Source organism: Pyxicephalus adspersus, chromosome 1, assembly GCF_032062135.1.
Source record: "Pyxicephalus adspersus chromosome 1, UCB_Pads_2.0, whole genome shotgun sequence".
NCBI lineage: Eukaryota > Metazoa > Chordata > Amphibia > Anura > Pyxicephalidae > Pyxicephalus > Pyxicephalus adspersus.
Genome location: NC_092858.1, coordinates 56,788,974 through 56,861,062, shown reverse-complemented (window position 1 = coordinate 56,861,062; position 72,089 = coordinate 56,788,974).

Genomic DNA, 72,089 nt, shown 5'->3' with positions numbered 1-72,089 from the left:
AATATAGTTTTGACAATCAGAAACCACAGCAAATTTTTCTAAATCAGTTTTTCGTTTTCAGATTTTCAGATCTGTTTTCAGTTTTTCCCTAACAGAGTAATGAGTACTAATATAGTTAACATCGTACGTGCATGTATTTTGTACTAAAACGTAAGCACCATTGAAGTGAATGTTAATACATCTTCAGTGTGAAGTAAAATAAGGCACACTGTGGTATAGATCTTCTGAACAGTGTCAGTCTGGTACCATTGTTTCTTCAGAAATGCTTAGAGTATGATTTTCTTGTGTACTCTTTGTCTGGATTGTCGCGGTACAGCATCCAGCAGTAGTCAGCCATCATACTTTCATTCCAGAAACCCTGGTAGCGGTGCTCCATTAACTGAATGTCCTGATTAAAACTTTTTCCTTGTTCGTCACTCACCATACCAAAATTTTCTGGGAAGAATTCTTGATGTGAGAAATGTATTTTTAATTTTATGGGACAACCCAGTTTCTGGTATGAATCAAGCAGATTCTGAACTCCTTCCTTGTATGCAGGAGACTTATGGTTGCCCAGGAAATTTTCACACAGCCACTTGAATGCATCCCAAGCTTGTAGCCCAGCTGCTGAGAGAGATTGTTTGAAATCAGACTTGATCTGTGGCCCTAAAAATATCTCTTCCTTCATTATTGCCGTGCTTTTGTTTGGAAACTTCTCAACAAGGTACTGAAAAACCCATGGGGTTTGATTTACCCATGGCCTTTACAAGGTACTTCATCAAGCCTAACTTGATATGGAGAGGTGGCAGAAATATTTTATGAGGATCAACCAGAGGCAGAAACTTGACACTGCTTGTTCCGGGCTTTTAAGTATCTCTTGGTAGCCAATCACGCTTGACATATTGGTCTCCTGTAGATCGGCTGTCCCACAGGCATAGGAACTTTGTGAATCCTCTATACATTCCCATCAGCAAGCCAATGACCTTTAGATCCCTTACAGATGTTTCACTGGTGTGTTTTATACTGGATTGCTTCAAGAAGTAACTTCATGTTGTCATAGGACTCCTTTAGGTTAACAGAATGGGCAATCCGTAAACTTGGTTTGGAATTACCATTATGCATAAATTACATTATCAAGCTTCTTTTAGAGGAATCAATGAAGATATGCCATTCAGATGGAACATGCTCTTGTGACAAACTGCTAAAGAGTGCATTTATATCATGACAGTAGCACAGTGAGCCATCACTAGTGAAGAACGTTGTCAAGTTATGATTTAGTTTTCTGTAGTGAGTTACAGTTACACTCTTTGCAACTAAGTGCTTCTGTTTAACTCTTGAAGCAAGAAGTTCTGCTTTGTCTTTGGAGAGATTTAGATCCTGAACGAGATCATTCAGCTCTGCTTGTGTAAAGGTCTCTGGTTCTGAATCTTCATCGGCCAAGTAGTCAGGATCAGATAATTCGGGTTGTAACTGACTGCAACTCCAGAGCATTCCTCATCACCTTCTACAGAAGCAAGTCCATCATGTGGCGCTACCGGAACTGGCAATGAATCATTATAGGGAACAGGCCTAAATGCAGAATCGAGGCTGGGATATACAATTTTGTGCTTAGTTTTACCTGAGAATCCACTTTTGTTGACGTGGCAAAAATAGCAGTCGATTAGATGGTCTCGCGGTTCTCTCCACACCATCATGATTGCAAATGGCATTGCTGCTTTACGCCGATTTAGCCAGTCAAGCAGTCCGTTGGAACAACTGGTGCAGATGACATGTGGCCCAGATTTATCCTGGTCACCAAGTGGACAGCCGAAAAATAATTTGTATATCTTTTAAAGTTCTGTGGTAATTTGGCGATGTTGTGCTTTCGTCGTGAATGAACCACACACGTAACAGAAACTGTCTGGATCATTAAGGCAAATTCTAGGCATGATGACAAATGAAATCAATCACAGTTAGCATGGTCTCTAATCTTAAAAAAGAAAATTGTCATTAAATGTTGTAATATGTATGTAATTTAACAAATTTTACACAAAATATAATTAGCTGCATCACAAAAACTAGACGTGCTAGAGAAAAACTAAACACAGATTTATATCTGATGAAAATGACATGTTGACCTGTGTAGTTATTTGTTAGTTGTGAATTAAAATACCTGCAGAATAGTATAGTATATATAAAAAATGTAGGTATCTGAATAAATAAGGTAATAAATCTTTGTTTGATATTTTCCAATAAAAAATTAACTAGTTTTAGATCATCTGATTTGCTTTACAACTAAAAACCCACTTCTACAATTTATTCTTTAAAAGCAGGAAATGGTTAATGCATTTCTTATACAGCTAATAAAAAATACAGCTACACGCTTGGCTGTGTTGTATACTATCTGAATGCCTGCCAAACGATTAAATAAAAGGGTTTACAATCTTGAATAATGTATATGTTTCATTCCATACAATCCTGTAACAGCAAAAACTATATTTGCTAAATTTAATCTCATAGCTTTTTTTAGTTTTCCGAAATGAAAGTTGATTAAAAGCTATGAATGATTGATCGTCAGCGTAACTGCTGGCACAGTCTCATTTCCACCTAGCTCAAATTGGATTACATTAGGTTACTACTGGGACAGGAAGCCTTCACAGTCATGCTAATTTCTTGGGCTGTAAATCTGAGCCTTTACTTTGTATAGCAAAGAACTGCAAATGTCAAGGTCAGGTCTAACTCTACCTACTATAAATTCCTCTATTATTAATACCTAGTTTGACTTCCTTTCCAGCCCCTTGCAACATTGATTTCCAACTCCTTCATAATAATTACAGGCTCTGATTAGGTCTTTTCATACACTTACAAATAGTACGTCATTGTAGAGAACTGTTTTTTTTTTGCTTTTAGGTAGGTATGTAGAAATTACATTTTGGTTATACCCAGGTTTTTAAGTTTTTGAATAGAGAGTTTAAGCTTTGTTGTTCTTTGAAAAACTTTCAATCTAAAAAAAAGTTTTATATTTACATTTTATATACAAATGAGTAAAACTGATGCCCAAGCTGAAATGTATGTGGTCCAAATTTATATGCTTATTGTACATACCAATGAACCAGAAAGATAGGCTGGAGAAATACATATTTCATTGACTCTTGTAATGGTGAATAATGCAGTGAAAATTTGCTCCGTTACCCACCTTTCCAGTGCCATGTTTGTAAATAAATGCATTTCATTTTGATTTATTTCCATTGTTATTACTTAATTTTGGTAATACAGTATGTTAAGAAACAGTGGATATTATTGTACCAGAGTTGTCTCGCAGAGTGAAGGACACGGTATTGTATGTTTGATCAATATTCATTCATATGATAGCTACATCTGTCCATTCACTGGGCCTATTATAAATGCTCAATCTACTGTATGTGTCTTATCTATCAGACGTGCATATGTTTTAAGCGTATCTCAAGGTTCCATACAAGAGCACCACATCTACCGTATTTGTCAAGAGCTTCTTTATGCCTGGCACCAAAAGAGTGCATTCAAGTGAACCTTACCTTGTTACTATGCATTAATGGTTCTATCAACTCCTGGTCTTCTCCTCCAGGTCCAGAAACTGCCTTACATAACTCTTACATTTATGCATTAGGTTACTTTTTGATTGCATAGGATTGTACGCCGAGGGACTGTCAATGTAGAAAAAAACTGTTGTCGGGTAAAGTCAGAAATTTTATAGCAATGGAGACATTCAAAGTTTACTATAAATACATACCCTCAAAAGGATTTCATATTAGGTTTCAATGAATGTACTGCTATTCAAAACTCACCTTAGACTGTGTTCTTGATATATGGCTATGATAGGGATGTTAGATTGTGACCCATCTGTCAGACAGTTCGGAAAGATTCACACCTGCAGTAAGGTTGTGGTACAGATACCACTTTCTCATGTCAGAAACTGCTGTCTCTTGAGAGATGCTACATGATAGCGTCTACCTAAGGCAGCCCCATAGGTAATGATTTGGGGCAGTGAGAATCAGCACTGCCGTGAAAGTGTTCAAGCAGCTAGGAGCCGCACAGGATCACATGATTTAGAGGCAGATGTGAACCTGCCTTTAGTGACATGACTGTGGACCTTGTAAAGTGCTGAGTAAAATATCAGTGCTATATAAAATACAGCAAAAAAACAGTAAAATAATAGGGATGAGCGAACGAATTGGGCCGTTTTCGCTTACCAAACATGTAGGCGAGGATGGCATTTGTAAATTCGGCCGGTGAGACAGAATTTTTGGGACCTGCGAGACTAATCAGGGGAGCAGAGCTGTCAGCTCTAAAGATGTTTGCTGTTGCAGCCCTTTACTAGTTGTATGTGTTCTTGGATAGAGTTTATCTATCCAAGAACACAGGAGTCCTGTGTTCCTGGATAGAGAAACTCTATCCAGAATCACATACTACAGGGCAACAGCAATCAGGGGAGAAGAGCTGACAGCTTGCCCTCACTGATCGCTCACTGACAGAATTCCAACGGCTCCATTTATAAATGCAGCTGCAGTAATCCTGAGTATAGTGATTTCCTGGATTTCTGATGACTTCGCCGAAATTTTGCAGACCATCGGAACTTTGTGGAAATTTTCACGAGAATGCCAGAGGCATTCTCACTCAACCCTAAAAAGTAACACAAGTTCACCTTAAAGCAGAACTAAACTGAAAAATAAAAAAATCACACTTACCTTTAATTCCGCAGATCCCACAATCGCACTGGACCTTTCCTCAATCCAGTCCAGCGCTATCCTGGAATTCTTCTTCATCACTCTTTTATGTAACGTAAAAAAATAGTTTAGGTCGGCTTTAATAACATTTACTTTGCAAATGACAAATAAACTTTTACTTTGCTAGATGAACATCTTCTACTCATTACGTAAATTACTCCAAATGTTCATACTTCCCTTCGCTTCGCTTTATTCTGCCTCAAGTGCAAACAAGCAACACTTCTTATATTCAGAAAAACATGCACAAAACTGACAAGAATAAACAGAAAGATAACTATTTAGGCTTATATTTGCCAGTTTACTCAAAACCGTGCAAAGGATGATAATAACATATAGTTAAGTGCAATAGCCCATGGCAAACAATAAAATCAAATGCAGGCTCAAAACTCTCTACAGGCAACAATTGAATTTTGATTAAGAAATGTATATTTGCCATGTTAGCCTGGTAAAATATTATTTTAGAAATGTGAAATGAAAGTACAGAGAAGAATAGAAGTTGTAGAATGTTGGCAGGTAATGCGCATTAGAAATGTCATAAATCTTATCAAGTGAATATGGCAGCAAATATTCTGCCAAAGTACTGGTCATAAAAATGCCCAAGGTATGATTTGTACCATACCAGACCACAGCTGTGGGGTCAGTAGTTCTGTGCAAAACCTAGATAGTCAAAATGATTGGAAAATGGTTATTTGAGGTAAAAAAAATTAGGAGAAAATAATAAAGTGTTTTAGTGTGTAATCATGTATCATAGGTTAGCAAAATTCTCCCCACCATCCGACCTGAATGAAAGCATTTGTGTGCTTCAACCCAAAATGCTGTGACAACAAGCAAAAGTACTTTTTCACATCTCCTCTGCAACCTGATCCTCTCCACTCGGAAGTGTCAATCAATACAAATGACTGTTTACCATACAGGATATCTGCTACTTGTTAAGTAACATTTAGGAACAATACCCATCACCCAAAAGTCTTACCTTAAAACCATGTTGTTTTCACTCACATATTTAGAAATTTGATAAATAATAGTAAAATATGTTCTTCATATTCAAATAATATATATCAACCTATGTATGGCCAGCTTAAATAGCATTTTCTTTTTTATCTGAATGTGAATTTATTGTTAGAAAAGGACAAACATCTCTATATCTATAAAAATCATGAAGCAAAATTCAAGGGTTTGCACATACTAAATAGCAGAGTCTGTATAGTGCTCGTCTATCATTTAAATTATAGTAAGAGATGAGACTTTTTATCATATTAGATAAAAGGTCAGTCTTCTTATAATGGGCCTACTTTCACTTCTATAATTGGCCCCTTTCGTTTTGAAGTACAGTTCTTTTAAATTGTAATGTACATAGCCTGTCATGTAAAACTGAGCAGGTTTTTAATATAAAGTACAGTAAAATATGACAGTCAATCAGATTTCTCCTTTTCCCTCCTTTCAGTTAGTTGCCAAACCAGACGATGCCAATTGCATATGATGGAGGAAGGCAATGTGAGAGTGAGTAGTTTTTGGTAGAGTTTCCATTCATAATACAAAAAATGGGGGGGGGGGGCAAATACCATAAAAACAGCAGATCTTGATTTGCTGAAACCACTATATATGGCACCATTAATTTTTCCAGGGTCAAGTCACTACAGTGTAATTTACATGGGTGATGAGACCAATAATGCTTCTAAAACACATTGTTCATTATTTCTGAGGTGTTTTTGAGGAACAGAAGAAAGCCAAGGTAAAAACATTGCTATCATGCTCCCCCAACTTTCACCAAATACCAAAGAAGAGTTGACAGTCTACTTCCATAGGCAAACCATAATTGTAGGCATTTGGCAAGCTTTTCAAGTTGTACCACATGCTGCCCGCAAGATAAAAGTTTCAAGAAGTGGCATAAAGGAAGGGAAGATGTTGTTTCTACTATAGTAGACTATTTATTTAAATAATAGTCACTTGATTTGCAAAGCCTCTGTCAAGCTTTATCAACACAAAACAAATGCTTACACTCAGATATACAAGGCCTAAAACCATACATATTCCCATTTTAATTTTGGTAAATCAAAAACTGAACCACGGCTAAATCTGTATGATATATGTATTGAATACAGACCAACATGTTGCTGTGTTGGTGTTTGCATTAATGAGCAGGTATACAGAATAAAATGGCCATTGAGTATATACTGCAGCATACTGTTTATGCTGTGGGTGTTGCTTTACTAAATATAATTGTCAGTTTGTAAATATATGATCATTTTAGGAACAAAGTAGATGCTGCTACCATCTGCTTCAATTGTATTGTTTTCATTCACTTTTTATGTGTGGTGTACAAACTACTTTCTGCACATACATACACATACATTTATGGGGCTACAGCTGTTGCTGAACTACTACTCACAAGATGCCATACCAGCTGGAACAACATCCCGAGAGCTGTCATTTGAACAACTCATTACCCAACGCTGGCTTTTATTATGGTGATACTTGCATAATATCACCTCAGACACGCTCATTCCACTCAAACATTATTTACCAAATCAACACTTGAAAATGCAGAATTTAGACTGTGAAAACATTTCACTGCGTGCGTCTTCCCAAGCTGTGAATGACAAATACTAATAATGCTGGCAAACGTTCTGAATGATGTTTATCGTGTTTTGCTAACACATTTGTGAAGTCCCTGTCCCCAGCAATGTCTGAATTTTGATAGCATCTCCCGCCTCGTACTCCCTGGAAAATTCTACAGCTCAGTGGCTTGGCTTAAATGCAGTTGGAAATGCCCTATAATGGCTCTTTGTTGATTTTCGCCTGTGCTACAGCCTAGTGTTGCTGTGAAGCACACTGCCATTGAATTTGTTCACTCAGGCAGAACACTTAACAGGAAGGAAGGAAACAGCCATTCTTTCTGATTCCATTGTCTGACCACCAGGCTTAAGTAATCAAACAGCTCTGTGGACTGAACTGTGGTGCTTGTACTCCGGTCTGTTATGGTGGGCGTGGAATGGGGAGGGAATCTGGCTCCTCATGGCTTTTGTTATTGATATACCACAGGATAAATCTATTCACGGCTCAGAGCCTCAGGTAGCAACATGCTGGCACTTTTCATTCCTGAATTCATTCCTGAGATGAAAAGTGGAAGAACCACTTTGCTATGCAGTGTTCAGCAGAATGCAGTCAGGTGATTGACTCTGGAAGCATTGTTAAAAGGGGAAACAAAAAACAACTCTGGTCTATTGTATTTCTACTAAATGCACAGTCTTAGCTGAAAGCTTCACTTTCATTTTAGGCTATAAAACATGTTTGTAGTCCTAGAAAGTACAAAGGAGAGAAGATTTGCAGTATACGTGTTGTTGTGGAGAATGGCAACAGCAGAGCTGTAAGCAAGAAATGGATTTCACTTAAGAGAACTCTAAGTGCTACTTCTCTCAATGTCTGAAGCAATATGCACATGTTTTATACAGCACGAGTGGCCATTGTTCCCTTTTATTACAGAAATCAAAACAATTAAATATCAATTTCAAGAAGGCTGTAAACTCCAACTTTTCTGACATTTAAATAGCCGTACATGTCATGGAACGGGAGATAACCATAATCGGTTGCAGATATCCTATATGTGGGAGAGATTTTTGAAAAGAAAAGGAAAAAATGAACCAGATATTGTAAAAGGTGCAGGAGGATATTATCTACTGGAGAATACTTTCCTAGGTTTCTTAGGGGAATAAAAAATTCTTCCCTATAAACACCCCTTGAATGAATACCAAAATATAAATTATATACCTGTTGCAAAAACAAAAACAGTATTTACCTGGTCCAATACCTACAAATGGTGATAATCTCAGAATATTTAGCATTAACATTTTGGGAATACCTGCAACAGTATAGTAAGGTAGTGGCTTGAGTGTAGTTTAATACTCTGGCCTAGAGCAGATTTATCTCTTAAAATCAATTATCAGGCAATCATCAGGCAGCATCAGTAAATATTCAATGATATTTACTTTCTATTCTTGTAACTGAAGAAGTGGTTTTGACTTATTTTTAAAGTGGTTTTAGGAGTTAAGCTGCGTACACACGGCAAATTTTTCTCGCCCGATAATCGGTATCGGCCAATTATCGGGCGAAAATCTGCCGTATGTACAGTCTTTTCTCGTTGGAAAGGATCGTGAAAGATCCTTTCCAACGAGAAAAATTGCAGGTGTGTACGCAGCTTAAAACTCATCCTTGACTATTATGTGCCCTATGCAATTAGGGTTATTTACTAGATGAATTTGTTCTTAGGGGCAGATTTACTATGGCATGTCACATTACCTTGTATTATCATCAGAAAAAAAGCAGGCATAGTCTTACAAACACTAGGCCTGTAGTTATTTGTATTTTTTCTGCATTCAAATTAATTTAGTTGTGTGACCATCATGTCCCAAGCAAATTAAATTAAACCTGACCTGGCCGGGTCTAAAAGTGCCTGAGGTAACAAAAGAACTAAACTGCAGGCACCACAGGGTGCTTAAAAGTACATGTTAGATTTTAAATCAATCCCTGTGTCCCTATGGAGTTCCTTGGATCTTAGACCCAGGCCATACACAAGACCCATCTTTACAAGTGAAGATTAAACCTTTCATTTCACAAAGCCCCATCTCCTGTCATTCATCTGTCAAATGTGTCTCTACGGCTTCCTAAATCTAGAATTTGACATTTCAAATGAGGGCGACATGGTTCAGCACACAAGGGGGATGGCTCATTCTTAACTTGGAGTGAACCTATGTACAGCCTAAGACTGGATTACAAAGGGCTCCAAAGGAGAGGAGATATATTTAACGACCAATGGCTTATTATTATTATTATTCTTATTAAACAGGATTTATATATTATGCAGCGCTGTACAATAAATAGGGATTGCAAATGACAGACTAATACAGACAGTGATACAGGAGGAGAGGACCCTACCTCGAATGGAGATGGGCATTTGCAGTATAATTTCAGGTGTTCCCATCCAGTGTTTGATACACTTTTAAAATGTTTCTTCTGTTACTTGTATTCTGCATTTGACCTCTCTCTGAGGTGCTTCAAGCTGCTTTTGCATTACCAATTACTTGTATATAATATATACAGATTCTAATGCTAACAAATGCTCAAATGTCAGTGTTCAAAAGCCCTAACATAGATACTTGCAAGTCCCACTAAGTTTAGAACATCAGCACTGTGGCTGCTCAGCTCAACCAGATCACTGTAAATAAAGACATGACACAATGGGCCTGATTTATTAAAGCTCTTCAAGGCTCCAGAAGATACACTTTCATAAGTAAAGCTGGGTGATCTGGAAAACCTGGAATGGATTTCTTCAAGGTATTTTTTTATTTGCTAGCAAATGTTTTGAATCCTGCACCAGATCCATTCTAGATGTGCTGGATCACCCAGCTTCACTGATGTGTATCCTCTCAAGCCTTGGAGAGCTTTAATAAATCAGTTAAATTATAAGGAATACAAAAATCACAGTCACTATCCTATTTAAAACTCAAAAAGTGGGTGGTACACATTTGGTACTCTAGTGCTGTCCTAAAAATGGAAAAAGCTTCCTGTTTTCTTGATGTCTTCATAAAAATGTATATCAGTGAGCAATTAAACTTGAGATTATTATAATAATAATAATAATAATAAACATTATTTATATTGCACAGCACAGTACATTTAATAGGTGTTGTGACAGATAAAGACAGTGACACAAGAGGAGGATGTAATTTCCTCCCCAAAAATTGATTTGTTTACATACAGTCCTGTCTAGTCCTATCTAGCAACGTTTCCATGCCAGTAGTGACTATCTTTGTTTGTATTTTACCATTTTTTCAGTCAAATAAATTAGGAAACCAGACCCCCCTACCTGTAAAACTTCCTAATCCTATGGACCCATTTAGTTACAGAAGAAAACTACTATACTATTATACCACTCTACCACTATTATTTTCTGTTATGTGTGTTCTTCAGGTTTCCCCTGACATTGCTCAGTATTCTGCCACATATAGGATATGAATTGCATTCAACATTGCTAAACTTGGTGTGAACATCTAACTTCAAAAAACTGTGATCACAAAAGAGTTAAACTATCATTTAGTTAAAAGAGATAATTTGTAAGACAACATTGCAGAAGTGTAACAACTAAAGTATGTGTATACCCATTTAAACTATTATTATTATCATTATTAATATTAATATTAATAATAAACTGCCAATATGTTTCCAGTCACAGAGGTTGTGAAGAATTACACTAAGGTTATATTTATAAAACAGGAAATCTGACATTCCCTCAGCAATTCCCTGGTGGGAATCAATTTCTGCCAAGACATGGACCTGGAAGATTCCCACGAGGGAATGCACCTGCTGTCTGATTCTTAAAGTACAAATTCCCCACCTCCTAAAGGGGTGCATCAACATTCTTAAATGAACATTCAATTAGAACTTTATTCAGTTGAAGCTGACAATACCCCTAAATGAGTAAGGTTTTGCTAACAGGTAGGTAGAACAAAAAAATATGGAGCTTATTACCTGCTTTTCCCTTGCTTTTAAAAATTAACAGCAGATCATGGTATTTTTTGCTGTCTCTTTACTTGCAGTCCCAAAGATCCAACAGAATGTGGAAAATGGAAGAGAATGCCTCTGTTCAATCCTTGTACCTAAACAAGTGTCCCCATCAGAAGATGCTCCGTAATTCCAATGTTCTGCGAACAGCTCAAAAATGTTGGATTTCGCCTAACTTTTTGATTTTGTGACAATGATCACCAAAGTACAAGTAGAGGGATAAATATCCCCAAAGGGGATATAGATTGCAATAAATACGGGATAGACGGTCTAACCCTTCATTCTCTATCCACAACTAAATGAAAGAAAAACTTTTGCCTGGGGATACACTTTAATTCCAGGTCAATTATTATCTGTACTTTATAAGTACAGTTATCCTTTAATTACACTGGCAGTCTCCAATGACACTATCACAGAGTCACACAACTTACAGAACTAGAACTTTGTCTGAGTCTACCATTTAGAAAAACATTTGGGGTCTACTTGAAAAATAGAAACTGTTGAGGCAGTGACTTCTTTGTTAGAATTATATAACACAGTGTGTAAAGTACAAGGGGTCACAATGTATAATGTACAACATAACATAGGCAACGCAACTGTGTAATGTACAATATAGCTTATGCAGTTGCAGTAGTATGTAATATACAACAATGTTTAGAGAGCGTAAGGGTCAGGAGTACATGTAATGTACAACATAGCATATAATGTGCGAGGGTTGGAAAAATGTAATTAATGTACAATACAGCATATGGACTACAGCAGTCACAAGCATGGAATGTACAACATAATGAACAGAGTGGAACAGTGGTTAACAATATAACCTATACAGTGCAGTGGACAGAGTGCACAAAAACAGGAAAAGTTCAGGAGTCAGTACTGGTGCAGCAAGGGTGTGCAAGGAAAGGAAAATGCACTAAAATTGCACTTTTTGGGAACCATTCATAATAAATTTTTATCTTTATGCACATTTTAAAAAAACAACTTGACTGTGGCATGTAAGAGCCTTTTTTACTTAATCTTCAGCTGAAATTTTCTAAATTCTGCACATCATTCTTTGTATATATGGTCCACGGACTCAATTCTCGTAAACGGAAATCCCAAAAACAAACTGACAGGCAGGGCATGGCCTTTTATTGAAAAGGGGATTTTTGCTATATTTGAATACACACAAATGTAATAAACTATATTTCAAGCTGTTGTTGCTAATAGTCACACAATGTCACAGATATGCATATTATTTACTACCCAGATAAATGCTTAGCGTGGTGCTGCATTTCATAATATATAGTATGTTACAACATTGTTTGTAAATAACTTGCAAACTATTTTGCAATTAAACATTAAATATTGCTATGAGGACAAAAGGGTGCTTACCGTTCTCTATACAGCAATATTAAAAAAAAAAAAAAAAATTACTTATTCTAGAAGATGAAAGTTCATTTTGCTGTATGTGGGTATAGATTATTACAGCACATATAGGGACATGGTTAATGAATTACAATCTGTGAAGTGCCCTCCTATTAATAATCCGTTAAGATCTAAAGGATAAGATGATAGAGATCTAAGAGAGCAAGGTGTAGGAAATAGGATAAGTCAGACCCTGAAAATCAGTGCTTTGTTTAATCCCTTTTTCATCTTCTTGTCCCAGAATGACCAGGTGGCAGATTACAGAGACAAGGATCAGTTAGCTCCTTACTTTACCTTCTTTTTTTTCTTTTTTAAATATCTATTTGTTCTCAGTCTGGGTACAAAAGATTAATCAAAATTTTATAACATCCATTTCAAAACGATGTCCATACTTTTTAGCGTATGAGTGTGGAAACACTTGACATTTGAGCACTAGTAATAATTGTGCTTGGTATTGGCTGCAAATATATCAATGCTTATAATGTGTTTAGTAAAGCAGTCAAAAGTATGATCTGAATGTGTAAATCAAAAAATTTTTGTGAATTATTACATCTAACAATATCTCTGATTGTGAAGGTAGTTTGAAAAATAAGCAAATCATGTTTTTTCCTGAATCAAGCAATTCAAATCTACTTACTGTATGTTGAGCTGTTTTAAGTGCTGGTGCCAGTCTGTTCATGCTAGGTTTCTCTGAAGCCACATGTATTTGTGCCTGGTTTTATCTTAAGGCTCTTTGTAGCTATGCCCCTGTCCCACATAAAGAAAACCTAAGCTCTGACGGATGGACCCCCCAAAAAATAGTTGCCAGTATTGTCTGTAGTCTCCTTTTCCTTGATATCATTGTCTGAATTTCTTTGTGGTGGCAGCAATCTTGGTGTAGAAATAGGACTTTTCTTCATATCAAAGCTCCCACTATGACTGGTGATCCAATGAGTTGAATGATCAAGAAGCATCAGAAGAAGGTTCACATCCATAGATTCACAAATTGAACGAAGTAGAAGCAGCCAGATACATGTATGCAAGTTTTTACCCAAGACTTACCAAAATTTGCAGTTTTTTAAATTGAATTTTAAATCAACTTTTACTAATAACTTTTAATAAATCCAACTGAACGTTAACAGTAAACATACAATAAATCTGTGGTTAAAACATTTATAAATAGACCCTTCCACTACAGATATACAAGTAAGCAACAAACTTTTTAACATATAGCAGTATTTTTAGACTGGCGGTAGCTGAATCATGTTAACACCAACATATTTGTTTTTACATGGAATTGCTCAAGTTTGCTACCATGATATAATCATGCTGTACATTACATTCCTGTTGCATAAAATGCTATTTCATTTTTGGTACATAATTGAACTGTAAGCCTACCATTGTCTGTGTTATGTCTTGCAGCCTTATATAAAGTGTTGGATTACTATTAATAAACAGAAATCTACCTTATTAATCTAAGATGTATCTTAATATTAAAAAATGATGTATATTTTTTCTTTTTGTATCTAGCACTTGAAAAAACAAAGTAGTGTAATAAACTCCTAATAAAATCTAATATTAAGGTCCACTTTTTAAAAACTAAAATATTTTAAATGTTTAATTGCAGTGTTTTTCCTTTCCATAAAGTCCCCATGACGGGGAATACTATTGAGTTAGTGGAGTCTGCAGGGGCTGCCGACATCACATCCAAGTTCACACTCCGAAACAGTTTTAGGGCCTGTTGATTTCTCCAAAAGGGAGGCTTTTACTGGTAAATAACATGGCTAAAATACTTTATTGAACATAAAATTGTCAAAATGAATGATCAGCTGACATTGTCTAGATTCCCACTCTGCCAAGTCTTCCCACCACACCAGAATGCCTCTACAGGGGCAAGGCCTACACTATCATTCACTAACTTTTTTATTAACATTAGTCAATATATTAATGTTGGATGTCTGGTGGTTGGTGTTGGTTGTTGGTTGGTTGGTTGTTTCCCCTGCAATGAGATGGAGGTCAGCAATAGGAACCAGTGAGAGCTGCAGGGGTATTGAGGAGATCAACAGACCCACAAGTGTCTTTCCCCCATGGGCCTTTGGAGCACAAAAACATAAGAAGAAAAACTGGTGATCTGTGCTGATTCAAAAAAAAAAGCCATAACAAGAATACTAAAAAAGTAAAGTACTTGGTTACAAAGAATTTGGGTAGCTTTTACCTAAATGTGGAAGAATTATTTAACATAATGTTGGGCCTCAGGCAGATCTTTGACTAGGAAACAATATTCAAAATTGTATTGTATAATAATGTATTATTTTGGATTTCAGTCTCCTTACCTGCACCCATTTATTTTGTGCACCTAAGCTGTTCCTGCCTTACTTGAGATCTTAGATTTAATTTGATTTACACAATAATATGCATCTATGTGTCAGCATGTATTCCCTGCCCTCTACTCTATGAGAAACAGGAATATGAATGCATATTTCCAACATTATTAAGCATTCCTAATTAAGGATTACATTTTACCAGAGGGCCATGAATGTTTTTAAAGCGTATAGGAGCTAAGGATTTACCCATCTTTATGCTAAGGTGTGTAAGCTACTAGCAACAGGGAGTAATATACTTATGTTGTTATGCTACATAAGAGCTGTCAAAATTTGGCATCATTTGAACATTTAGGAATTCTAAAACTTTAAAAATGTTTCAAAGAGCAGCAAAAACCATTGATGGTGTAACGCCTGGTGGTTGCTTGCTCATTCATATATTTATGTTTTTGTTTATTAAAATAGATACTTGTAACATAAAACTGGCACATACAAATTACAAGACAAATGAAAATGAAACATTGTCTATATAAAATGCAGATCATATTTATAACTTACATAATGAGATAAGAAGCATTTGTATTCCAAGGTCAAAGTCAACGGACTTGAACAGTGGCAGTTTAATTACCGGGACTGTTTCCTTCTTTTGAATTTACTGAATACTATAATATTATTTATTTCCCCTGCTTTTAAACCCTGACATGAAATAGATACTCTGCCGTAATTGATACAAAGTATTTAAAGGTTAAATTACACCCCTCCGCATTGGAACATAAAAATGATTACAGAATTCCAACCTAAAGGTCATTGCCTTTTCAGTAATTGTACAGTAATTACTACGATGAGTGGCGGTGTCATCACTTTGGAATTCAACCGCTTAGAAACTTTGACCCCTTATATGCTGATATACCATCACAAAATACTATACCTAAGTGTGCTCCGCGGAAGTTTTCATGGGTTAAGTATTCTATGTAATGGATAAGAATGAAATATCCTTCTGCTGTGAACTTCCTTTACGCTGCACTAATTATGTATTTTGATCCTTAATGGAAAATCTAAATACATTTTTTAAAAAAAAGTATCACTCAAAGCTTGTATCAAAAATAATAACCAAATCAAATGTGGGGCACCAAGCTTGTACCTGTATACCATTCATTCAAAGAATAATATAATATCAAGTCAAAAGTTCTTACAGAAAACTGGAACCACTCTCATTAATGCTATAATTATATCATTTTACAATAATTAATTATTACAGTCACAGACAGTTCATTTGCTGATGTCCAATGTTCACTATTAGCAGTCAGTAATTGTTCTCTGAATGTTTTCAAAATGATTAAACTCCTCTACAGACACAGGTAATCAAAAGTTAAAAAGGGACAAGTTGAACATTTGATACTAACCAAACGTTAGAGTTAGGGAGTAAATGTCGAAGTCTCAGGACAGAATAATAAGGGCTAGCTCCCTGATTTAATTTAATGTAGCATATTACATGTGAACTAAAGAGTCTAAGTACTTTACACTGTTGTTAAAATGTAACAGTGTGTTTATTTATGTGTGTTTATATTTTGTTTGTAATGCAAGCTTTTTTGTATCTGTACAAATGTGTACAAAACCACACTCTGTTCAAAATGGGGGAAAAATAAATGCTATTATTCATTGTAAGCTGACCATTTTTTAACAATGTTGCAAGTTTTTTTCTACATGTGTTTATTTAAATTGTGCCCAGTCAATCAGATGCCCAATATTTTATGTCTGAACTGCCAGCTACTTGGCCACATAATCATTTAGTTAGCACACAAATAGAAGATTGGCCACATGTTTCTGTTTCCTGCCCAGACACTTAGTGACAGATGATGACTGATAATGACATGGAGCAGAACAGAGATGCCCTTACTTTTGCTTGCAAGTGTGGCTAACTATAAGTAGCAGATAGTTTGTAATCTATGTAATCAAGGATAATTTCTCTTTTTTCCCTTGCTGGTTCTTTCTGAGAAGTATGTTTTCTGTGCATTTATAAAGTATTTCCATGAAATGTTTTTTTTTGCCCTACAGCCTATATCTTGGTTGTTAATAAATTACAAGACTTTTCTGCACTTGACAATGTTTGGCAAAAACATGATAATTCACAAAAACACCTTTGAGCCTATTCTTGCCCAACAGCTTTCAGATAATGTAGTGTTATTTTTTCTCTTTCAGGAGGGTGCAATGCCTTTAGAAATAAAATCTACAAAGTAAACTTTTTTCAGTCCATTATCAGCAGTTATTATAGTATAAATATTCCTTTTTAAAAGCATAATTCCAGAAAAATGAAAAAGAATACCCTTGTAGTAGGGATACCCCCACACTGCAAAGCTTAAATGTTTGTTTAGGTCAAGGGAATAAAAATAACTATTACTTACCTCATCCCTCACTTACGCTGGCTTCTCCACTCACATGGCCTGTCCTGTGCTTTCAGGCCTGACATACAATCCTACATTGTACGGACCCTAATGACCTACCTACAGGAGAGGGGACCAAGGGGGGACCAAAGGATGGGTTTATGGGTTTTTAATTTCCTAGAGTTAAACTTCAAATGTGTTTTGTTAAATTGGTTTATGTAGCATGTTTTATGACTGTACAAATTATGTTTTTACAGTTTTTATCAGTGCATGCAATATATTTTTAATATAAAATTTTTGTATATATAATTGCTGTATGTTTGATATACACAGTTTGTATTCTTCACTTTGCACTGTGATGGTGCTTTAGAAAAGAATAATACAAAAATATGAATATGTAATTATGATTCATAAAAAAGGATTATTTCTGCACTTGTTGAAATGTATGTCCTTTATGGTTTGTGTGGCCTACAGATTGGTTGCTGCAAACGATTAAATAAATTCTAATTCCCAACATGGTAACATACAAAAAAGCATGTTATCTGATAGAAACAGCTAAATTAAACATTGAATAAATTGTCTAAATCACCCTTAGGTGTAAAAAAGGGCAGAATAGGTCATGGCTTAGTGAAAACTAACACTGAATGACATAAATAATGTGTAGAGGTTTAAACGAGACTAATGATAAACAATATAAACAGAGCTGAAGGCTATAGCCAGAGTTACATTAAAAAGACTTACTAAGAATGGCGATGATTCTGTAATCCAAAAGGGTTAAAGAAAATCATGAGAAAGACACCAGCATGCACAATGAAAGCTTTAGGCCTCTTTCAGGTTTGCAATAAACTACAGCAGTTTACTGCAGTGAGCTGCAACTGATTACTGTTGCTTTGCACTTGTTGGTGGAGATCAAGAGAGGCCCAACATTGTGGTTGACTCTAATTTAACTCAATTTGGATATATAAAGGTTCACCCAGGAACAGCTAACCACACAGTTTCATACTCCATGGGCTGATTTTTTAAGCTCTCAAAGGCTGGAAAAGATAAACTTTCATCCGTGAAGCTGGGTAATTCAGCAAACCTGGAATGGATTTCCTTTCTGTTTGTTAACAAATGTTTTCAAACCTAAACCAGATCAATTCCAGCTTTGCTGTATTACCCAACTTCACTGAGAAAGTGTATCCTCTCCAGCCTTGGAGAGCTTTAATAAATCAGGCCCCATGAGCCATGATGCATATGAGGAGTAGGCAAACTGCACAAACAATGTAAGCACAGGGATCTATCTAAAACAATGGGCAGGCAGGTACCTAAACACATATTCTATAGCGTGGCTTTAATATAATACATTGTGACTCATGATATAACCATCCAGTTTGACTGTGAGCTAAGATGGAAAAAGTACAAAGAAGACTTGGAGGATGGAAAGAGCCATTTTGGAGCCTTTATAGAATCTTTTAAAATAATATGGAACTTTTGTAAGATGCCATACAACCCTAAAAGAATGCTATTTATATGTTATATATATGTTATCAATTCCTCAAGCTGTTCATCAAGTAATTTTAAAGTCTGTCGTTACTACCACACAGAATGTGAATAGCAATCTGTAAAATTTTGGGTACAATATTAAAAAACACATGCAAAATATCTACATAATGTATTTATTCCACACCTATTACTAGGTGAACAGATTCTACTTAATCTGGTTTTTACATATCATCACACTCCGTAGAAGGACGCTATTTTCAGTTTATCTATCTGGAAGTCGTGGCCTCCTACTGAATGTGAATCTGTGAAAATGTTCTTTAATGTTCTTTATATTAAGATCCTTAATATATTATGCACCGCGGCGGGCTTTTAGTCACCTTTTACCTCACAGCGCCCTACACAGGTGCTCTGAAGAGGAATGAGAAGTATCACATACATCATTCAGGGTGTCTTCTGGCTCACTGAACTGCAAAGAATGACTAGAGATAAAGAGAAGCAGAGTTTGTGCTGTCAAGCTGTTATAGATGAAACCAAGCACACTTTATGATTGAGTGGCCAACAATCTAATTTATATAGTATTGAATTAAAAGGTTTGTTCTACTGCAGGCTGTTTTTTTTTAAACTTATTTTACTAATAAACAATTTTAAATTTATTGTTATTTTGGTGCAAAGGAATGATTAGTATTAATCACACATATATGCATATTGGTATCCATCATTTGGCAAGCACATGTAAAGCAAAATTCCTGCCGCTATATATACAGAACCATAAATACATTTAGGGTTTTTTTCACTGTTTTAATCATGTTTGGCAAGTCCTACAACTGCTTTATAATAAGAAAAATGGCACTACTGTTAACTCTGAAGGCTTATATTGACCCCAGGCAAAACCGTGTCCCTCTTGACATCACACTTGACGCTTGTCAAAGTTTTTCCTCTGCTCTGTGACAGGATCTCATTGTCATACAGGTGGAAGGGAAGGCTTTCCTGCAACTCTAGGAGTTGGTCATTAAGAGGACCATTTTAAATGCAAAGCAGATTATGCTGCTTATACACACCAAGACACTACAGTAATTACTCCACACTGCATTTGCATTTCAGATTGTATCTTTAAGATGCAGTATGTAGTGTAGAAGAATGTGTCGGGACACAAAAGTTGGAGTGATTATTCTTTCTGCACTTTTTGTCCCTATTTATTCAAATAAAAAGACTGTGCTTAATAATTCTGCCAGAATGTATTTGTTTAAAAAAATGACATGGCTTCTGGTAGACTATACTGCTTTATAAATGAAAGCTTTCTGATTGGCAGAAGAATGCTCAATGGATGGGACATGGGGACAAGTTATGGGATGTTTGAACACAAAATCTGAAAAAAGAAGTGGGAATATGTGACTTTTCAGTGGGAGAAGAACAGAAACTCCTGTTCTTCAGTACCCCTGTAAGTTTTCAGAGGAGTTGTAGGTCTTCACTGTTTAGCACCATTGGTACCACAGGTATGCACTAGACCAAACATGTCAAATTAGTAAAGAACAGTGTCTGCTGAGTGCTACACCCATGTATTTCTAGAAAAAAGATCACCGATTTAGAGTAAAAATACAAAATTTTCTTTGTCAGTATTTAAGAGAGTCTTCAGCTGGAATTAAAGAGTAGGTTGGGGCTTACTTCCAAATTTCAAACTGACTCTTCAAAAAAGTGTCATCCCTGCACAGTGTACTCTTAGGATCTGAGATGAACCTAGCTTGTGTGGCCGTAGAACTAGCAGTAACCTTTTACAAGCCATGTTCTCTCACACATTAGGCCTATGCCTGCAAAACACTCAAACTTCATTATATCAATCTGAGCCTTCATAATAAACATGCATGCCTAAGCAATACATGTGTCCATGCAAGGCTGACCTCTTTGACCACACAACGGAACCTCATATGACATCTTCATATGACATTATACCAAGTTCTTTTTGCTCTCGGGTGGGCTTACAAACACTGACAAGACACTCACAGTCAGTGTCTCTATGAAGGAACACTAGCATTATGACTGCCATGGAGTTCATCCATAATGCCTAGATCCCAATTTAACTTCAATTCCCAAAGTATCCACACTATTGTCTAGTAACCACTAAATAGAAACATATCACAATTAAAACAGCCTTACCCACTTAAAGTTAACAACTTTTTAACAAACAAAAAGATATCAACCTAAAATAAAGGGTAACTCTTTACAACTCCTAAACCTCCTTTATATACATTATAAATATATTTTATTGCTAATGCCTTTGATCAACTTGGTGATTAAAAAAAAGGATAACTGCCGAAAGCACTAGAATGGCTAATAGTGTAGAAAAGGGTGGGGACTTCCATTGATGGGATAACATATCGGTTTTGAGATTGCTTTAGAATTTATTACAACTTTACCATATGTTATAATATCAGTGCCAACTCACTAGCAGAAAAGGAATGCAGTTTCTATGTAAGATAAAATATTCTATCTTTGATGTTCCCAATTATGTAAGCAGAGTTTTTGCCCTGAAAACCCCCAATTCTTCTGTTTCCTGATAATATCATATTGTTATTATTTTTATAACTTTTAAACCAGCCTTTGGTAAATCTTTTTTAAAAGTGCATATACTGCAAAAATGCAATGGTTACTGTATGTCTTGCATATCTTTATCTAAAATGAATAGCCCTGAAAAAAAGTTATTTCTTACTGTGGCATTTATTTTCTACTTGTAAAATAACTTGTAACCTAAAATTGAATTTTCTGGGACACATTTCCTGCATTAGAAAAGAAGAAATGTAGAATGTCTGTTTTTCCTTAAAAATGGCACAGAAGTTATTAAGGGGAACTCTAAATGGAAGACACAATCTATAAATAAATATCTGAATGATGTTACTCATACGTGAAAATTACAAATAGAAATGTTTCCTTAGGTTGACACACACAGACCATTCACTTACAGAGTTCTGAGCAATCACCACAGAGTAACTACTAATTACAGATTGACCCAAGTACTAAAAGCTCAGCTACTGTAACTGTGGTTTTTTTCCTTCCTGTTTCCATTTCTAAAAGTTCTTTACTATGGTTTTCTAAAATGTTTTCAGCAATAGCAATCATAAATTAATGTTTCAAAATTATTCTTCTAAAGAAAATTACTACAATTAAAATAATCAAAAATGAGTATGTAATAAGGATGGTTATGAAAGAAAATCATTTTAAAAAGTATGATACTAAAAAAGTTTTGCCATCCTGTAATAATATTCAGTGATATTTTTATTACTAATTACTTATACAAGGTTTAATGTTAAAGTGGCCTTGTCACTAGCTCCACCAAGTAAAACTGGAAGCAACCTGCAAAAGAACAGAAACACACTGTTATTTTGCCCAATCTTTGCTCTTCTTTTTTCTCTGTTAAACTCTATGGTTCTTCCCTCTATCCCCAATGTTACTACTATATATGATTGGAGGAACCATAGCTCCCAACCGGGGATATGATATCCAACTCTTGAAAGTGTCAGATAGCAGGGGCACCTGGCTGAGTGGAACATGAAGAGTTAACATCCCATTGCATAGTAAGCGTTTAGATTGTAAGCTCTTCTGGGCAGTGTCCTCTCCTCCTGTGTCACTGTCTGTATCTGTTTGTCATTTGCAACCCCTACTTAATGTACAGCACTGCGTAATATGTTGGGGCTATATAAATAATGTTTATTAATAAAAATATTTTTTGCAGACTGCTTCCAAGTTTTTATATTTTTTCTCGGAATTAGCTACAGCTAAGACAGCCCATAAAGTAATAGATTTTTAAAACAATAATGTAGAGCTATACATGTGCAGAGCTAACTTATGTGTACTTATTATATGATAACATAGCAGAAAAATATTTTAATTACCATAATATTTAAAAAATTATTGCAATTTGTAACATTAAAAACATCTCAAATTTTAATACATCCCCAAATGATATATTTATTTTAAGTAATAAAGAGCTACAATATCAATAAAGCAAAATAACTCAATCGGCAGTAGTTGTTATGCGGGATGTGTTGGATCATCATTCATAAAACATATTTTCAGCAAATATTTTACATAATTATTGCTTCAGTGAAAGACAAACTTCTATCATCCTGCTCAGTAATATTATGCAAGTGAGTTATATGCCAGGTGTATCTTAATATTAGGCCAGCTGGTCTTCCAGATGGAAGGAAGTATATGGAGTTATTTATTAAACAGTCTAAAACCTGTTATTAGGTACATGATTGAAGACAGTAGGCATATTGCCTTGCTTTTAAATTGTTCTGAGTAAATTTTAATCAGATCATATACAGAGGAGCAGACAAGGGCAAAGAAAATCACAGTTCATATCCCTATCATCAATCAGACTGCAGAAAAATAGAATGTGGGGTGTTTCTAAAGATTACTGAAATGCTGTCTAAATATATATACTCTTTGTTCTGGATTTGCATTTCTCCTAAGAGTTTTTTAAGAAATTAAATCTATGACACTTGAATGGCTCATCCTATATCCATTATGTCCAGTTGCTAAGTAGGGTATTGAAGTGGGAGTTGCTGGTGGGAACTATTGGCAAATCTCTCTCTGTAGCTGCTTCATATCATAGGTTTATGCTTCCAAAACCCCCAAAATGTAAACTCAGTCCCAAAAATATTTTACCAAAGATAATATAAAGCTTCAGCGATGCAGGATATTGGCTTGTAATTAAACCACTGGCAGTGAACAGCTATTTCACCAGCTCCCACAGTTTTATTGTTAAAGCAGTTCCAAATCCAACAGGATGACATTTAGTTTGCTCAAGTTCTGTATATTAATATTAATTGCAAAACATTTCAATTTTTTTCATCCTTTCTTCAAAGCTGATGATCTTCTTTTTTCCGTGATGATGATCCAGCTTCTTTTTTAGCCACTTCCTATCTACATGCACCTACTTCACTGTTGTCCAAACATCAATGTTTTATTTTTGTTGGTGACATTGGTAGACAATGCAAGATCTCCTAACCAAAAGTGTTTCAACTAGGACCTTCATGACACCATCACCATCTATTATACATGTTTAATGTGATTAACAAACAATTATAGAAATATGGATAAGTGCTTCCAAGAAAATAACTAAAAACCAGAAGTGTGACCAACAAGGCCCTGGCCAATGTGGGCTGCCACCAAAAGTTAGTCAGTACTTTATTTTCTAATGGTGTTTCTGTTGATATAAAATATACATTTTTTTGATCTACTAGCTACAAGATTTTCAGGGAGATCAAACTCAAAATGGCCACATAGGAAGGAAAACCTTAATACCTCCAGCTGGCAGATCTCAGCACTCGATGGGTTGGGGAATGTAAAAGAAATTCTCCCACAAACCAGAATAAAATGTTTCTACACTAAATTCAAAAATAAAAAAAATATTTTCACACTTTATATTAAACTCTACGTTTGCTTTTCGTTCTTGATAAAGATTATCTTTAAAAAAATTGTTACAGAAATGTATTACTGCTGTCTGTCAAATTTTCCATCACATGAATAATTTCTACTTTCTTTTACAAATGATATTCAAGAATCTAGAAATGTCCTAAATCCAATTAATTCCAAGACATAGTCCCATTTAAAGGATTCATGAACATAGATATTTGAAGTTAACTGTAGTGAATCATGCCTGATAATATTCCTGTATGACAATTTTTATAGGCAGGCTCAGATGTAATGAAGCAGGAATAAAAGCATAGCTTATAGTTTATTTTTTAGGATAAATTGCTATTTTGGAATATCTCTTTTAATTATAGACATCATATGGAGATTATACTGCTAATTATAGTTTATACTTCAATGTGCTTTGTCTCTTCACTGTGATTTTTTCCAGTACTTTACCTGAAGCAGATGTGAGGTTAACAAACTAATGTGTAATTACCTGCCTGTGGCCAAGCCACACATTTGGAATTTAACATCTTATTAAAGAGAGACTTGGATTTTTTGTGTAATTATCATCACAGGATTTCCATTGAAAATTGACAGGTAATTTTGAATAGATCACAATTGTAATGTGTTTTTAATTTCTATCTCTGTATGCAAATTTAAATGTGAGTTTGCGTGGTTTATTATTAGAACCTTTATGATAAAAATAGGACCTTTAGTTGGAAATTACAGAACCATCTTTTTAACTACCTATTGATGAGACCTTATCTGATGGTCTGATTTTTTATCAGTCAGCATTGCTCTTGTTTTTCTTATTATTTAGATGAATATAATACCTGAACTTTCTTAATAACTTCACAGTAAGGTATTCTGCAGCTGTACTTTATTTACAACCCAAAATATAACAAAATATTCAAATCCAAATTTTATTGTACAATCAGTAACTAATTTTTTTTCCATGTGTCCATTTACATTTATTAAGGGGCATTCTAGTAATGGCCGCAGTAAAACACCAGCTGTTGGTAGATAAAATTATGTAGAATCTTGGATCATGAATCTCAAAAAATACCCAGCATTTATGAATATAGTCTATAATCAAAATAATCTGGAACCCTTGGCTATGGTATATACAATTTCAAGGCTAAACCCAGATTTCTTTCGCTAACCAGTCCAGATTAGTCATCTCCAAGGGAAACCCATAGTATCCTATCACATGTGAATCCTCGGAAAGTTTCCTTCCTAAATCCCATCATTCTCCTTTTTTTCTTTCTTTACCTGTTTCACACTTTTTAGCTGTCATTTCTGCAAGCAATAATATCAATAATTAAATGTGACTTATCCATGAAGATATAGGACTTGTCAAGGATGGAGGAGGAGGCTGTTTATTCTTGCATTTAAAAAATGCGCTGTCCAAAGGGAAATTTTAAGACGGAGGACATGAGATAAAGTACTTTAGCAAGTTGCTTCCACTAATCTGGTCTTGTAACCTGAGATCCCTTTGAAAGAGCATTTGAGGTATAATGAAGATAAATGTTTGGAGAAGAGCAGGCTGCCATTCTTACTATTGTTAGGTTTATCACTTGAGTTCTTCCTGCTCAGTGGGTTTTTGGCAGAATATGTATACAACAAAAGCTGGGTACACACGTGCAATAGTTCTCGTTGTATAATCAACGACAAACGACTGCACGATGCATGAATGAGTGCTGTACATACAGCACTGTTCTGCTTTATAGAGAGGGGAGGGGAGAATGATGGCGCGGCACCCCGCTGCGCGCTCCCCCCTTCGCTTCAATTATGATCGTTCGTCATCCATCGTCCGTGGATCCGTCAGGACGGTCGTTCGCACGATAACACTACTACATTTTGTACATGGCATCAGACCTTTTATTGCAAAACCTTCAAAAAAATTGTAGTTCAAGAAAAAATAATTTGAAACATGCAAAGAGCATTTGGACAGGTGGAATACAAACTGGAAGACCAAGTATCTTTTATACTAAAAAACTCCAAACAGATAAGTAAAGGTAGTCACCCAAATGTTCACATTGGTGTTAAAGGGCCTGATTAATTAAAGCTTGCAAAAGACCGGAGAAGACTTTATTGGGAGAACCTAGGTGATCCAACATTCTTACAACATTCCAGCATGGTCAATCAAGATGGCTAACGATCTGTAACCCAGAAAAGGACCAGGAGAAGATGGTGGCACCTGTGAGGACAGGTAATGTAATTAAAAGAAAAATATAATCAGGCAGGTAAGTTTATTTGATTGCAGAAGGGACAATACCTGTCCCTTCAGCGCTATACAACCTGTTTGCTCACATTTTTTATCTAGTTTAGTTTAGTTCCACTATAACATTATCTAACTCAGAAAAAGATTGACATCAGCAATTCAAGAAAAAGTTCAAGAATTTCAAGAATCAGAGAAATACTGCAGGTTATTATTGGTGTGTTCAGACACCCATATACAGAACCCCACTGTCATATGATAGGGATGATTTATGGAATATGCTAGCTTGGATAACCATTGGACATCAATATCAGATGAAAACTGTGCTGGGTCAGAATTGCTTTGTCAGTTATTTAGTTGATATTAAATTATTAAGCAGAACAGAGATTTACCAACAACATAATTTACTTGCTTCCAAGTTCGCATACATGTTCTGAGATAAAGGACAGAAAAACTATTTTAATAGTAATATGATTAACTTGCCCTATGTATAAAAATAAAATAAATCAATATCTGAAAGTGTAAAAATACATATTCTTATCACATTTGATTTATTACCTAATAATAATCATTTAGATTAGCAGTAAATCTGTTTCCTTTTGGGTAGGTTATTATGTGGGTAATATTATGATATAAATACTGCATCTGCCCATGTAATGATTATACCATGTTTGTCCTGTATATCAGCATTAAAAGTATGCGTAAAGTATGTGCAATTTGTTTTCACACATCAATATTTTGAAAATGCAAAGTTCAAAGTAAAAAAATGTATAGATAGCTTGAAACAGATCATTGTCAAAAAAGAACAAAAAACCAACAATATTTAAAGTGAACCTGTGTGCACATTTTCATTTGATATAACCCGATTGAACAGTAAAAGAATTTTAACACAAGCTCTAATTTACCTGTGGACCTATAGTGATTGTGGAGAGGGTTCAAAATAAAGGCACTGAGATCCTAGCTATTTTCCTATAACTTTCCTATAACTTTGTATTGCTGCAGCATCTAAGTCACACACACAGGCTATGGTCAAACTGGTGGTAAGGTTGTGCTGCAGTTAATACATTCTAATTCATGGGAGAATTCATGGGAGTGGCAGTAAACAGTTCAGTATCACCCACTGGTGCCCGCGGTGTAATGTGTTAACAGTGATTCTTTAGGAAACAGCTCAGTGGTTCCAGCAGCCAAGCAGCCAGCAAGATGCCACGCACAGACCCGCACGGAACTGCCTGGTCCCGTAACAGCTGTGAACATACCCTAAGCTATCAGAAATGAAGATCCATTTTAGAGCTTTGTTATGATTTTTTAGGACCTTACTTCACACTACAATCACCTATAAAAATGATAGCTTGTTTTAAAGCTATGGTATGGCTTGTTAAGAATATTTTCATAATCTGGCACAGATGCACTTTAAGGACATACATAACATTTGAGCTTTTAGCATTCAAATATATATAAATTGTGTAGAAGCTTTGTAATGTTAAAATAATACTAAATTATCCACTGTATACCTTTATTTTAAACATTCCCCCCTGAAATTTATGTTTTGGAACCAATTTTCATTTTCCAAGAATTCAACAGAAGAACACGGAGAACTTTTACTTATTTTTCTTAGCTTGGAAGGAAAAATAATTTATCTATATTGATTTCAATCATTTCCATACTATGTTAGTTGTAAACAGGAAAAGATTTATGAATAATCTTGTAACTGTAATAAATCATGAATAGATCATGTTAGTTTTATGCAATCTGAAACCATCAGGATGAATTGCATTCCACTACAAATGAACAAATCTCATTGAATTGCAAATTGCTCTTGTCTGGATAAAGAAATATATATGTTCTTTAGATATCAATGATCTGGTAATTCCTGTACTTTTACATTCATAAGGCCTTCCTTTAACGCTGTGCTGTCAGACATGTTACTAAAACAACAACAGTACTGTAACCTTTTGGTATTTCTTTAAGAATAATAAACAACCCCAATGTCCCTGTGGGCCCCCTTGTATCCTAACTGCAGGCTATACACAGGTTGTCAACTTCTGCCTACATTTTATATTCTTTTTTGATCCACCCCACCCACAACTCAAATTAAACCCTAACCCTGACACCCACCCACCCATTCTAGTCTATATTCAGACTAGTGGATACAAACCCCGGTCATTTGTAACAGGCCATTTACCTTTTCTATTACTATATGGAATTTCATAATTCTTTTAAGTGGTTGTAGTGGCTAACCTCTCTTAGATGTTGCATGTACATATGAAAACTTATGACAATGCAACTGCAGGCAAACACCTGAAAGAAAAATCGAAGAACCCAATGGTTCCAATGTTACTAATTTGTAGGGGGTGGCTAAATGTGAATAACCACTGTGATACCACTTACAAAAACCACTAGTCTGAACTTCATCCTATCATTAGGTCAACCCTGGCCAACTGTGAACTGCCTTTAACATGGAAATGGAAGCTCTGATATTTTGACACATGAATCAAAACAAATTCCTTTGAAAGTTGTATTTATTGATTGATTATTTCAGGATGTCAGTCAAAGTTAGTTAAAGAAAACTTTTTTTGCCAATTTGGTAACCATCATACTGGAAGCCAAACCACTATGATGTTACAATGGATATTCCATATAAATATACGGCTACAATTGATTTTCTGAAGTAAACCAATTAAGTAAACAATGAAGCCTAAATTTTTCAATGTCATTCACCCAAAACCAAGCCAGGAATGCTTCTGATACATCTGACTGGTGGTTCTTTTTTTTTTTTTTTAACATATACCACTGTGTGGATGTGCCCTCAAGTTTTGCTAAAGCAATAAAAAGTGGTCATTAAGATATCAGCGCTTTTGGCACAGTGGGTATTTTGCGACTTAATTTCCAGCATTGGGAATGCTCATATATGACTCGCCGTAAAACGTACCCTGCTCGTATTGCATTCGTTTATTATTATTATTATTATTTGATTTGATTATCTGATTCTTCAGGAAAGAACACGTGGCACTGGGACTTTGACACTGCTAATTTTGCCATTGAGTTTCCAGCATTGGGTATCTTTCTATATGACTTACCCACAAACGCCCCCCCCCCCCCCCCCCTGTAACCTAGCTATAACATTAAACAACTCTAAATTTAATGTTAACCACTTATTTTCATAGTCTGCCCTCCTGCCTTGGGATCCGAAGTGTTAAAGACTAACCACTTACCAGTGAACACGAGACTATATTGTTTTAACCCACCAGTATGTAGAAGTTCCCATATGCGAAAATATATACAGTGAGTACAGTGTCACTTTATTACACTTCAGCATACATTATTTAGCCCGGGACAACGTCTTTTATTAACAGGATTCACAACTATATTGAATCTAAAAAGTTCCAAGACTGCAGTTGATTACTTAACCAAAATGTAGCTTGTTAGCCATGTCCTTGTTTCAATAGCAAATTAAAAGAGATCAGAAATAATTTTCCCGTATTTGGCCAAGGAACCGTAAATGTTTTAGCAAACAGTTAACTGAAACGTTTTGTCCTGGTAGATTTCCACATATTTATTTTGTCCTTGTAGTTTATATCTATGAACTGATGGCAGTTTTACAACTGTGATTAGCTGTAAATTATCTCTCCTCCTTGTCTATTTGTTCCTGCAGTGATTCATAAAAAGGCCAACAGGAACAAACACGATAAGACTAATAGGCTTGCATATAGATTTATTTAGTCGTTTTGGCTCACAGACAATTCTTTTTTGTAATTTGAAGTATGAATTACATTTTTTATTATAATAAAGTTCAGAAGGAATAATGTTTATTTTTAAAGTCTGTTTTCTTAACCTACCAGATATTTTTTAGTGAAAGTAAAGGCCTTTCTCAAGGACAGCGTAGCAATATTTGACAACACTGATAACATGTATTAGCTTCCATTATGTAAAAATATTTTAATCAATGCAGTGAGCTTTTACATTGTTAAAGCAAATAAATAAATAAAAAACATACCATAAATATTTTCATCATTCTGTGTATTGAATTATAATAAATGTATTTAGCAAAGAAACAACATGCAAATATTATTCAGTCAATATGTAGCCAGATACATTTTACAGACATCAAAACATGTTTTTAAAGCAGATTTGAAATTAAACTTGATAACATAAAAGTCAGTTTTACCTTTAAGTAAAGTTAAATTTAGTGCTTAGCATGCTTGGAACCTCAAACCAAAATGCACTGGAAATACAAATTTAAAGTAGCTCTAAACTCTAATTCAACATTTATCACCTTTTTGACCCAGAGAACTTTTTTGACCCCCTCTTTGGGGTCTTGGAGGAACCCTTGTTAAAACCAATGGTGTTCTGCTTTGCAGTGCATTTAGATACCCCATAGTGCTCTGTAAACCCTTTCTCATGTATTGTTTACTTGTATGTAGTTAGAGCCAAACAAATACAATTAGTTTAAAAACCTAAAGACACAATAAGAACTAAGATAGAATTGACCCAAAAGTATTACAATTTCCCTTTAAGAAATAAATCTTCTGTATTGCCATAAAAATGTGATTACATTTGGCAAGTGCAATCATAGAAATTAGGAGACTCTCTTCATAAAGAAAAAAGTATAGGTATTGACTTTGTCAAACAATCAATTTTAGTGCATTATAAAAAAATGAAAGCTCATGTTTTGGAAGCTATAGGCTATGACTCCATTTATTTTCTTTCCAGCTTTAATAAAGTATCAGTTCAGAAACAACATACAGTATCAGATCACATACTTTTTAGATGGTTCTGTGGCTTTTAACTTTTTTAGTTACTTTCAGAAATAAACACAATAAATGTAATAAATAGGCAGCACTGGTAAATTCCATATTATCAACTATTAAGGAAAAAATAAGAAAAAACAGACAACAGATCTGGGAACTACTTAATAACTTGGTTCTTAATCAATACTAAAAAAAAATCCAAATATGGTAGCTTTTTTGGTTGCATGCCCTAATACCGCATGGGAAAAACTTCCTGGTCTGTTCATTTGGTTTCCTTTTAAAGAGACATTCCCTAAGGCACTGTATGACCCAGAATTCTATTGTTGGTACCTTGAATTCCCCTGGTTTAGGCCACGACCACCCTTATGGTTGCAATGCTTGCTCTGCATTTATATTTCTCATGGGGTACTTTCTCATGGGAGAATTTTTGCAGGCTGATATTGATACCGTATGTCACCCCCCCCCCCCAAAAAAAAATCCCAATCACAACCTGTGAATTTAAATAAGACTTATTGAAAGTTTACTACACTAACATTGTGTAAAGCAGCGATGTTTGTTGCTCTTTGTTTTTTTTTTGTGGTGTGGCTGTGTTATGAGGGGGTGCTGTGTGTTGTGCCAGCTCAGAGTGTAAAATATCCTTAGTACTACATTTGTTAATGGGTAAACTGCACATTTATTGTCTTCAGGCATTAGTGGGTGGTTATACCCTGCAGCTTTTAATGAAGTTAAAAATATTGGGCAGTTAATATTCGTATAATCACTTTGGGCTATCCAGTAATTAGAATCATTTATAGTTCAGAGCAAAAAAAAAGCAAACAAATTGTTATGTGCTTGCTAACAATGATAATTTAACAATAATACAGGGTTAACTACCTTTTTATCTTAAGTAAATGTTTTGGTGATAGGTCCGCTCTAAATCGTCAGGACAGGAAGTGACACAAATGACAAAAAAACATTTTGTAACCTTTCACTTACTTTATCCAAAATGCAAAAACAACTTTTGGTTTTAGGTTTACATTAAAGAAAATATGTACTTTTAGCAGCATTTTTAACAACTTTCTCTCTTCCCAACCTTCTAACCTTTAACCAACTCCTTATACAGGGAAAAGTCTGAGTTATTTTATAATACTGTGTTCAGTATCCAGAGGAAAATATTTGCCTGCAATCTCCTATATTAAAATCTAAAAGAGAGTGTAAAAGAGATGTTCCCTTCATATTTTACTAATTGATTGAAAGTCCAAATGATCCATAGGAAAAGTTGCATCATTAACTTAATTGAGAGCAAAGCCTTATTAGAGGGGAAATGAAGGAGACAGAGCCAGGGACACAGCAGGCTTTCATCTAAGATGTCAACAAACAGACATTGTAACTAAAAGCAGACAGTGAGTGCACTGCTTCATTTACATCTTCATTTTCATGGTGAAAGAATGCGCAGTGACTGGAGGAACAGAAGGCTGAAACACACAAAGACAAACAACATTAATTAAACATAAGTCTATGTATAAAACTAGATCTGTATTATAAACATATTAAGTAGTGGCCCTCCATCATTCAGTATTGCTAACTGTCCAGGTATTCAGAATTCCTTACACCCTGCTGGTTGCTCTCTGAAGCTTAGCTTGGTAAATCCCATATCAAACATATTAATGCCATTGGTTTGCTTTGCTTTCTCGTGGGACTGCAATTTTAAAAGTCCCATTTGACTGCAGCAATCAGTGAGAGCCCCAGGCAGTTGTGTTTAGTATCTCTTCTTATCTCTTGCATATCCCTCGAGCCAGATGCTGACAGAAGAGGAAACAGTATATTGGTACCTGGTATTTGTCTTCATTAAAAGGAGTATAAATTGTCTTTTTCCACCAGTAATTCTTTCTTTACCCTAAGCCTCTAATCTCTCTTTCCGAGTCTTTTTTTTCTTTTATAATTACAGTGATTTAAAAGCAAACCACCCCCAACCTCATCCAGTTTCTTGGCTTATCCTTACCTTTTCATAGTTTTTGTTTTTTATGTAACAACTGTATATCTCTTAAATGTGAAACCTAAATAGATAAAAATGTATTTTGAAATGCACTGGTTATCATTATTTTTAACTAAATACTTGTATTTTATTTTCAAAGAACTTTCCCATGTAAGTGCATACCCTCCAGCAATAGCTGCTGGCCATTTCTTGGGTGGGTTTTCCATTGGTGATAACATTGGCCCATACTGCATAATGTGTAATGTTTTCAGCTGGAAGTACCTGAATACCTTTACAGCAGAATCATTGGGTATCATTTTTCTTAAAGTTATAAAAAATAACATATATATGGTAAATATTTTATGAGATTTTAATGATAGGTTTTGCTTTAAACAACATTTTCCACTTTCTGGTTTGTTTTCTATTTATTGACATGCATTCCAGTATGTTGCAATAAAATCATTTTTGGATTCTCATGGTATTGTTTTATGCAGATAACAAGAAATGGGGGAAGGTCCGACTCGCACACATTAACCATCTGGTATGGTGATTTGTAGCACTGGAGAATTTCAGCTTCCAGCTAGGGTCCAAGATTCCAAGACATCCAAGTCGTCTCTATAGATTGTGTATTATGTATATTATTCATGTTTCCATGGGTTTCTGCCAACAATCCAAAAACTAGTTTATTACACAGCATCACCAAAAAGAGCAGCCTACAAAAGAAGAGCTCTTTTATTCACCTTCCAGAAGTCTGCGTCCAACACCAAACACCAAAGTTGCCACTGATCACCACATCATTACTGGACACTGCACAGATGGGACCATGGAGGCATGGCAGGGAACATAGAAATCTGACTCTCCTAGAAATGTTGAATGCTAAAAAGAATGGCAGAGAATGCAGCATTAGACGGGAGGGGAGATAGGAGACACAGGCTGCTGGGGAGATGAATATATTATTATCATGTATTTATATAGTGTCAACATAATACACAGTGCTCTACAATGTCCATGTCATAATTGTCCCTCTGAGCTCACAATCTAATGTTCATGCTATAGTGATATGTCATTAAAACAGTCTAGGTACATTTTTGAGAGAAAGCTAATTAACCAAACTGCATATTTTTTAAGGGGAAACCCACACAAGCATCTGGGGAACCTGCAAACACTAAACAGATTATGTCCTGGCTGTAAACCTAGGACCCTAGAGCAAGTATGCTAGCCGCTGGGCCAGCCATTCTACTGTAAGGTCAGCAGGGGAAAAGGCAGTTTAAGTAAATGTTCATTTATTAGTTTATTGGCTGTCAGAGTAGCTGAGGAGATACAATACCAACATGATTCCATGACTATTTGTAATTGCTAATATACAAACCAGAATGTTTTGTAATGTTTACTTAGGGTTAAAAAAAAGTCATTAAATGACTAAGCATATGAATTTAAACTTCAGTAGCTTGCTGTGAACCAGCCTAAAGGATTATGATTATCATCCTTTAATTACAAATCACCAATATATTATGAGGCTTTGTAATAAAATAATAAATACAAGAAAATTACAAACCCTAAACAAAGCTGGTACAGAAATTATGCATTGTATATTAACCAGGAGGACATCTGTCTGGTGTCAGTATCATCCAAGTCTCTTGCCGGACACCCATATGTATATAGTCAACCAGAGTAAAGGCAAAAGTGTTTTATTGCCTCAGGATAGGTCCTGTTTTAGACTTTCTTTAAAGCCCAACACTGATCTTCCCTTGCTGACAGCAAGAAATCAACATACACTCCTTACCTTACATACCTTTTTTCCAGGTACATTCAACCCTATCTGGTAATGTCACAGGCCCTCTTCAGCGCCTATCCGTCGTGGTGGTGGATGGATACTAAATGCTGCAGAAAGCTATGCCATGTAATGATGTGGCACCAATCTTTGCTGCATTCTCATGTGAGTTCAAGGTGCTGGGCAAAGCGTTAGCTCCTAAGAAGTAGGTTGAACAATATGGGGTATTATTAAAATTTGAAGAAGGTTGGACCATCATTAAAGGACAGGGAACAATGCTGGAGATTGTGGTATTATTGTGCATGGTTGGTACCATGGCTACCTCCATAAATGGAGTGGAGAAGTTCTCATAGCCATGCATGAACAGAAGGTATGTTTACCGAATAACCAGGTAAAAATATAGGAAAAAAGGAAAAATTCCAAGTAATAAAAAATGTGCGTCAACATTTTTCCTTTTACAAACTGAATAACCTAATTGGCTCCTAAACAAAATCTATTTCTTACAACATCTTCTAGAATATGTACCTAGCACAGAAAAAAAATCATTTGCTACAAAATCTTGATGGCTGCATGTAATTTTGTATGATGGGTAGACTATATTTTATGCTTCCCTGATGGAAATCTATACTTGATAGGGTCTATACAAAAAATCTGTATCTATACAATCTTTCATACAAAGCGCTAGTCTTGTTTATTTAAACTGTATGTAAGTCCTATTAGTAAACTGAATTTGCTTCCCTTTGGTCTGTTAAACATACAATTAAGGTTTTCTTTTATATCTGTTTGACACATTAAAAATACCTGTTAATTCTATCAGAAACCTAGTGAGTTTGTATGTTCCTGTACTCTCTACTGGGTCATCTCATACCAAGGGTATTTCCATGAATTATAGCACACCTTCCCCTATGTTCTAGAGATGAGAAGAGAGCAAAGTGGTCTGTTACTCTGGTACATATTCTGTCCTAGGGTGACACATTTACTGTCCTTCTCCACTATAAAAACAATACAGTAGCAAGCACCGTCACCCTAGGACAAAAAAACTAGTAAGAAAAACAGTAGAGCTACTACATCTAAGAACTGGTAATCCACAGTTTGGATCCACAATCCAAATAATGTTTTTTTGTTTTAGATAAAAAAAAACTCTGGTCCAATGTAAGGCAAAATAGTAAAATAGGCAGCTGGTAAAATATCTGTATAAAGGTCAGAAATGTTTACTTTTAATTTAATATATTACTTGCCTAAACCTTCTTTTTATGTTATAAATATATTGCAGCATAAATGTGAGAATAGCTAGGGATGAAACTCCGACCATATGCCCATTTCCATGTAATTCTGTGACACTAGGAATATAGCAGCACACAATATATTTACTAATTCTACAATTGTCCTGAAATACTAGAACTCTAATGTTTGTGCCCATAAAACACCTGTTCATTTTATTCATCTAATAAATTGCAACATGTATAAAGAAACATTACTGTACAGTTTAATTCAGAGCAAACACACAAACGTACCATCAAAGAGATAGCTGCTTACAGCCACCAGAATGGAAAACAGATGAGTGTTGGGTCAAACCTCTATTCATGTTCCATATAATAAAAGGCTGACTGCTGGCTTTGAGCTTTGCTTCCAGTCACAGACAAAAGCAATTGCAGAGCAAGACTAATAACAGGATTTAGCATAAATCCGCCTCAGGAAGTGAAAAGTTGTAGAGGCAAATAATTAGCCAGGGAACTTTTATGGCAACATCAGGATGCTCCACACAGCTTAGTCACAGGACAATGCAGCTATGAAAATAAGTTCATTTTCTAGAAGGAATTTATTTACTGTCAGCAATGCATTCTAATCAGTTCTCTATCTGAATCATAAGTCACAGTCTATAAAGAGCTCTTGTTTTGGGAGGGACGCTCCCCTGCACAGGTTTGTTTTCCTAGCATAATGCTATTTGGGGGAGGCTGGGTAGGATATACTAAAGTTTATTACAAAACTGGGATATTAAATAGTTTATATAACATGGTAATGACAAAATACTTTATACAGGTAGATTTCTATAAAGTAAAGTGGATCTAATGGCATTTACCGTTTTCAACAATGTAGACCACTCAACTTCCTCTACATAATCCTTTCTGCCATCACTTGCCAGTCCAAGCATACTACATGATTTAGAGTTTCTTGAAGTCTATGTACTGTAAAGCCAAATTTTTTTAAATGGTACACAAACCAATGTTATCCTATGGATGTGAGCCTGTTAAGATATACAGAAGTTAGTTCTCTTCTATATAAACATAGAGCCAATTGTTAGGGTACACAGCTGATGGTTGTTGGAGATAATCCAGCCCCTGAAAACCATCATCCAATGATAATTTTGCCTACTATGAACCTTGGAAACAAATTTATAATGGTTCAACAAGAACAAACTGATTGTCAGGGTTGATTTAAGGTTGCTATTGGTTGCCACCCAAATAGTTTTCTGGCTATCAAGTTGACCGGTCTCCAGTATTTTGAATCTCTGACCCATATAGCATGCAACAGAAAAAACCCTGCATTGTCAGCACCCATGTAAACATATTATAAAAGTCCAAGTAACAACACAGTCATATAAATGTTACTTTGCATTTCTGTTTAAGTAGATCGCTGACTCTGCCAGTTTTCAGGCAGTTAAATCATTTCTATTGAAGTTCCAACAGCATTGTCACCCTCTCCAATCAATGTGACCAAGCTGGTTGTACAGGTATTGTCAGTTTATATGGAGCATAGACAGTGCTTTGCTTTGTAAGGAGGAGGAAGTGATGGTGGGGTGCTTTAGGGTACGTGCCTTCATGTGTGGTCATATAAACTGCAATGCTGCTCAGTACTTAGCATGCACAACACTTATAAATATTCTCATGTAGGAAACGACATATAAATCGGAAAGTCAACTTCATTTTCTATAAAGGAAATCTATTGAGAAAGAAGTGTAGGGTGTCTATATAGGAAACCTTCAGAAATGCTGTCTGTTCCTGGCTTTAAAACTATCTGAATAACCAGCGCATACCAAGCTTGAAGTCAAATTAGACCCAGAATTCAAAGTCAGAACCTGAGGACCACTTGCCTAATCCAGATTGTTTTGGGTTCATTTCATAGCATAAGACTGATGGATTGATTGTATTAGCTCCTTTTAATGTCAATACAGGGGGCAATCTGACAACGCAATCTTTGCACAATCAATTCTAGAATAACCAAAACCAGCAAAAATAATATAAGAGCCTACCTAAACACCTTAATTAATCTGTATTATATTGATCTGTTTTCGTTTTTGGTAAATCTAAAGGAGATTGTAAAAGGATTGGAGCATTTTTTCCTAATCATGGTACAGTGCAGCCTTAAGGTTCTTTCAAAATTTGCTGGGGCTTTCTTGAGCAATGAGCAATTTGTACCTCTCAAGTCAGTTTTACTGACACCCATGATCTTTTTGGCTGTCTGTAAGGATGACATTCTTCCCACTAGTCAGCAATGTAAGAGCCATTCTTCCTAATGATCACCACACACCAATGTGCTGTGAGCTGTATATAGTAATTATATTAACAAGACTAGAATCTAGAATCTAGACTAGGACTAGAATCTATTGAAATCACACCTTCTCATATATGATCAGTGTGTATATGTAACATTAGAAAGCTGCTTTAACATGCTGCTTTAATTATTGCAGCCCTAATTCATAATAACAGCTGTGATCATTCTTAGTAACTACCAGATTAATTCAGACTGTGATGAATAGCTGGCAGCTATAAAGCACCTCCAGTTCCCTGAATAAAGTCCACGTTTTCACCAATACAGTAAATTGCAGGATGTTTACACAACTCTTCAGCCAAGTTACTTCATGACAAGGAGTGAAAGAGCTTGTAAACTAAATATACAGTCTAAACAGGAAATAGCCAATGTTTTTCTTAGATAACAACTATGCTAAGCATGTTCATTTACTTATGATCGTTAAAATAAAAAAGGACCTTTTGATTGAATCTTTGACCTTGCAACAAGGAATAGCTTAAGGGCAGGCCATAAATGTAAGCTGGTGATGGGGGCCCTAAACATTCAGTCAGGTAACTATTGATTCGTTTATCTCATTGTACGCTATCAAGGGCATAACCATGTCAGCCGGCTCAAGGGCAAGTTGGAGGATTGCTTCTGACAATAAAATAACATTCTTTCAGTAATGTAGATTAGGGTAATGTGAGCCTTTCTGCCATCACACCGGTAGGGAGGTTTATCAACATTCTGTTCTAGAGTTTCACAAGGGTCAGAAAGACATCCTGATTTGTCAAGAATATATGCCAGTGTTATTAATGGAGCCATGCCAGAACAACAAGCATTAAAAGCAAAATGTGCATAAAGATGTAATATATCATTTGAACACAGAGCTTTCTCTATTCATCTTCCAATTTGATGATGAGAAGTATAGAACTGGAACAAGTGAAAGAATAAATAACAGAGCCATAGATTACTTTGTTATGGGGCACCTTAGCTTTCCAAATTACACACTAGTACCCAAATTACTAAGAGTTACCCAAAAATGAACTAATGGTTAATCTAGTCTTTCTTTATATGAGCAAACAGATATACCACAAATCATCTGTTCATAACTATATATAGCCTCTATAGTTAGCCAGTTGGCTGCAGTTAGCTGATTGGTTGGTTGTATAGAGTTTCTTTTAGAAACAGACTATTGAGAAAGAAAAAAAAGCCTATTTAACTTAAAACGGCTAAAGCTTATATAAAAGACACAAAATAATTCAGATCAATACCTTAATAATATATTTTAATTTAAATACAATCACATACCTACCTAAATTTGACTTGGTATGAGCCCCTTCCTGTGCCTGTATAGCAAAGCTCATATGGGATAGGTGGACATAGCACACCATGGCATTCTGTGTTGTTGCAGCACTCATGAGAGCTTATTGGTTTGCTGCTTATCCTTTAACTGTCCATTCATAGGCTCCAGAAGGGACAAGACCTGTAGGTGTTATTGAACTACGGCAAAGTTAATCTGGTCTCTTGTCCTGCCAGTCTCAGATCTGGATAAACAGAATTACAGATCCTTTGGCAGGTAAACCCACCCCATATGGGTATTTTAGCTGTTTGCCTGGAGTTAAGCTTTAACTGTTCCATTTTGTGAGCATGTAACCTTGCCAGCCACTTGGCTACTCGCACTTCAGCACTGCAGATTTTACAGTAGAAGGCAGTGAGTGGTACTCTGGGAGAAGTTACGTGTTGTGTCTCCTCGGAGGCAGTGGTTTATTGGCTTACTGGACTGGTGGTTACTGCACCACAACCCCATTTGCAGTTTGAACATAGCCTAAATGTTTAATAAATACTGCCTGTTTCTTGTCTGGGGCAGTTCACACCATCACATTGTGGTAATACGTGTTAGAACAATGATAGTTAATGCACAAAGCTGTGCTACCATACTCTCTGAATAACAGGGAAAATAACATGATGGTATATCTCCCCTGCAAGGTTATAAACAGCAGTATCAATCATTCCATTTAGTTCTACAAGAAGCGAATACTAATATTCTTTGATCACTACTGCATCGCTCTCTGCTGTCAGTGGGGCTGTTGTTTTATTGTTTCACTTGTTTCAAATGTGTGTCACCAGTAGAAAGTAAAAAAATATATATAAATATATTTACAGATTTATACACTGCAAAAGACCTCCATAAAAACATATGTATGCATGTGTATATAAAGATAAAACTCACTAAATGGTTAACCTGAATTATGTAAAAAATGAAGTCGACAAGTTTCTAGAGCAATATAACAAATGTGACACTCTTAACTATCGGCAAATATTTGCGCTTATCAAACACTGGAGGAAGTAGTTTAGTTACAAATAAACCAATCACTCATAAAACAAGGCTTCACACTGCTTAATTTTGTTGAACTGGAGACAACTAAAGGCCATTCACAAATGCAGCTCCCACTCTGTTTGCTCTTTTGAGTAACAATTCCAAGTGATTAATGGACGGCGAGGGGAAGTAATGCTGTCCTGTGATTTTATTGAGAAACGGACTAGGCTCCATATCAGCAAAATGACAATAAATTGAATCTCCAGATTATTGCTAGGAAGTGACTCATCCTTGAAAACATAACAGAATTGTGTTCTCTCCCTCGCTCTGTCTGACTCAAGCAGTGATACTGCTGTCCTAGAGACTACTGCAGTTGTCAGTGCTTGGCACCAGTGGAGGAAATACAAAGCTAGCTATGTGGGTGTGATCTTGATGTTGAGGACTACTTTTAACCACTTCGAGAACATGGCCTGTAACCGCAGAACAGACGCTACCTCGAGCCACCTCATTAAAGGGCTAGCAATTTTAATTTGTATTTGATTTAAGCTACAGAGCCACTAATAAAATGAAAAAGGTTTAGTGTTTCTAGATATATAAGACTAAGGATTCTATTTATATGGTATACAAATAACTAACACTTATTAATAAAAAAATGTCAAACCTTTAAACAATGCTGCTAATACACTGACAGTGATAATAAGAACGTGCAGGTAAAATCACATGCAGAAAATATCAGTACTGTACAGTGGAAAGTACAGATCAATAAATAAAACAAACTAAAAAACAAAATATAGTTTATACAGTATATCAATTCACAGAAGTTCATAGAAATATGGATTCTGATAAAACAAGTAAAATAAAACTGATTGATTGCTGCAAGTTACAGCATTTTATGTGAGTGTTTAACTTGAAACTCTATATTCATCAAGACGCCACAAGTATATGCATAATATATATATAGGGTGAACCAAGAGTAGATGGACAGTAAATGATAAGATTTTCATATACTCTTTTAACACCCATTTTCTTGCATCAGTATTTCAATTATTTGCCATTATGGGTTCTCTGAACTATCTTCAAAGAAAAAAAGATTAAATTTAAATAAATTTAGGTAATGTAATATAATATAACATAACACAAACACCATAAAATAAATCTTATCATTTACTGTCCACCTACTTATAATATATATATATACAATTATATATAAACACTAGATTTTTTAGGTGCCTTAATAAGACTTTAAAGAAATATATTTGTGTCTGCATTTTTTTCTTTCAAATTTAATAGAGCCACCAAAAAAAATTGTCATGTATTAAAACTAGCGTATTATTTCATTATTGGCCTTCATATCATACAATTTCATACGTAATACATTACAGACCAAGAAAATGTCAAAAAATCAATGTTAAATAATATCCGCCTGAACAAAAGCAATGTTTCACAGCGGAATAAAATTCTGCAGTATTTTTATTGCACCTAGATAAAAAAGTTACTTAGGGTAATAATTTGTGTAAGCGCAGAGTCACCAAGAAATGTCTTCCAAGAAACAGAGGAAAAAGAGAGATTCAGCATTATTTTATCTTGTAATAGTCATTATAGCATTACTTTTTTATCAGCTAGCTGGAGATAGAGTGACTGCATGAACTGCCGGTTATACAACTCTTTATATTTATTAGAGGCACAACAAGAACTAGAAGATAGTGCCTGTTTGTTATTATTGACTGTCCACCAGCTAATATATCCCATATCATTTGTAGATTTGTATATGCAGCACAATGGTTCAGAGGTTAGCACTCGCAGCATTGGGTCCCAGGTTTGAATCCCAGCCATGGCTCTATCTACGAGGAGTTTGTATATTCTCCCTTTATTTGTGTGGGTTTCCTCAAAGCACTCCAGTTTCCTCCCACATTCAAAAACATGCAGTTAGGTTAATTGGCTTCCCCAAAAAATCTGCCTTGGACTATTGGATGTTGTTCCTATATAAATAGTAGGGAGCTAATAATAATAAGGTCACCTGAACTGCACACAATACAATATTGTTCTATGTTAACTTCATGTTATATTTCTGATGTCTATAATTTACATCTGTAAATACATACCTCAGGACTATATTGAGTTATTACATTTATTCTGTGTTGAAATACAGTATAGTATATGATATTTCCTCCCAAACGGAAAGAAAGTAATTTCCAAATGTTTTTTTCCAGTACTGTAGGAGATTAATTATTAGACTGGAGAAGATATATCCATGGAAGGACGTAAGTGATCCAGCAAACCTGGAATTGATTTCTTAAAAATATTTTGCTGTTAGCTGGCAAATGTTTTCAACCCTGGACCATACCCACCAAGGTTCTCCCATGATGGTCTATTTTATCCAATCTCGGACAGCTTTAAGAAATCTGGTCCAAAATTTTGTGGGTACACTTTTTTAAGTGTGAACTAAAACTCGACTACAAAGGACCACATGTCTGAGTAAGGTTTGGATCTCAAATCTGATGGATCAAGTTGGTGACTTTTAACCAGTTCTTACTCCTTTTCCGTAAGTGTATCATTTTGGAGTGCGTATTGTTCTCACTATTTGTGTTAGTTGGACAGATTTATTAGTGCTTTATGATCAGTGCATTCCTGCTGATTAACATTTAAATACATTAGAAAGGGTATCTCCAGCTTGAAATGCCTTAGCTGCCATAATGGAACTGTAATGTACAAATTATTCAATGCTATTGCTGGGTGTTGAACAGACTATGCAGCATAACCAGCTTTAAAATATAATTTTTCTGCCTTTCTTAGTAAAGTCACAGGACACCCTTCAACCTGAACAAAGAGTTAGTAACTTCTAATGTAATTTTATGTGAATGGCAGAGAGGTATTCATGAACAGAGCAATTTGTAGTCGGTCTGGTTACGTTGAAGGGTCTGTGCCCTCTGCAATGAAACAGCAGGTCTTAACACTGAACACTTTTACACTTTTGCCCAATCTGCTTCTAAATGCTTTTAATTAGTGTTTGCAAAACTGCTTAAATTTTCCAGCTCTATTCACAGAATCACCTAGTATAATTATTTAAAAATTATTTTGCTTTTATTCAGACGTATGTAAGAGGTAATTACCCTGGAAAAAAGTCTACTAAATGTGATGACACAAGATAGAGTACTAAAAAACAAACTTTTCAAATCCCTAGTTTTATACCAATTCACCACAAATGTCTAAGAGCTTAAATATCTTTAAACATAGAAAAATGTTCAATATCCAAATAGCAAATGAATTATCTCTGCCTTAAAAAGTACTTAATACAAAAAAATTGAGACTTTCCACTTAGCAAAGGAAATGTTCAATTTGCTTGACAAATAAGAAGAAACTTTATTTAGGTTAAATAACCAATTATGTGCAAGGCTTGCATGTGATTGGATAATTAAAGTGGACACTGCTTTTTTAGTAAGCGTAAGTGAATATCCATTTTTCAAAGTGAACGTTTGTTTTTCTAAGTAAACAGTCTCTATTTCTTCAGTAAATGATCCCCAAAACTTCCATCAAATCACTTGAACACTTTGAATAGCTACCTGTGCATTGCTGACAAAACACACTGAGCTGCCAAGTGACGTCAATAAATGTAGATGCATGCTGAACAAGACAAGAAATATGACTGTTTTTTATCAAGCAATGTTACCTTGTGTTTTTGTAATGCCCTTAATCATGTGAGTGTTTTTAGGTTTTATTTGTTTAAATAACAAATATTATGTACAGCGTGGTAATTTATAAATGTGACATTCACTTAATGACCACTGGATGGTAATCTTTGTGGTGCATATGTTTTAAATACCAGGGAAGCATTGACTAAATGTAAATGTTGGGTGAATGTCACATTCTCCACTATATAAATGGACCTCTTGTAGAGTTCTTTTTTTCATGGGTGTGATCTGGTGTTTGATATTGAAAATTTGTTAAATTCATTTACCAGGTAACTTTGTATTAGTCAATTGCTTTTGAGACAGAGATACTGAATGTAATGTTTGCATGTTCATATGTTAAAAAAATGTTAGAGTAATTATATGCACGTTTGAAGAAGCTTAAAATATAAGTGAACTAAACCAAAAAAAAAATCACACTTACCTGCAGTTCCCTCGACAATCCTTTCCTTCGATCGGGTCCTGCCCCGTCCTGGAATTCTTCTTCATCCTGGCGCTTCCTCTGGGCACCGCCATTTTCAGCCCTCTTTTTTCCTATTCTTTAATTTTTTTTTAAAAAAGAATGTTTTTACTTTATATAAAAGGCTTGTCTACCCTTTTATGTAAAGAAATAACTTTGAGTTTAGGTCTGCTTTAATTGGTTTATTTAATTAGTGTAGGATGTTGTGTTCAGCATTTTTTTTTGGTATATTTATTACATTTTTTAATGCTGGTGTTATATTTGCTTTTGCGTATTGGGTAATTTACACTACGTTTAGATAAATGTATATATTTATTCGGTTTAAATGGATAGTTATACTAAGAAAGTACAAAATAATTTATTAGAAATAGGTTTATATCACATTTTGAAGTCCTTTGCATCCTCACTCCAAGCTGTACGTGCAGTACCTTGCTTGTCTTCAGAGTTGAATGGAAAACACTCACTGGGCAACATGAATGCTTTCCTTTCTGAAGAGGGATTTTACTGTATGTACAATCAACTATCGTAATATCTATTTTTAAATGTTTATAGAAGCCATCTTGGAGGATCTAGTAATGTAATGCTAGCTGAATGTGCAATTTGTGATGTTTGTTTGCAAAATCACCGCAGGTCTGGTTTTTCCTTTCTCATATAAGGTCACTACTTTGGCTTCATTTAGAAACTACCTCATGCGGCTCTATCAAAACCAGAGTCGGGGAAAAACTGAATTTTAGACCAGTAACTATAGCAGATTTAATAGAGGTGTCTGGTAAAACTTTATACAGAGCACCAACCACCAGTTTATTAGGGAAAATGCAAGTAAATATCATGGAGTGCTCTACAAGTTAAAGCTGATTCCACCTTTATATGACTTACATTTGTTTAAATATTCCTTCTGAAGAAATGAATACTTTGAAACATTTTAATTCTTCCAGCCAAGGTGCTGTACGTTTTGGCCATGTATCTATATACAACTGAATCTAATGTCATTTGCCATGCAGATGTTCTTGATCTGGACAAATCTCAGAACAAGCATTTGCAAAGCAGCAAAAATGGAAGGTAGATCCAGGAGGAAACTTGTGCTAAGCTGATAACTGGGTGCCAATCATACAACACAAAGTGATTACTGGCCTAAATTTTTTTCTTTCATGTCACAGACGTGAGTGCATTAATTCATTCTTACGTACCTTAATTTGAGGGATCATCTATTCATTTTAAAGATTAGTTCATTCAAGTGGGCCATCAGAGGCTAAAAAAATACTTGCAAGTAATCATTTTGAACTGCTAAGGTTTAAGTGTGAAATGTTTTAAAGGTGTTTATTGAAGCAGTTATAAAGTACTATGGCCTGCCGACATCAGAGCTCAAATTCAAGTTGATGATAGCAGACTTAATAGCTAGAAATACTCATTTGACCTGAATATGAATTTATTGTATTAATGGGACAAGCTTCTGGATCATCTAACAACATGCACACAGGCTTCATAAGTGGGTAGTGCTAATAAAATCTAAGTATACTGCAACTGAATTAAAAGTCTTCAAGTGACAATTTAAAACACATTACTTTGTCTAAATTATGTTCTCCATAAATAAACTGTTCATTTAACATGGTTTATATAGTACTGAAAAAAAAACAGAACCTGCTATTACAGATATAAAGCTATAACTAAAAAAAAGACTGTACAAAATAATCACCCTAAAAGCGTGTTTACACATCTGCTTTATGCTTTACTTCTGTGAGATAAAAGACGGGTGAGTGTCAAACATAGACCAAAAAGATACAGTGGGGATTGCTTTTTGTTTTTTGTGTTGTTTTTTTGGTGACGAGATAGAATTGGCCCACATTGGCCTGAACTGGTCAGTATTTATTTGAAAGCTGATTTCAATTATCTCAGATGGCAGATGTTTAGGTAAAGCAATTGCAGATACCAGTGAATCTGCCCATTTCATTAAAAGTAAGATGCAAGTTTGGTTTTGACTTTATACATGCTCTGATTTGAATTGCTCTATAGCAAAGTATAACTACAGATAGTAGAAAAGTATAAGGGTAATAAGACAAGAAATATAGAGCTCCTAAAAGTGACTGCAATTATACTATGCAGCATTACTTGTCAATGTTTTGTTACACACTTAAATTCCTTTTTCCAAAGAATAATGCCTCACAACATTTGTTTTTAAGTTGTATGTATATTAAAAGGAAATCTCAGGTTTGTTCCTGTAAAGACCCAGTAAGTATAGAAATATACCTGTAAATGTCAGATCCTTATTTCTCGCTCCGGGCTGACCAAATATAGCATTTTGCTGACCAAATGGACCCGCCTTTTGGTAAACCACTGAATCTCTCCCACCATCATCTCTACAACACAGTTTTGTAGTACAGGATAACAATTAGGTGGGCTGATAAGACTCTATGAAATAACACAGAGGAGTGCAAAGGACAGTTTCTGACGATTGGAAAATAATCAGATTTAGCAAAATGCTTTTAATGGTATATTAAACAGACCAAATGAGTGCAAACATGAGCAGATCATTGTTAGGTATTGTTTATATGAAACCCTCACTACTTCCCACCATTCCATATCTCCCCTCCTATTTTGGGGGCAGGGCCCTCTCTTCCTCCTGTGTTGCATAATAAGTTGGCGCTATATAAATCATGTTTTTTATTATTATTATTATTATTATTATTATTATTAATAGTAATAAAAATAATAATAACTTTAAGCTTAAATGAAGAAGAACTGGTCCCAATGGTGTGTTTGTCTGGAAAAGCAAACAAATGGATGAACAAATGAATTTGTTGGTGTATTGAAGCATTTAGATTACAAACACTTGGATATTAGCTGGAAAACAAGCCGATATTAAAGTCTGTATGATTTCAGCTGCTATTCACTTTTTCTACCTATACAACAATGGGTTTGAATAAGGTAGTGTGTGTTTTCCTTACCCGATATAGTGGGAAGAAGATGAAAAAAAATAAAGAAAATTTGCATGCACCATTGGAGTTTAGTAATGTTCTGTAATTTGTTTGTTTTATGTAACATTTGTGTGTGAATCTTATGATTTGTAATATATATGTCCATGGATAATCTTGGAAAAAATAGCCATAGATATATGACTTCATGTTCAATTGTATTTATTTATTCTTTTTTCAGATTCATTATTCACTGTGAATTTCTGAATGAGTCTTTGCTCATTGCCAAGACAAGGAAATAAATTTAAGTCCTGATTCTCTTAGAAGTTGTGACAAGCGTGCAAAAGTAAAAAGAACACACATTGTACTTGTACAACTATTGTACACAAAGGAAGTACATAAAAATGTAGGGCTTTCAAAACTAATTTACTAATCAATCATAGCACAGAGGAAGTAGTTCTGAAAGAAAGTTGGCTGGATGCCTTGCTATGTTTTAAGATGATTTCAACCAAGAAATGAAGTTTTGTTCTATATTCTTAATTGGTCTGCACTCAAAAATATTCTTTTATAGCCTGAACATTTAAGTTTCCATTTTTCATCATATGCAATGCAATATAAATTATGCTGAGGTAAATTTCAACTCAAAAGGGCTATTCTGAATTAACTAGAAATCTTTGAAAATTTCCTAGGTAATTTTTAATTTTTATAAAAACTATGTTCAAAATTTTGTACAGAAAATCAAATGTTAAAAATATTTTACTGTCACTATTATTATTATTATTTAGGCTTTGATTATATCAGTAAAGAGTTAACATTTTCCCCAGGTGAAATTTCAGCCTTTCCTTTCAGGAAGATTTTCCTTACCGTTCTGTTGTTCTCAGGCACAAAAAGCTTTAAAAAAAGTTTCTGTTTTTTCAGATTTTTTTGCCTGCATCCCTGTTGGAGATTTCTTATCACTTCTTATATATCTATCTATATCTATATATAAATGTCTGTCCCAACAGGGTGTCAATGTACTTCTACACAACAGGGCAAAGACAACAATAAAAATCTGATAGACTTCAATCTTTCACTGCTCTATCAAAAACAAAAAGATCTTTTAGGTTGTTAAAATTGTGCTTTGATTCCCCCTAACTGCACAGATAGTGCATTTGGGGGTTACCATGTGTTCACCTCTGAGGGAAAGTTTTGTGTTGCAAGAAAGGATTGTTGGGTTACAGTAAAACCTTTAATGTTTTCTTCTATACAATAGATACAACAAACAAAAATTGCTTTGATGGTAATTTTGGGAGTTTAGTACTTCCTATAGGATTTGGTACATAAGTTACATAGTTTGCTGATTGAGTTGTGAGTTTTTTAGAAGTTTTTTTGTTGTCTTAAAATGTATTACTCAGTAAATTGTATATGCAAATATATTGTCAGCTTTCCAGAACACAAGTAAGGCTACATGCAATAATAAATAAAATAAATAAATAATAATAGTAAACACATGCAATAATTATCATTACAAAACTAACGATTAACGACCAATCAAAAATTATTAACAATATTTTCAACGATCATCTAGTGCACAATTCCGTACATGCTGTAACGATATGATCATTCAAATATAATCCACCAATAATGTACACACACTAGATAGGACCGTTTGAACGATGCAGGAAGTGACAGGAGAAAGTGTACTGCAGATCACTGAACGACCGTACACACAATAGATAGCAAACAATCGTCGCCTGATCAGAATCGCCGGGTCAGACGTTCATTTCCAGCGACATTCCTCGTTCATCGGCGTCGTTGGCCAGTCGTTGTGCTCTTTTATTGTTAACTAACATCAGACGATCGGTCGTTAATCGTTCGTTTCCAATGACAATTATTGTACGTGTGTACATAGCCTAAGATAATATTGCAAAAATACATCTATTTGTAGTCATAACACTGCAGCATGTTGTACAGTGACCTATATCATATTCCATTACCAAAGTGGTTGAATAGTAAGGTATTTCATTTTATTTCAGAAACTGGTGATTTTCCATTTAACATTTGAAAATATTTAGTCAGCTCTTGGGTTTCTTCTAGTTAATGAAATAGCCATTGGGTAACATTTTAATATTTTCGTGAATTATATTATTGTAGGAGATCAATGACCATACAAACTGATACATTTACTCAAGATGTCTCTGGGAGATTTTGTCTATAACTACAAAAGCATCATGTTGCAGTTGGTAATATGTGATTTTGAGATTCTCCCACATCTTAGGCGATGTACACACGTCAGAGGTACCTCACCCAATACAAAGTTGTGCTCGTACACATGTCAGCGAAAACCAGCATGTATACTAGCCATTGCCCAACATCATTCATGTATCCATCAGGACAGATTTATGAACGACTGATGGGGTACGACTGCTATACAAACTCGTCCTCCCCTCTCCATAGAACAGAATAGGCACTGTGTGTACAATGCTCATTCATTCTTCTGTCATGCCAAAATTACACAGCTTTTGAAGGAAGCATACTCTAGTATGTCTGACTGTCATGGAATTACTAAATCAAATGCTTAGATTAGTGATTTGAATAATATTGCTAAGAATAATGGCCAGTCAACTGTTGGTTGAAAGATCACATGCTTGTTTGGTGTTGATCCAGTCTAATGTTTATTTAATACTAATATCTATATATTTTACTTTTTTTTTTAGAAATTCATACTTGCCCAAAAGTACTACCCCTGGTATTTGAACCAGTATCCTAAAGACTGCTTAGTTATAAGTCTTTATTATTGTGGCCCCCCTCCAAATACAAACCTGGTGCTATTTTACAATAGGTTCTTCTACAACCCTGGAATTCAGAGAAGTGATACAAGGGTATCTAATCTACTTACCCTCTGTTACCTCTCCCTGTAAAATGGTGGAAGGACCCCTTACTTATTCACTATACAAGAACTCATGGAAAAAGAGGTGATCATTGGGTTAAAACTTAAAAATGGAAAAAGCTAAGAAGTATAGCATTTTATTGCATTTTTAGCATAACCTTCATTTTTTTAAAAACTGCAGAGTTGTTCAGACCATTTCTATTACTCAAATCTTGTTGTTCTGACTCAAATCTTAACACACCATCTTGTGTCTTAAATAAACCAAAGGTGCCATCAGACTTTAGATTGCACTGGGCTCTGAATGGATGATATGGTCATCAAATGATCATTCACGTCAGGTGAACTTGTCAGTTTGTGGGTATTGAGAGTGCAGGCAATTAACTATTTTCCTGAGCAGGTTCAGTATAAAGCTTAAGGAAAGGCCTTTTGAGTAGCATTCCCTTACCTAAATGGCCAGATCAGGTAACCCATATCCTGGGGAACTTTGAGATTTCTTAGATTGGGCAAACCTCAAGCAAAAAGACACACTATTTCCATTCTATGTCTTACAAAATGAAATGTACACCTAAAAATGGTAAGCAATAGAAAAAAAATAGTAAATTACAGAGAGTGTTATTCATTTGTTATAATTTTCCTGATATACTGTATATAAAAATGTGTGAATTCTGATAATTTACAGTCCCAGCATGTCTCAATAATGGTTTTAAAGTTTCCTATGTGAATCATTTGTAGGCATTAGCCACAATACAGTACTGTATTTGTAAACATCTGCTTCATCTTAATGTGTGCATAACTTTTGCATGAATGATTTTTCTTCAAAAATGAATCCTAATTAGTTTTTAATGGAAATATAATTTATGTCTTAGAAAAACACAGCACAATGAATCAGAACGTTATTAATTGTGCTGTAAGCATTTTTGCATACATATACAGAATAAGCAGTGACACACACAGACAAAAGTCTGAAACCTGAGTTAAGTATGTAACAGAGTGGGCACAAGTGAATCACTGCAAGCAGGATGATTCACTGGACAGAATGCTCTTCATAGCAGTCACTCTTACTGTGTGAGAAGTAATTCCAAGTACTTAAAATCACTTGTAACTGCCTAGAAAAATATCATTTACTGGAAAGAACTGGAAGATGTGGTGGACACTGACAGTGCTTTTTTTCCTCAGGTTTCCTCTAGTTATTTCTAAGATTAATGTTGTATGGTACATTTAGAAATTTTGTCTGAAAAATGGCATGTATATAGCTGAACGTAATGTAAATGTTCTGAACAAGATTTTAAATACTTAAAACACATTTCTAGTTTACAATGGATACGGGCTCAGGGACAGAGGTAACGCTAAAAAAAGGGCAGTATGTCTCAAAATCTTTAACATGGGGGAACCCCTTAAAACACTTCGCAGGTCTTCATGAAACACCTGCTTTAATTGCTATATTGACAGTTCTCAGTATATTGGTGTGGTGGTCAATAGAAAAATGCCTTATTGCTGGGTAATGGGAAGAATGCCACCAAAATTATCATTAGTATTTGTTAAACTGACCAGAGACTCACAAATTGCTTATTGCTCGAGGAACCCTGATAAAGGAACACTAATCTAGGTGTCTAAAATATTTAAAGGGGTAAGTATCCATCTACACATCCATGAATCAGTATTAATATTATTATTTACTACAATATACATACTTCCCTAATGTAATATCTGGTGATGTATTTTCTAATCACTTTGGTCCACCGTCAATATCCAGTACAATCTTATTATTCTGCTGATGGGACCTTGTAATACATCAAAGGCCCCTAATTACCAATGGTGGAATACAGTGAGTTAAGGTCTATGACTCTGACATTCAGGCTTACTATATTCAAATAGGGTGCGTGTCAGCAATTGACAGTTCTTTGTGGAACTATGTAATGCACAAATGCATCTTTTAGTTAGCACACCATTTTCTTTTTCATTTTTTTTAAAGTTTTTAAATAAAAAAAGACGTATTTATTTCAATAGAACCACACCCTATGCACAAATGATGCCTAAATCAGTTGTACTGTTTCCAAGTTTATAACCAACCTTAGTCTAAATCAAGAACAACAATTCTAAAATTACACAAGTTAGAACTCTGGCCTTTGCAACGCTAGGACTCGGTTTGTGAGCCTCTTTGAGGGACAAATAGTGACTATGGTTTTTGTGAAATTCTGCATACTATGTCGGTGCTTTATAAATACCAGTTAATAATAATAATATTAGGTTGATAATATTACATTTTGTTTGTTGGTCAGTAAGAAGAATGTCTCTTACATTGGTGGCCATTGGGAGGGCTGCACCCGCTTACAGATAGTCAAAAGGATCATTGGTGTCAGTTAAACTGACCTGAGAGGCACAAACTGGTTACTGGAACCCCTAGCAACCTCTGGAGGAACCCAAAGGTTCCACAGAACCCTGGTTGTAAAATGCTGATCTAAATAACTTTTTTTATGCTGGTACTAACAATGGCCAAAAGGTAGAACTTCTGTCAGTTTTTAAAAGGGGAAATTCCTTTCTATCAAGACAGACAAGGAAGAAAAATTAGTCTATTGGGATTCAAACAAACACGATAACACAATTTAAGTAGAATGAGGATGGATTACAAATGTATAAAATCCCTTTGCACACAGCACTCACACCCCCTTTAATTAAAATCCCCATTTTATGTTGATGTTCTATGATTCTTTAGTCCAGAGTCTTCTGCCTTCTGTTCACAGGTTTACAGTTTACATGACATGGACATTTCCTATTGGCTGTTTAGCAGTGGAACCCCCTTAGGATCCTGAAAATCCAGGAATCCTCTTAGGATCAAGCTCCGCTCCCCTGATTGGTCTTGCAGCCCTGTACTATGTGTTCCTGGATAGAGTTTCTCTATCTAGGAACACAGTGTAAGTCTCAACGGCTGGCTGCTCATGAATTGATGCAGAGTGTGAAAAATCCTGTGATTTTTCCCACAGCCGCGTTCATTCATTAAGGAGGAGTATCGCAGCTGCATTTATGAATGGAGCCGTGAGAATCCTCCTCTCAGTGTGATATCCCTGGGCACTACAGGCCTGTATGGCCTGGGGATCGCTCACTGACAGGAGGATTCCCACGGCTGTATTTATGAAAACAGCTGCGGTAATCCTCCTATAGTGATTTCCGATGATTTCCGCCTCCGGCATTCTCGCTCATCCCTCATAAGTGCAAAGGGACAGTAGAGGACCAGCCAGCACAGGCATATTTTTATGGCAAGAATAGTGTGTCCTACACCTGGAAATGGCAAAAAATCGGAATGATGACAGTGACAAAGGTTTATGTGAGAATATTTTCTTCACTGGGTATGGAAAAACAACATGTGGCATATGTTATATGGGGATTACCCTTTCCTTTAATGATCGATAATTTTCTGACAATATATTGTCACTGTTTTGATGACAGAAAGGAATTTGAAAACTGAAATGGAATCTTGGCTCTAGCTAAAGTTAAAAAAATAAAAATAAAAAAAGGGCTGAGACTAGGCTTGACTCACCCAGGTAGCTATTATTTTCAAAAATAGATCAGCAGTGGCATTCTATTTTGTCTCTTGGGTTTATTTTTGCCACAGTGCTTTACTCCTGTTGCTATGCAGTAACTACTTTGAGTTTAATATGCTACTGATTGTCTTCTCAAACAGCAATTTTGTTAAATACCAGATTCCCTTTACATAGCACATTCTAATGTATTCACACTACAATGATAATAATATATGTTTTTGCAAAATGCAGCCTTTTTCATTTTCATTTAAAATCCAAATCCCGTCAGTGTCACATTTAATATTTCATTTTAAAAGCTTTTTGCAATGTTATTTTTATCAAACCTACAACTTCCGAAAGGCTTTGGAAAGGATTTTGCAGTGTTTTAGTCACCAGGGAGGTCCAACAATGGCTGCCAAGATGCTTGGCAGTTCAGGCTTACATGCACTTCCAAACACATAAAATGTTCTTGCTGTTAGAGTATTTTTTTTTCTTATTCTTAATCTTGAGCAAATATAATGTGTTTGGGTAAAACTTGTTTGCTCTAATAGCTAATGCTTTATGTAATGAAGGAATATATTGTTTAGGAATATATCTCCCAGCAGAAATCTCTCCCTCTTCTAAATAAAAGATTGTAGCATAATGTCTATTTATTATATTGCTTTATTTCTCTTTTTCAAGGGCTATAAAAAGTGACTGGCAGGAGAATTATTGCTCCTGCATGACAATTATTGGGAAACCACAACAAATGAAAGCCTACCCCGTATTCTGTCTCCCCGGGAAATGCATTTCCATACTAGCACCCATTTATTATTAATACAGACTTATTTTGCATTTCTGAAGGTAGTGCTTTATATATCATGATGAGGATTAGCATGTAAAGTGCCAGTAGCATAGTGTTTATACAAGGATTGAAGTTGTCTATATGTAAAAAATATTAGCAAATATACTGAGGAGCATCGAAATGGCAACGTCTCAATTTGCCTACCACCCACATCCCATCCATCCATCTATATATCTACATTTCATCACATGGGAATGAATGGCAATGGAGTTCTCTATCCTTTTCAAAGTGAAAAAATTTCACCTCTCACTAAAAAGAAGTATTAAGGGGACTACCATGACAAAATACACTGCTTGTCACTTTGCATGCTTTACACTCCTCCTCTTGTGTTTTGACAGTATAAAACGTCATAGGGAAATATAAGATTAAGCATATTCTATTTATTCCTGCTTTTCAAATACAATATATAAAATGTCAGTACTTCCTTTGGAGTTATTCCAGTTCACTCTCCCTACTGTTACATATAATCACAAGACAGTAAAACCTACCCAGCAGTTGTCACTCTAGCTTTGCAGTAGGAAAGTAATCTCAGTTACACAAAGAGTAGAGCATTAAAAAGGTGGGAAAGACTTTCCTTTCAATTACCAAAATTTGCTGTAGGTTTTTAAAAGTCTTCAGGACTGTTTGTTTTAACTGCCAAAGTAAAGAGTATGAATGAAGTTCTCCAAGGATGGACCTTGATGACATACATGCAGATGCCATTGACTATATAACCCGTATGGTGACATAGAGGTATTAAGCCAAAATGTTTAGCTAGTGTTTAAAACAGCACTGTATTAAATCAGTTTGCAAACATTGCATTACACAAGATCACTTAGAACATCATAATAAGGTAATAGAGGAACAAGTCAAACATCTGCTTTCAAAGCCTGGGAACCCAATTAATTATCAACACGTTTCCAGCAGCAATGAGGTTGTGCACACTTAGACACCATTAAATTAATAAACTTATTACTGTTCAGCAATACCATAATATTAGTTGGTAATTTGGCACAATGAATTAAAACAATTATTGCTTTCTGTTAAATCATCCCCTTTAAAAAATACAGTTTTATTATTTGCATTTATTAGTGTTTTTGGCCAGCATGGGGTTTATTTTAATATGTATGCATATACCTTTAATATGTACGCATATACCCACCCTATTAATTGGATTTCTGTTCTTTCAATCATGGAGGCTCAGCATCACATGTAGACATTACCACAACTTCCTGTTTTCTGAAAGATATGTACAGCAGCCTGCCTACCCCAAGTGGAGAATAGTGACTTAGTGATGACATGATTGAGTATAAAATAAAGTATGAAAGCAACCAGTAATATTGATTTTAATAATTTCATTAACATGTTAAAGAATGAAAGAAGAATGACGCAGAAAATGCAAAATACAGGCATATTAAACCTCAATGGTAAAACAACAGAGTGGTAACAGTGGGGGAGAAGAATTTGCTTTACTAGGGACAGGACATGTTGAAGAATTGATATGCACAGTTTATTTCACCTAAGTAGGAAAGGAAGATTGAAATAGATATACCCTTGTGCTGTGTAGTTCTGCCTAGGAGGCAATAAGCCACTAAGGCCCAACAGCCACTGAATAATAAGTATGCCCAGCATGTGTCAAATCATCAGATACCTACTTGTATGACCAGTTTTTTGATGAGCTTCTAGGCTCATTCTCCAATCTTGCTCAGCACCAGGGCTTTGACTGAGCAGAACACTAAGCACTCTTCTTTAAATGACAGGAAATTGATCTATGGTGCCAAACACCCTTCTCTGCAGAGTTCAGCACACAATTGCTGGGTGCAGGTGCATTTGCTGGGATGACTTGCTGATAGTTAATGTAAGTGAGGAAGTCTTATTCCCTTTCACTGATGAAGAAAAACATTGTCATTGATATGAATGATGCCTGGCATGCTTCACATTCCACAATAATAAAAATACTGAATTGAACAGCAAGAGAAAATGAGGAAAAATCACTTTTTCCTTCCCAGTGATGGTAATGAACTTAATGCAGGTGCAATATTTTTTCAAACAAAGAGAGTTTTGTTCCAGGTACATTCTGAAGAATGAAAACGAACCTTGTGTGCAGTAGATTAAAATGCTGATACTCATTCTTGGCAAAGGCATGTTTTTATAGTTCTTACAGATGCTGATGGAAAAGGATTTACTACATCAGGAGTAACTTAATAAAATACATGTTATTATATTCCTTTTTATTTGTACAAGCTTTGTATCTCTCCGATCAGTTATGTTTATGGAATAGGGAAATTAGTTTTCAATTAAAACATAAAGCGCCTGTATCATTTACTTATGGAAGTTCAGAAGCTGATAACATGGCAAGATATAAGGTAGTAATCAACAATGGCAATGTGAGCCACAGTCTGATAAAGTGAGGGAACGCCCAGGGAAGATTAAAATAAAGCTTGTATTGTACTGGGGTGTTTCCATCTACAGTTGTAGAAACTATTTGACTAACGTCTTCAAGAAACCTGCTGTACAAGAGATGAGCTTTACAGAAAGACATACATTGTTTTGGCTGAAACTAAACAAAGAGAAAGGTTGCTGCACAATTTAATTGATTTTTGTGCAATTTTGATCATTCCTTCTATGTCCCACTGGTGTTTTTTGGCTCTAAGCCTTCACTACTCTCCTTATTCATGGCCTTTATCGATTTAAGAATTGGAATATAACCAAGCTCATGATTCCACTGATAATTTAGCCACTCAATATTCCAGGAATAATTATTATCCAGTCCTTGCAGGGCAAAGTGAAAAGAGCATCCTCTGACTACCATATACCTTTCTTGCTTATGCTTCCTCGTAACTCCTTGCCTCGCAATAGAAATAGTTTTTTTAAGCAACAATTATTGCATGACTTGGGTTCAGAAAATGGCTGCTAATCCCAGACATCACCACAGGGCAATGGATCACATGCTTGCCCATACCAAGAATTACTGAGTATTCGTATCTGCTGCCGCAAGTGGAAGAAGGCTGATATCAATGTTTACACAATAATAATCAGTTATCCAATCAGGTTTAAATTCATTTTGTGTTTACTTATTTCTGTTGTAATTGGCATTAAAATTTTTGAACCCTACAGTACAGTGTTTCACAAACCTGTCCTCAGTTCCACTAACAGTGTATGTTGTGTAGATAACCACACACTTTGTTAACAGTTAGTTATTCTACATTACTGAGATACTAATTACCTCTCTTGTGTATATGCAAGTTCTCTGTAAAACGTACAATCTTGGTGGGATCTGAGAACAGATTTAGGAAATAAAAAAAAAATTTAATTCCTCATTGTCACTTTACTCTGCATTGACTCCTAAACCTAAAGTAATTAAATTTTCATGCAATTAATTAGGTCTTCAGTAGTCACAATACAAGTCCTTGAAAATGTATTCTACATAATTTGTCCCACTGCTTTATTGAATTTGATGTGTTTGATGTATAACAATGCAAAAATTTGATTTGTGTGACTGACTTTAAGTTTAGGAAGGTGGATTTTCTTCTAAATGTCACTTGTCCCTATTACATGTAGCTCTTCCTTGAGTCTGTAAGGTGATCACGGACTAAGTGCTAGGGAATCCAAAATGGTAATATATTCGGTTTCAAATGATAACACATAATTAATTAAAGTTAAATTCAAACTATATATATCTATACTTTATGTACTGTAGCTAGAGCTTCTGTAAACTGTTACCCTCTTCATTCCTACTGGGGAGATTTCCATTCATTTTCTGTCAAAATCTCCTCAATGGGTCACAGACATGCTTCATTTCTTGCAAGGTGAGTCACAGGGACAAAAAGTAATGGAAAATATCCCCAACGTGATAACAGAAAAAAAACAGAAGTTTTAGGTTTTAGCCACTTTACTCAAAATAAAAAATAGTATAAACACTTTTTATATGTGGACTACAGTTTTTTTAAGTTCTAAAACAGGAATGTGTGATGTTTATTTTAATTTACAATTACCTCATTGACTTGCATGCAGAGAATTGTAAAAAAAAAACTGTCTATCTGTCATTGTACTTTCATGGTCTGCAAATATCTACTTTCAGCACGTTGAATTATGATAAAATAGTGGCTCTTCACATAGCATGCAAAAATCTTGGCTTTTTAAGACTTCCTTTGCCACATTCACTAGGCTAAATGAAATATCTTTTGCAAAGGGAATAATCACTTTGATTTAATAAACCAACCCAATTGTTAAAGTTATCAGCGCCATAGATTTAGTTCTAAGGGAGTACAGTAAAAAAAAAAAAAAAACAGTTTTTACAGTTCTTTGTTTAGTGAAAGGCACCATGAAAATAGGTGTACATTACACCACATTATCTATGTGGATAAGGATAAAGTTTGACCCAGTAGGATTCGAACTTCCGCTGTTTGCAGTTTGCACATTTGAATACCACAATTCAGCTGGATGAACTTTACAGGGAGGAAGGTAACAACTGGCTCCCAAGTGATGACTTTCTATAAAGTTCACCGAACTGAAAACTATGTTCACTAAACCCAAGAATGTTACCCCATCTCTACAGAGTTAGCTATGACATGTTTAAAGTTGTACATACAACAATTATTGTGTAGTTGTTTTTTATGTTCTTCTCAACAATTATTGTGAGATTTATTTGCACTTGCACTGTTGGCAGCCTTGTTGGGAATCATTACTGTCCATACAAAACTGAAATGTAATGACTGTTATGCAGATGTGGGGCCACATGGTATGAGAGAAATTGAATGTTTTTTCCAAAATGCAGAGTTCAGTAAAACTTCACTTGAAAATTGACAAATAACTTTTAAAATCATATTTTTTTTCATTTCTGCAATATACATTGGAATCAAAAATGCTTTAAAATAGATTCCGGTAAAAATAAAAATTCAGTAATGCACTGGAGCCCCGTCCATATCACAATGCGTAAATGTTTGTGTATTTCTAAGAAGTATAAAGAAACCTGTTATGTTTACCAATGGGGGCTTTCTTTCCAATGCACATCTATCCCCAGGAAGCCGCTTCTCTTGACATCCTTGATGGTTGCAGACATTCTGATGTCACCGTCTACAATGCAAAATCAACAGACCTGCATTGTAAGTGGGGATACTGAGGGCCCACTCACAACCCAAAATGTTGTAGAGAGGAGAAGCATGGTGAATGCCAGGGTTGGGAGGGATAGGATAAGTATAAATACTGAGATAAAATATCCTAATATGTTCTATTTGTTTATATTTCCCCTCTCCAGGCAAGGTTAAAGAAAATAACTTACATTGAAAATGTTATTTAAATAGAACAGAAAGTCTTTTTTTTGGTTTTGCATGTTAGTAGATTCTCTTTTGCCATGTGTCTGTGGTATAATTAACGTAATAACTTTGTATTTAATGTAATGGAGGAGCTAGAACATTATTTCCACAGGAACTAAACTTTGGTTCTTGAGCTAAAATAAACAGGAGAACTACTGATGTAAACCAAGTATAGGAGTGAGAACTATTTTACAATAAACAGTCTATCCTCACTCATATATTGATCAAAATGAACAGTCATAAACCTAAAAATTGATTAAAAGAGTTTAGTGAAAATAGGAAGTTTTTGTGGTTATTTAATTCACATGGCTGCATTGGAAACCTCTCAACTACTTCCTGTGGTCAGCGGAATTCCATGGGCTTGCTCAGCTGTTCAAGAGCTGAATAAAGGATGTCTTAGAAATGTACAGTATTTACAGCACTGTAAATACCATGTGATTCAAAATTAGATGATTTTTGTTCCTTGAGCAAACTTGATATATACGTTAAAATGTCCCATTGCCTAACCTGGAAAAATCCTATCCCAAGTCTGGGATTCCAGTATGCTGTCAATGTCAGCAAAGTGCTGTTTTACATGGTTCAATGTCTCAGAATGTAATATTATATAAATACACACACATTAAAATGTATATTTCAAAACATTCCCCATAATCCAAAATGTAGCTACAGTTTCTGGCTTCTAAATTTCTACTCACTATCTACAATTTAAACAGGAGGACAACCTGATCATGTCAACAGAAAAAAACAACGTTGCCACAATGACCATTATTTTCTTCAATGAGATCCAATTGGGAGCTGGAAATAACTGGCACATGGCTGAAAATATTGTTATTGCTGATTATAAATGCATTAAAACTTTAATCACTTTAACCTAACCTTTTTATCACCTCTGTTTAAAAGATATGTCAAAGATATGACCTGTGGTAATGAGGAGACAGCAAGAATTGAAGATAGAGGACCGATTCATGATATTAATATTATTATAATACAGTATTTTTTATAGCACCGACATATTACACAGTGCTGTACAAAGCCCATAGTAGTGTCACTGTCCCTCAAAGGAGCTCACAATCTAATGATATGTGCAAGAATAAGATGATATATTGAAGATTTATATAAAAAAATATATTCCTTAATAAATTAAACACCCTGACTTTTAAAAAAACATTAGACGTTTACCCTTCCCTATCCAAAACAAACACATGCATTAGCTTTAGTTATACTGAATGTGTATGTTCACACAACTTAGTTTTATTTTGTAAACAGAAGTTCAACTCGTATCAGGTTTTGAGTTTTTTTTAATATCTGCACCATGTTAGGATGATTTCCAGGGACACAGACAACAATAAAACTTACTTTGTCTAAAGGTGTAAAGGAGTTGTAACTTTGTTATCTCTCCTAAAAGTTCTATAAAAATATACTTCATTTTACATATGTACACATCAAGGACACTTACATAATTATAATAAGGTTTTAAAAATGTGCTGTAGATGATTGTATTCTTCCTTTTGGTATCCAGCCAAGTTTAAAAAAAGATTGGACATCTGAAGGTATTATTTGGTTGTACAGAACAGAGAGTCCTTTTTTCTTTTAGCATTAGCTATTTCCCTTTGCCATGTGTCTGTAGTATCATTAACGTAATAACTTTGTATTTAGTGTAATGGGGGAGTTGGAACATTATTTCCATGGGAACTAAGCTTTGGTTCCTGAGCTAAGATAAACAGAAATACAGATATAAGCCATGCTTATGAGTGAGAATTGCTTTTCAATAAACAGTCTATCCTTACATTGATTACAAAGAATAATCAGAAAACTCACCATTGATTAACCTCCCTGCCGGTATGAATATTAGGTATTTTTAAATGTAAAAGCGGTACTTATTATTTTAAATTACCCGCCTGGTCCCTAGCATTTGCTTTCCCCGGCCTGGCGTCCCCAACGTTCACACAGATGCCCAGCCAGCATTGCCAGGGTAAGAAGATTCCGGAAATCACTGGAGGACACCACAGGCACCGCTTACCAGGTAATATTTTTAATCTCCCTGGTAATTCAGTCAATTCCACCCCAAGTAAATAGAGAACAGAACAGTAAATAAGAGTTACCAGTTCCTTTAACATATAAGGTAGTAAATGTTATATTCTTTAGTAGATAGTGTAGTGCAGGTTTTCTCAATAAGGATGAAAAATGGCAGCAATCCACTTACTATCTGTCCAGATATCTGCTTATATTGTGACTGCTGGTCACAGTTTGGTATATGAACTATTACCAACATGTATGTATAGTCGAAGCATTTTTGTTTTAGTTTTATTAGCATGAGGATTAAACCCCTGTTAAGTTTTTATTCACTCTTTGGGGCAAAAACACTTTCAACAGTGAAGCTGGGTGATCCACCAAACTGGCAATGGATTTCCTAAAAGTCATTAGCTATTTGTTAGAAAGTGTTTTAAATTCTGTACCAGATCCATTCTAGGTGTGCTGGATTACCCAACTTCACTGATGAAAGTGTATCCCCTCCAGCCTAAGATAGCTTTTTAAAATCAGGCCCTATGTATGTGTCCTGGGGATCATTACTATTAGGACAGAAAGTGATGGCAAATCTAAAAGTTTAGAATTATCAAAAGGTAAATCTTCCAGTGGGCCCAGCTGTTCTTCTGACAACATGGAAGGGGTATATTTTTAAACAAAAAAAAAAATACACTGACCTTCACTCCCGCAGAGCAGTCGATCGGTCTACCCTTTTATGTAAAGTGAAAATGTTGAGTTTAGGTATGCTTTAGGTTTGCAGAGATAAAGAGAAATCTTCAGGAAACTTACAGGGGGGAAAATGTTGAGGTTTATTTATAAAGCAATGAATCTGACATTTACTGAATCTCTCCCTGGTGAAGAATCCTATTGGTAAGTGTCTTCTTGAATGTGTTCTCCACCAGGGAATTTGATTCTCCATGCTCTGGTGGAGAATCATTAAGAGCATACTTTTAAATGATCTTGCCATATTCTTGGAAACAAAGAAAGAAAATGTAATTTAATGATATCCCTTCTCACTCACTTCTATAGTGAAGACATTTCTGACCAGACAGAATAGCAGTCTACTGACTGAAAAGTGCTTAAGAAATAAATTGACATCTATCACTAAGTGGCCGATTGCCTCAATCAAAATAAAAAAAAAAAGTTTATCCATACATATACTTTATTATCAATTTTGAGGGTAATCATTGTCAGCTAAAGATGAAAATACAAAAAAAGATAAAAATACATTCTTATTGGTGGATTTGGGTCTCTGCACTTGATGCTGAACAACCCACATTGTTTTATTTACTAATATCATCATCATAATTATTATACCTTTGCATCCAAATGTAACTGTTGGATTTTTTCAGATCTCTGTGGCTATAAGCTTATTTTTTTCCAACATGGAAGAAGCAGAAAAAGAAAATCTTGTGTACCAGCATTGTGTGTAATTATTGTGACACTGGATGGGTTTATATCTGAATATGCTGGTTTATTCACTGTCAGCTAGAGGCAACATTTAATGAATCATCTTGAATAAGAAATTAAATGGGACTCTTAGGGACACCCAATGCATTTTCTAAGTCTGTCTTTCAAGAACTTTCATGCCCTTAATTATACATCTTCGCTACAGCTCTAATGCTGCTCTCGGGATTGTTGATCCTGAAGTGGCACTGAAAGTAATGTGTGAAAATATTTGAATAAAGGCAAAGCGTTTACACACAAAAGCTATTATTCTTTGAATTGCCTATCAAAATAATTTCAGTTGCCCATTATACAGATTGTAAGAGAGAGATGCACCAAAGCTTATTGCAAAAAGGTCTATTGGGCTTCTTTTTTAAACAAGAACATTTTGCTACTTTGCAAAGCACACAAAATATGCGGGCTATGAAATAAACTTTTCATTTGCAACTGTTAGGTATTTAGTTTTTTTCACATTCACATTAAGATTTTGGCAATGTGTATTGTGTCTTTTACTCACTCTTCAAGCAAGTGACTCATGATGACTCGGCAGCCCCTTTATATTCATTAAGAGTGAACACTGAAATCAGACATCCAAGGTGTTAGTCAGAGTTTATGGGGAGGAAATCCCTCTTGCACAGTTATGACAGACCATGGAATTCCGAGACTGGAATGTTTTTCAGAAACAGCGTACTTTTGGGAACATGTGGTTGCAACAGCTTCAGGATGATGACACATTAAAGTGTGTATAAAAGGAAAAATTCACGAGTAGCAGAAGGTTGTTTTGTTCATTGGACATGTTCCTTCCATTAAGCGGATATGGATTTAATTATATCATTCTAAATAGCAGATTCAAACTTCTGGTGTCAGTATTGGCCACTTAGTATGACAGATGTCAGTTAATTTCTGAAGCACTTTTCAGCTACTCTGTCAGGTCTGAGAAATGAGTACCGTTTATTATAGTGGTATTCTTACTTTTTCGGCTATGTTACGAAAAAGATGTGCAGCGTTTGAAAATACAAAGCATCTCTAGAAGTTATAAATGACACATCATATTATCTGCTTACACAACAATGCTACTTATGGAAAAATAAAACAAAAATAGACTGTAAAGCACTCTAGCTTATGCATCTAAACATGGGCAAGGCATAATAAGCAAAAATGAGAAATAATTGCTACCCATGTAAATGCTAGAATTTATTTTGATTCCTTATTAACATTACATTAAATTAAGTTTTAAACCTCATATTATAAGTTGAAAAAAATATGACCTCTAAAGTAAAATCATTTTGTGTTTATGCTCTCCTATGCCATATTTCTGTAGTCATTAAAGCAGTTCTAAAGAATTTTGCATTAATTATATTCAGAAATTATCAAACATCCATATGGATGATAATAACCTGTGCCATCATATTCTATTCTATAAAAAGGATTTTAGAAGAACAAATATTCCATCAACGGAGGCATCCAAATATTATATTTCAAAAAGTTTAGATACATGAAAGGCTAAATTGGACCTATATCTTCATGCATGACATATGTACAGGAAACAGAACCAATTCATGTTTTCAGTATCTGAACATCCTATCCAGCATCCCAAAGATTTCTAACGCCTCTTTCCTATTTGCCAGCAAGGTCATTAGGAATATGCTTCAGGGACTAGTCCACAATACTACAGGGAAGTGTTGCAACTTGTATATTGAAGTTTTACAGGGTTCACCTTTCCTGAGCCCATAGGAAGAAATTTTATGATATGTAATGCCTACGATTTATAGTTCTCGACAATTTTGAACAATGGTCAGGTGTACTCTATATCTTCCAATAAAAGATAACTCCACTAAATGCTTTTGGTGTAGGAAAGCCAAGTATTGACAAACAAATGACTGTTACTTATATCCTTGACTCCCTAATTTTATATAGTTAATGTACAGGTTGGAAACATGGAAAAACATGGAGGAAGTAAGTATAATTCCAGAACAGAAAAAGGTTTACTGTTTTTACCTTTTTAAACTCACCATTAAATAGGCACTAAGCATGCCCCTTTTTCTGTAAACTAGACGTGTGTTGTTATAAAGGTGTACCGTATGCCAATCCCCCAATCTAACTGTTCACCCATGGCAAGCCTCCACTCCTCAGGACATCTATGTGCAAAGGATAATGTTAGGGGAACGAGGAGGACAGAAGCTCACAGGAGCAGGACAAGGACACAATGGTAGTCAGACCATTCAGGGTCAGTAATTAGGAGATTCACAGATATAATGTGGTACAAGAGGTTTCAGCAGAAAAAAAGTCCAGGAGGTAGAACCACAAGTCACACACTGGTAGTCAGTGTCACGGTCCCTTCCGTGACAGAAGTTTGAGGATCTGTCAGACAAGCTGCATATGTGAATATCTGACAGTCTCTTCGTTTTTACTTGTCTCTGTGTTGTTGTTTGTAATGACCACTCCCCTTACATCAGGTGCAGGTGCTGGTCATTACTGCTCCTCCATTTAGTCTGGCCTCACACTTCATGCTGTGCGGTTGATATTCACTGCTGGGTTGTGAATAGCTGGAGTGTTGAGCTATCCTGTGTTCCTGTTGATATCTGCTAAGATAAGTTGCTTTACTTTTGGTGTTTTGGTGTATTGGTGTTTTGTGTTATTCAGTTGTTTACTAGGCCTCAGGGAGACACTGGGTCCTTCATAGGGGAAGGAACCAGCAGTCTCAAGCCTGACACTACTGCCAGGGCTATTCAGGGCTAGTAGGGCCTAGGTTCCTGAGTATGAGCTTTCCTACCATCAGGGGATGCTCATACGGTTAGGAGTTAGGGTGAGGTTAGGGTGTCTGCAAGGGGTGACCATTCCCTTTTCCCTAGTCATTTGAGGCCTAGTAGTATATACACCTTTCTGTTACCCTCCCCTCTCTGTTATACGTGACAGTCAGGCAGCTGAGGTATTAGAGTTGCAGGTCACAGAGAGATGTCATTCCAGGCAACTTAAGGCGAGCTTAACGCTACCATGGAGAACCAGTGACTGGGACCTGGAAAACTTTTTTAGACTACTTGCAAAGACAAGATTGTGGCCAGGAACTAATGTGCTCATGGGCTTCATTAATTTTCAAATCCCATCGGGCTGTGCACAACAAGGTTTTACCCAGGATTGCTGAAATAGACACTGATAATTTGAGGTTGCTACAAAGCTGCCGAGTAGGATTGATAACATAATTTCTTGATCTCCCCTAACTATGCAACTTTTGCTTGCAACCCTACCAGGGAGTAGACACTGCATGCCCTAGACCACAATGATGGTCTCTACAGTGCTAGATAAATGGAAGTAAGTGCAAAAAAAAAAAAAACAGGTATTGCTGGGTATTGCTTAGGAGATCCTCAAGCTTTCAGCCTGGTAACAGCCAGTTTCCGCATGCACCCTAAAGTCACTTGGTGGTCATCAGCAAAGAATAAAGACTTGTATACTTATCTGTGAAGCAGTTGGCAAATAAGTCTACTACTCTGCAGTAGCAGTTTACAATGAGTGAATAGCTACTTTAAAGCTGATACCCCCTTTTTATTCACTCTTCAACTAGAAGGAGCACCAAAGACTTCCTACAAACTTGAATTAAGATCTTCCATTTGACATGAAAAAAAAACCGTATGCGAGACTCTTACCCTCTACATCCATCTCCATCTAGGCAACATTATTTGTAAGGAGATGAATCATAACACTAACAGCAATGAGGTAAGTCATTTTTATACAAATCTGGCAAACTATTTATTTTATGTCAAATAAAATGAATTTTGCCATATAGCAATTTATTTAAATAACAAGTTGCAGATCCACATCCTGATATGTCATACGACACAAATGTAAACAGCATTCAAAAGCAACCGTATGTCTCCGGCTGGTGCCCAGTGTCGGAGTGATATTTGTAAAGTGTAATGCTGACTTGTTTTTCTGTTTTCCTTGGAAAAGTCTTAATTTCCCTTGATGGAAAAGTTGGTAGCGTACTTTTATTTAAAAAGCAGAGTTAAGCCTTTTTTATAATTAAATAAACAGCTCTTAGGGAATGAAAAGGATATGAATACATGTTACTAAAGTCGATTTTTATCCAAGAAATGTGTTAAATGAATTTACACTGACTCTACAGTTTCTGAAGTCTGTAATATTTATGTTTGGCATTACAAAGACTGCCGTTGAAAACAGTGATATATGGGTAAGATAGTATAGTTTACAATTCACATTTTTCTTAGCTTTTGCATGCCAAGCAGTTTAATATGAGATATTCTAATCAGAAAGAAAAAGTGAATTTTACTCCACAGAGAATAGACAAGTTACACAATATATAGCATTCATGCATTATACTTTTGTTCTAAATTGTTAATCTACCTTAAAAACAGTTGAAACTTGGATATTTTAGTGCCCTTGGTACTAAGAAGCATTCAACATCTAGCATGCAATCAACTGGGGTATTCTTTGTGGGGAATTTTCAGTGTATTTTAAACCCTAAAATGCCAAATTTAGCATATGTGCTCTGACAACTAAAGGGTAAATTGTTGTATATATTTATTTTTGTATTAGTTTGCTGTGAAGAGAATTGAATGGTAAGTCACCAATGTTCTCACCTCACCTACTCTCTGTTGTATTAATAAGTTTGTTTACTACAACCTCATTAATACAACATTGGTCAGCTGAACCATCCATACCATTGATCCTTAGGAACTGGGAAGCTGTTTAGGGAAGAACCCAGAAGAAAAAGTAGCATGATGGAGGGTGTTTGGGGAACAGAAACAGGTAAAATGGGGCCTTGTATTACTTAGAAGGCTATCTGTATTACTTCTCAGTATCTGCTCAGGACTACTGAGCAACTCATTTCCTCAGTAACTGTATATCTCCAAACCAACTCAGCTAACTTCACTGCCATTTTGAGGTTCCATGGATTACATATCACTGAAGGTCAAATAAATGACTGTAAAGCTACGTACACACTTCCAATTATTATCGTTTGTAAACCAACGATCGGCGTCGTTGGTTACTTTTTTTACAAACGATTTTTGGCCAATCGGTCGTTCGTCGTTCATTTCCAACGATAAAAATTGGACGTGTGTACGCAGCTTAAGTAGAGGTCTAGAACAGCTAATTCCACTATCTACAACAGTAAATACAATAATAGTAAATACAGAAGGATTTACTATTTACTAAAGATTATTTGCTCAAACAGGTTTTGGTGGGTTTTTAGTTCTTCCAAAACAGTAAAGAAGCAATGAGACCAGTCCAATTATCTTGGGGCCACCCCTGTTGATAGACATGGCCAATGAGATGTGGAAAATTCAACAAGGGATGATTGGCTAAATTCCAAGTCAGTGCAATTTACATTACATTTGCATGTGATTTGCATCAAAGTCACATTTTCTGCATGTCATTAAACATCTTTACTCTTATTCTATAGTTATAGAGCAAGCAAGTGGTTTGCCTTTGCAGGTACTAGGCTTCTAGGGAGACAACTACCAGATTTCATCAATAAGCAAGTTTTTTTAAGTTTTAGCCAGAAGTTTGCCCTATGCTGCTGGATGGATGCCTAAAGCAAATACATTGGAGAATCTAATGAACAACACAATTACCTTTCCAGTATTTTGCTCCTGTTGCCCCAACTAATTTGGCTACCATTTGAACCACAGGAGAGCTCAAACTAATGCAGCACCACTAAAATGTGAACAGTGAGCATGATCTCTGCAAGTTGAATCATTTTGTCAATAATAAAGTAGTAAACAATTACTACATTGTCAGGTAACTTTATCTTTGCACATAATACTGTTATGTATACTGTATATCTTTAGTAATAAGTGTTGGTTCTTGCCTCTGCTAGACATGAATTATGTAGAGCCACCTCTCTGGTAATTGTAATAAAACATGGTTTGTAGGTAGAAGGGAAAGAAAGAGGTTTGAGGCTCAAACGTTTTGTGCAGAAGAGTTAATTTGTATATTGTATGTACTAACTATAAATAGAAAAATACACAATTAACTCTTCTGCACAAAACTTTTGAGCCTCAAACCTCTTTCTTTCTCTTCTACCTACAAATAATGTTTTAATATTGTATATATTTTTTGAGATGTGACAGTGGGATGAGAAGGGTGAAGGGGGTATATTTTGAGTATGTGTTATTTATAACTTAAATCATACTTTAGGCCTGAAAGACTGAAGAAAAGCACTAAAGCAAAAAGAGGTGTGTATAAAAATAGTAACAGCATTAAATAAAAGCATCAGCCGACAGTCATTCAATGGCCTTTTTTGCTTTTTCAGAGGTAATAGTTCTGACATAAAAGTGCCACAATATTCTGTGTTATCTTTAGATCTGTGTTTTCACTACCTGTACAGTTAAGCTGCATACACACCTGCAATTTTTCGCGTTGGAAAGGATCTTTCACGATCCTTTCCAACGAGAAAAGACTGCACGATGCATGAACGATGCTGTACATACAGCACCGTTCATGCTCTATGGAGAGGGGAGGGGGAGAGCGACGGAGCGGCACCCTGCTGCGCGCTCTCCCCTTCCCTTTCATTAGGATCGGTCGTCGTCCATCGTCCATGGATCCGCCAGGACAGTCGTCGGACGATGGACGATGACCGACTGTACACACGGCAGATTTTCGCCCGATAATTGGCCGATACCGATTATCGGGCGAGAAAAATTTGCCGTGTGTACGCAGCTTTAGTCTGGATATTTGTAGATATATAAAGTAAGGTTTGATCAGCTCTCCCGAAACATCAGTAGCATAAGACCCTTTTGCAAATGTCTCCAAAATACAGCATTTTGTTGATTGACTGCGAACAGGCGGAACCCTGAAATTTGGATCTTTTAAGCTGAGGTAAGTATTTCAGTGACTTGAGAAAAAAAATACACATGGTTTGCCTTAAACTGTGTCAAATTGAACTACCTACAGAGATTTTAAATGATTTACCCAATTTGGCTTCCTATGAGCAGGCCAGGAAAAAAGATCTGTTTGTAGGCTTTCCTCTATAGCATTGGACATCATTATTCTGTGTAAATATGATTATCCAGAATAGATTTATTGATGCCTACCACTATTGTTGACCTCCATTACGGGTTTGCATGTACCCAGTGTAAGTGTACAAATTTGTGGAATAAGCTTTTGCCAGCATTCTATTGGGTTTTCTGGTTGTACATAATCTCATCCTAATGCCAATGAATGTCTATAGGAACTTTTTTAGTGTGGATATTGGATTGTAGATCGCTTTAAATTAACGCAGAGAATGGTGGGCAGCACTCTGGCCTTTGCAGCGCTGGGTCCCAGGTTCGGATCTCGGCCAGAACACTATCATGGAGTTTGCAGGTTCTCCCTGTGTTTGTGTGGGTTTCCTCCCACATCTCAAAAACATTAAGTTAGGTTAATTGGCTTCCCCTCAAAATTGACCTTAGATTGTAATAATTACATGTGACTATGGTAGGGATATTAGATTGTGAGCCCCTTTGAGGGACAGCTAGTGACATGATTATGGACTTAGTACAGTGCTGTGTAATATGTCAACGTTATTTAAATACTGTGAAATATTAACATGGAGAACATGTCTCTTGTTCGAGTCAGAAATTTTTGATTAGTAAAATATTTATCTCTGCTTAAAAATTAGCAGCTTCTCAGACTAGATAAAACTTAGTAATACATCTTCTTTTATGATGGTATTTCTGGCATTGGCATTTTGGGCCAGATTGATGTGCATACATAAACACACTTCAAGGGCATGAGAACACAATAAAAACTTCTACACCAGACAGACATATTTATTAATAATATGATTTTAAAGTAAAGCTCCAGGGGTAATATCCCCAGGTATGTATTTCAGGTAATATTTACTTACAAATGTGCTTTACTTTCTTAGATATAACCTTTCTAAAATTTAGCGTGCAATACTATAATTTAGTCAAAGCTTCCAGTACATCATAATCTCTCTGCTTCCAATCTATGTTCTCTGTTCACTGCTGTTAACTCTACTGACTTTAATTGCAACAATTCATTTTATTCAAAAAAAGCATGGACAATAAATATAGGATGCAAAGGTCAGAAGCACTGAGTTAGCAGTTTTACGTAGCTTAAAGGTGCGTACACACTTCCAATTTTTATCGTTCCAATCGAACGACGAACGATCGATTGGGCAAAAAATCGTTCGTAAAAAAGTAACCAACGACGCCGACGAACGAGGAAAGTCGCTGGAAACGAACGACCGGACTGACGGATCGGATTGGACGACGATCGTTGAGCATC